The sequence below is a fragment of the Nelumbo nucifera genome, chromosome 1 (assembly GCF_055504915.1).
Source record: "Nelumbo nucifera cultivar China Antique chromosome 1, China Antique-T2T, whole genome shotgun sequence".
NCBI lineage: Eukaryota > Viridiplantae > Streptophyta > Magnoliopsida > Proteales > Nelumbonaceae > Nelumbo > Nelumbo nucifera.
Window position 1 is genome coordinate 180,436,660 of NC_142649.1, and position 70,180 is coordinate 180,506,839.

Here is a 70,180-nt window from a genome sequence, read left to right on the forward strand (position 1 = left end):
ACAATTCAGTGAGGAAACTCTCTATGAGTATTGGGAGAGATTCAAACAACTATGTGCAAGCTGTCCTCAACATCAGATTCCTGATCAATTCCTTATCCAATATTTTTATGAAGGATTATTGCCAATGGATAGGAGTATGATTGATGCTGCAAGTGGAGGTGTGTTGGTGAATAAAACTCCTACTCAAGCAAGGGAACTAATTACAAACATGGTTGCCAATGCACAGCGGTTCAGCAATAGACAAGAGTCCATCCCGAGGAGAGTCAATGAGGTAAGTACTTCTTCCATCGATCAACGATTAGATACTCTCACCTCTCTTGTGGAAAAATTGGTAGTAGGTCATGCACAGCAAGTAAAGACTTGTGGCATTTGTTCCACTACGGGTCATCCAACCGACATGCGTCCTACACTTCAAGATGAACCCTATGAATAAGCCAATGCTATCGGAGGATTCCCACAAAGGAGATACGATCCCTATTCAAATACTTACAATGCAGGATGGAGGGATCATCCTAAGCTCAACTATGGAGCCAAGCCCTTCGGCTTCCAACAATATCAAGTTAGACAACCAGCTCCACAACATCCATCTTCCAAACCAGGTATGTCTTTAGATGAAATTGTTAAAGCACTTGCAACTAACACCCAACAATTTCAACAGGAGACAAGGACAAGCATCCAAAACCTGGAGAATCAAGTGAGCCAATTGGCAACTGATGTGAGTCGATTGGAATCACAAGGATCAGGAAAACTACCCTCACAGACCATAGTCAACCCTATGCAGAATGCTAGTACTTTAAGAAGCGGAAAGGAGCTCAACGCCGATTAAATCCTCCTCACCCACCTTCCGCTGCATCAGCTCACTAGTCAGGGAAGTCTTCATTTTCTCTATACTACTAGAATTCTGTTTTGATACATTGAGGACAATGTATAGATTAAGTGTGTGTGTGGGGGGGGGGGGGAGTATAGGATTTGATTTAGGATTTTAGATAAGTAGTATTTATTTCAGTTAAAAAAAAAAACTCAATTCTCTTGAAATCAATTGAAGCAATATTCTAGGAAAATTCTTGTGAGCCTAGTAATGAGGTGCGATTAGGGAATACACGACTTATCTGAAGCCATTTCCTTTTGAGCTAGTCCTAAATTCAAGTTTAAGTAAATAAGGTAAATATTTTTACCATTTCCTTGGTAGTGTGCGTAATTTCCATATTATTTGTATTTTTTCTTATTTAATTAGTAAGTTAATTAATGGATTTTATTGTGTTTTATTTTGAAAATCACAATTTGGAAAGAAAGCTGAAAAGAGCTTGTAGCATAGCCCCAGCACGATGGGAGAAGACCAGCACGATTTCAACATGCAAGAAGTGGGCCCCATCAATCCTAGTAGGATTCGATTGAGTTGGAGGCGTGAGTCACCAAGAGTTTTAATATAGTCTATTTCTTGCTGTACTTCTAAAAAGAAAGAAAGTCAAAGTCCATCTTAGTTAAGAATTTTTATTTAGAGATAAGGATAAGATTAGATCTGAATTAAGCATTATCCCATTAGGAAATTGGACTTTCTATTTTTGAGAAAAAACTCCTAAGAGGTGTTGGAAACAGCCCCTCCCTCTAAGGCTATATAAAGGGGGGGGGGGAGACTAGCAGTCGAAATCACTCAATCAAGGAGAGAAGAAGTGAAGGAAGGAAGCAGAATTCTTCCTCTCCATCTGGAAGCTGTGATCTCCCCATGAAGTTCGATTAGATTTTATTTTCTGGTTGAAGGTTAAGGAAGCTTTGGTTCTACAAAATTGTGAGATCTAATTGATTTTATTTCAGTTCATTTTTTATGAGTATTTATATATTTTCTGCGATTTATTGTTTAAGATTATTTTATTGATTGAGCAACAGGATACATTGTTCAATCAATAAAATAACCTATTGCCGATTAGATCATCAAATTCGTATATGTTTATTAGATTTAATCTTTGTGGCAAATAACATAAATCGATTATGGACAAGTTTTCGGTTCATGTTATGAAGATATATAATCTGGTTTAAACGAACCGAGCTTGTGTGTTCGTTGACCATAATTGGGTCACTCCAATTCTTAATATTGTTAATAGATTAAACCCTAAGAGCTTGTTTAGGGTTGTCTATTAATAAGAGAAGCAATTAAAGAGCTTGTTTTGATTGCCGAAAATACAAGTAGAGATTGGCTATTAGAGCTTGTTAGTAGCTATAACCAATTTACTCATAAGCACTTGAATTCATCCTTGCATCGATGATCAATTGTAAGAATCAAAGCTGAACTTATCCCTTCAACCGGATGCTGCCTTCTATCGAATTTACCTTTATTTTATTTTATTTTCCTTATCTTTATAACAATCCTCTACTTCATTCTCTTGGAAATAAATCAACCCAATCCCTGAGGAGACGACCTTGCTCATCGCTATATACAAAAATATTTAAATCGAGCTGGATTTTTATTTTTGGTTGGATTCAACACCCACCAATTTTTGGCGCCGCTGCTAGGGATTGGTGTCCTAAATAAGATTTATTTCCTTTTGCTTGGTTTATGCCTCGTTCTTCTCATGTAAGTGAACTCCAATACGATCCCGAGATTGAAAACACAGTTCGCCGGTTGAGGAAAGAAGCCAAGCAACATCGTAACCAATCGGCATCGCCCCCATCTCCCAGGGTGAAGCCGGCAACAGACCTCGTCGAGTCATCTAACAACTCTGAAGAAGAAGTCATGGCCAACCTCGACGAAAGAACTCTTAAAGAGCTACCTGCACCATCCACTTACTTCCTACTTTCCGTGGACTTTCAGGTGAAGATCACCACAAACACTTAAAAGAATTTCATGTAGTTTGCTTGAGCATAAAACCTCAAGGTGTTATCGAAGAGCAGATCAAGTTGCGTGCTTTCCTTTCTCACTAGCTGACAAAGCTAAGGATTGGCTTTACTACTTACCCTCTGGTTCTATCACTACATGGAATGAGATGAAGAAGCTATTTCTTGAGAAGTTCTTCCCTGCCTCACGAGCTGCTTATATCAGGAAGGAAACCTGTGGAATAAGACAATTCAGTGAGGAAACTCTCTATGAGTATTGGGAGAGATTCAAACAACTATGTGCAAGCTGTCCTCAACATCAGATTCCTGATCAATTCCTTATCCAATATTTTTATGAAGGATTATTGCCAATGGATAGGAGTATGATTGATGCTGCAAGTGGAGGTGTGTTGGTGAATAAAACTCCTACTCAAGCAAGGGAACTAATTACAAACATGGTTGCCAATGCACAGCGGTTCAGCAATAGACAAGAGTCCATCCCGAGGAGAGTCAATGAGGTAAGTACTTCTTCCATCGATCAACGATTAGATACTCTCACCTCTCTTGTGGAAAAATTGGTAGTAGGTCATGCACAGCAAGTAAAGACTTGTGGCATTTGTTCCACTACGGGTCATCCAACCGACATGCGTCCTACACTTCAAGATGAACCCTATGAATAAGCCAATGCTATCGGAGGATTCCCACAAAGGAGATACGATCCCTATTCAAATACTTACAATGCAGGATGGAGGGATCATCCTAAGCTCAACTATGGAGCCAAGCCCTTCGGCTTCCAACAATATCAAGTTAGACAACCAGCTCCACAACATCCATCTTCCAAACCAGGTATGTCTTTAGATGAAATTGTTAAAGCACTTGCAACTAACACCCAACAATTTCAACAGGAGACAAGGACAAGCATCCAAAACCTGGAGAATCAAGTGAGCCAATTGGCAACTGATGTGAGTCGATTGGAATCACAAGGATCAGGAAAACTACCCTCACAGACCATAGTCAACCCTATGCAGAATGCTAGTACTTTAAGAAGCGGAAAGGAGCTCAACGCCGATTAAATCCTCCTCACCCACCTTCCGCTGCATCAGCTCACTAGTCAGGGAAGTCTTCATTTTCTCTATACTACTAGAATTCTGTTTTGATACATTGAGGACAATGTATAGATTAAGTGTGTGTGTGGGGGGGGGGGGAGTATAGGATTTGATTTAGGATTTTAGATAAGTAGTATTTATTTCAGTTAAAAAAAAAAACTCAATTCTCTTGAAATCAATTGAAGCAATATTCTAGGAAAATTCTTGTGAGCCTAGTAATGAGGTGCGATTAGGGAATACACGACTTATCTGAAGCCATTTCCTTTTGAGCTAGTCCTAAATTCAAGTTTAAGTAAATAAGGTAAATATTTTTACCATTTCCTTGGTAGTGTGCGTAATTTCCATATTATTTGTATTTTTTCTTATTTAATTAGTAAGTTAATTAATGGATTTTATTGTGTTTTATTTTGAAAATCACAATTTGGAAAGAAAGCTGAAAAGAGCTTGTAGCATAGCCCCAGCACGATGGGAGAAGACCAGCACGATTTCAACATGCAAGAAGTGGGCCCCATCAATCCTAGTAGGATTCGATTGAGTTGGAGGCGTGAGTCACCAAGAGTTTTAATATAGTCTATTTCTTGCTGTACTTCTAAAAAGAAAGAAAGTCAAAGTCCATCTTAGTTAAGAAATTCTATTTAGAGATAAGGATAAGATTAGATCTGAATTAAGCATTATCCCATTAGGAAATTGGACTTTCTATTTTTGAGAAAAAACTCCTAAGAGGTGTTGGAAACAGCCCCTCCCTCTAAGGCTATATAAAGGGGGGGGGGGAGACTAGCAGTCGAAATCACTCAATCAAGGAGAGAAGAAGTGAAGGAAGGAAGCAGAATTCTTCCTCTCCATCTGGAAGCTGTGATCTCCCCATGAAGTTCGATTAGATTTTATTTTCTGGTTGAAGGTTAAGGAAGCTTTGGTTCTACAAAATTGTGAGATCTAATTGATTTTATTTCAGTTCATTTTTTATGAGTATTTATATATTTTCTGCGATTTATTGTTTAAGATTATTTTATTGATTGAGCAACAGGATACATTGTTCAATCAATAAAATAACCTATTGCCGATTAGATCATCAAATTCGTATATGTTTATTAGATTTAATCTTTGTGGCAAATAACATAAATCGATTATGGACAAGTTTTCGGTTCATGTTATGAAGATATATAATCTGGTTTAAACGAACCGAGCTTGTGTGTTCGTTGACCATAATTGGGTCACTCCAATTCTTAATATTGTTAATAGATTAAACCCTAAGAGCTTGTTTAGGGTTGTCTATTAATAAGAGAAGCAATTAAAGAGCTTGTTTTGATTGCCGAAAATACAAGTAGAGATTGGCTATTAGAGCTTGTTAGTAGCTATAACCAATTTACTCATAAGCACTTGAATTCATCCTTGCATTGATGATCAATTGTAAGAATCAAGGCTGAACTTATCCCTTCAACCGGATGCTGCCTTCTATCGAATTTACCTTTATTTTATTTTATTTTCCTTATCTTTATAACAATCCTCTACTTCGTTCTCTTGGAAATAAATCAACCCAATCCTTGAGGAGACGACCTTGCTCATCACTATATACAAAAATATTTAATTTGAGTAGGATTTTTATTTTTGGTTGGATTCGACACCCACCAGGGGTAAACAATGGGGCTAAGTTGGTTGGTGTGGTGAGCATATCGAGACTTGATTGATTTATATCTATGGCTTCATCAAATTGTCAAATTCATTTAATTCAAGGTGGGGTCACATTAATAAATCAAAGGCTTTGATTTTCTTGTTTCAATGCAACACTATTGCTTAACCATGAATTAGACTCTATTCCTCATAGATTGCTTCTCACATCGTCCTCACACCATGTTCTGGTCACACATTAGGTATTTATTATTCATAGGTCCCAATACAAGGTGGGATGTGGTTGTGAGGAGCGTTCTATAAAGAGCCAGAGCATATCCCAATTCGTTGACCATACCCCAGGAAAAACTTTGGTTATTTTGAAAAAAATAGCCTAGGCTGTTTTGGTAGTTGCTTAAAATGACAACTAATCATGTGTGGATAAAACAATATTTACACTCAACATTCTTTTAAGGGTAAAATACAAAAACCTCCCCTGTAGTTTCACTTTAGCAAAAACCTCCCCTAAATTTTTAAATAAAATAACAAAAACCTCCATTCTATAAATCACCAAGACGGAAAATGTTGAACCAAAGAATCAAATTTTTTCAAATGCATATTTTACCCTTTTGCAAAATAGTTTGCATCTATTTTTATTAAAATACCCTTGTCGACTCCTTTACCGTTTTTTCCTATTTCCTATCCCACTTTATCCAGTCTGAAGAGGAGAAACACAGGAGGAACGCCTCATGCACCTCTTTATCCTCCTTTCCATTTCCATTTTTTCTTTGTTGAAACTCCATTGACTAAAGAAAGCAAACCGCCATGCTGATAATTACAGTTCTAATGTGCTTGTGGAGCATGGAATGCTTCTTTGTTGAACATCTTTCCACCCTAGCCGCCATGTGTGTGAAGTTTTTTTGTTGATTTCGTATGAGTATGAGGCTCCTTTTTTATCCTTAATTCAGCTAGCTGTTGAATTCTTGTGAGACTGTAACTTTATGACCATAACTCCTAATAGAAGTTGTTGCTCTAAGCATCATTTTTAATAATATATGCATGATGTGGATCAGAGCAAAAGAGTGAATACTCTTCCTTAGTCGAACAAATATTTCCTTTATTTAGGGTGAAAGAATCGCATAGATTGGAAGTGTGATTATCAACGTTGATTAAAAAAAATGTGTGGTTAGAAGCATTATTTTCATTAAATGGAATTGAAGTGTGTTAATAGGCAAAAGACACTTTGGGGGAAGGGGATTTAGAAACTTTTGAGTAATGCCCCTATAGAAAGAACTGACCTCTCTAAATAAGATGTGTATAAAAGAGCATACTGAGGCCATCAGATTTACAAAGTGGTGATGATTGATGCCTGAAGCCAATTATGTTGATTGTACCTTTTGATTAATTGACTCTTATAGTTTCTCTTACTATGTTTTCGTTTTAATTATTTACAAGCAAAGCAAATATGAGTTGTTTAAAGGACCAAACTCTCTAGTTTGAATGACCAAATAAAGCAACTCATAACACAAATCCGAAGATAATTCAAGTTTGAATGACTAAATAATTCTTGTGTTTATGTTTACAATTGTGATAGGTGCGGGGAGTATTTCAATCCTAAACCACTTTCTTGAAGCACATTATTGGAACTTGTGAAGTTTAAGTATAACCAAGAATAGCTAGCTTTCCTTCTTCAAGTAGAACAGAGATAAACGACCACCTTGAAAATCCAAATTACATTCAACTGGCAAATGATACAAACATATCCCAACAAAAACATATGAATATTATCTAAAAGAAATTAAGAATTCCAACTGCAATTTATCACTGACTACTTGGGGGATCCGGTCTTATAGCAAGTATTTCCAATGGTTTACTATAAATATAATTGAATGAGAGATTGAATTTTGTGCCTAAATCATGGTCATCCATCTGTCAGTGGGATTTTCGTGATGACCCCATCATGGTTTTTAAAATCGACCCAGAGACCGAACTGGTCAGGGGTCCAGTTATCGAGTTGAACGGTCTGACCATTTGAACCGAACGCTTGGCCTGTTTTGACAAAAAAATAAAAAGAAAATTTAAAAAATAAAAAAAGGTCAAAATCATTTGAACAGTTAACCGCCCGGTTCAACAGTTTGCTGACCAAAATCAACAGTTTTTTGGGGAAAACGAAACCGGTCACCTGACCGGTTCTTGGTTTTTCCGGTCCGACTGCCCGGTCCAGTCTGGTTTTGAAAACCATGGACCCCATCACTATGCTGAATCACACTTTCCCGAAGAAGAAATCCACAAAGAAAAAAATGGGAATGTAAAGGAGGATAAAGAGGCTTGTGCTGCGTTCTTCCAAAACCCTTGTTGCTGCATTCCTCCTCTTAAGATTGGATAAAGTGGGATAGGAAAAGAGGGTAAAGTGGTAGATAGGGGTATTTTAGTAAAAATAAATGCAAATTAATTTGCAAAAGAGTAAAATAGCCATTTGAAAAAAATTGAATTATTCTTGGGATTAGTAGGCTGTACTCCCCCTCAGAAATTTGAAATTATAGCCACCTCCTAGTCTACTAGTAGCCCCCCCTATAAACTGCATCCTACAAGTGGATTTGGCATCAATCCACGGTCAGGATTCATTCTACCCCTAGGGTGGAGCTAAGTTTTTTAGGGGTGGACTGAACAGTTAAAACCCCTTGATTCTTTGGTTAACGTTTGTGATTGACGAAAGAGAGGTTTTTGTTAATTTATTTTAAAATCCCGGAGATGTTTTTGCTAAAGTGAAACTAAAAAGGTGTTTACGATTGTGAGAAACTTCAAGAGGTTTTTGTATTTTATCCTTTAATTGAAAAGACAAAAGAGAACCTCAATGAAGTAAATGATGCGTAGAGGCTCCCTCGGCTATTTTTTCCAAACAGCCAAACTGATATCCGCCCATCCCCGGCCCCAACTCTCAAAGGGAGGAGTTCAAATCTGTGCCCCATGAGGGGGCGCCCCACAACATCCCACAATGCATCCCTGCCTTGTATTTGGAACATCTCCTGATGATGAACTCTCGGGGGAGTGGGGACAACGAATATTTGATGTAGGTCTCCGCATTTCACTCATTAGGGGCTTTTAGGTCAACCCAGGCGATATAGGTCGAGTCCGGATTTGTGGTCTGGCCACGTTTACCCAGCCACACATATGGAACATCGGTTGAGTTGTGGTCATCGATATTTTCAATACACAGTTGGATGAGTGTAGCTAGCAATGTGGTGTGGTCAACAAATCGGAACTTAACTCATATAGTATAGGTTAGGTGTCAAAAGAAACAGCAGAACCCGTGGTGATAGGATCTGCTCCTCACAAATGGGCGCCTCACAGGCACATCCACCGTGTTTCCAATGCATGATAGGATGTGCGTGTGAGGCGCCAATTGTGAGGAGCAGATCTGGTCTCTGCGGCAAACCCTCTTTAGTCTTTATCTGAATTGGGATCTGCTCCTCACAGAGCGCTCCTCACACCGATCTTACCCTATCCCCGCATTCGCTTCTATTTCGTAATTTACTTCCCGCCATTTCTTCCTTTCCAGTTCCCGCTATCAATTAATTAATTATTATTTTTATTATTTTTTTTTGCCTGCAAACAAGGTTCGGAGTTGAAGTTCGAAATCTCTCGAGCATCGTCTAGGCAAGTATGGTAGCAGATCACAGGCACCTGTACGGCAACTGACGATCTAAACGCACCAGACGGCGAGAAGTCGCCACCGTTGGTTAATCGCTGAGCCCGGAGCTCCATCCCGTGATATTAGCAAGTAATATCTGTCTCCCTGCACCAATCTTTCACTACCTTCAATTTTCTATAACCAACATTACTCCCCCCCTTCTCTCTTCCTCTCTATCATGGGAGGAGCTCTTGATTTCTCACAAACTCAAAGGATCGTTTTCCTTATTGACCTCCATCCCCTCCTCCACTTGCAAAACCCTAAGCATTACATCACTTCTGTCATCGACTCTGCTCGAACCTTCCTCACTTTCCCTCCACTCTCCTCCTCCCTCTTCGCATTCAAGCTCTTCTTCTCCTCTCTTTCTCCACTCCTCTCCTCTTCCAAACTCCACCGCCTCCTTGGCAAGTCTGCTGTTTCTTCTTTCTCCTTTGACCGCCCCTCGCAAACTCTGCTTTCGCTTTCTGAAACCCTAAATTCCCTCCCCGCTCTCTCCGGAACCTTAATTTCACCACCTCGAGCGTCTCTTACCTCCAGTTCGTTGCTTCAGCTCATTCACGATTATGCCTGGGAGCCTCGGATTCAAGATTTGATAGGTAAGTCAACAGAGTTACCCACTGTGCGTTCCAACTTGATTCTCCTCTTTTCACCGGCATCTAGATCTCTAAAATGTTTATCCGAGTTCGTGGATGTGAAAATAGACGATGAATCTCTGGTAACCGTAGATGTTTTCTCCGAGAAATTCTTTCAATTGTTTGGCAGTGTTAGCGAAGGATTTGTCGATAGGGATATACACTTCAGTTGGATCGATGTCATTCATGAACAAGATTACGGTGGGGAAAGCGTTGAAAGAGAGGAGCTTGTCTTGGGGAAAATGTTTCTTGGGAAAGGGATTAAGAGGTTGGGTTGGGGCTTCTGTTCAACGGATGCGATTATTGTGGGTTCTGCTCTAATTCCCTTTGGGTTGATTTATCCGAACATCGTTTGCCCTTCGATAGGTTATAATCTTACCAATTGCCCCAAGATTGCTCATGCAGAATTAAATCTTGAGATCTTGGATGTGAATGAGAAGCCCTTAGAATGTAAGGGCTGTGATCTAGAATTGTTTGATTTTAAACTACCATGTCTGCAGAGATCTGATGATGTTTTGCATGCGTTGGAACCTGCGAATTCAGTTGCTGGACGTTGTCATCGAGGGAAAACGTTTTGGGGAGACATTGGTGATGGAATCTTGAATATCCGTGTAAAAGAAGTCCAAAGGAGGAATGACGAAAGCATTAAGATTGATCACCAGTTCAATGATTCTATTCTGGTACATGCGCTCTCAGAGGAACATGGGAAAGGTCAAAAGAAAGAAAGTTCAGATGACTTGTTTGCAGACAAGGTTCTAGAAATGTTATGGATGGAAACGGATGGGTTCATGTCAGTAAAATCCATACCTATCTGGCAGCTGCTTCTTAATTTCCTCTCCAGGGGAGGCTACTGGGCTCTGGTGTCTGTTGCAAAGGATGGGGGGGATTCCTTTATGGGAATCTTAAAGCCATTAACAATTCACACAGCTATCCTTTCCATTGTGAATAGTGGATATTCCTTTTGTGATTCAGTTCATCACTCCAATCAATCTTCTTTTAGTTTGCTTGGGTCTGCCGCAAGGACAGAAAGTGATGTATCTAATGATATTGCCAATTTAAACCATTCAAATGGGCCAACTGCTTCTCAACCTGGGGCTTTGTCTTACAAGATATCATCAGCAACGGATGATGCTAAAAGGAAAAGGAACAGAAAACATCTAAAATCACTTCAAGATTTCACATGGAGTTCCTTTTATCAGGCGGTCCTTAATCACTTTGAGGTGGATCTGGAAGAAGTGTATTTTGCCCGGAAACTTGATACCTCAAAGAAGTTAAGATTCTTGAGGTGCTGGATGAAACAAGTAAAGAAATCTAGTTGCTGTCAAATTGAACGAAATGTGCTGAAGACAGACAGTCATATTCAAAAAGAAATGGAAGGAAAATTTGTTGGGTCACAGCAAGAAGAATGTGACCAGCCCGTTTTGTCCTCCCACTCAAATGGAGAGACTTTATTATCCGGAGATTCTGGAGTGAGGGAAGATGTTGATCCTATTTATTCCTTAGAAAATTTGGAATCTTTCTTTGGAAGTATTCCTCAGAAGATTCAGCATGGTCTTGAATCTGCTGATGTAGATTTGGGTGCTTTAGCAGAGCGGCTTGTTGAGTCATGCATCCGTTGGCTGTATTGGAAGCATGAATTAGAGAACAAGAATCTGACCCACGAGGAGCATATGGATGGTACATGTGCTGGAACAGTTGCTGCTGAACTAATTAAGCTTCTCCTTAAGGAGCCTAAGGATTTGACAGCTAAGTATAAAGGCCATAATCCATCATCCGATCCAAGTTCTGCATTGTACACTTCGGAGAATATAATTAGAGAGTATCCTTTTCACTTTCTTTCCCTCTCTATGCATACGTGCATGTGTATGTTTTCCTGCATGCTTACATCTATAAATTTGGACATCTTTGTATTTTCATCAGCCGAACTGAAGTACTAAAGGTAAAGAGTTACTTCTCAATTATAATTTGCATAACATTTTCCTTGATGTTTAAAAGGTATGAGTTGCAAATTCTGTTTCGGATGGAGATACTCCGCTCAAAGGTGAAAGTAGGTGTTGAAGAGACAATAAAGCAAAAGATGGTAAAGCAGATTTGCTCACTTTTAGATATCATCCAATACCATTTAGCAGGGGGCTTTTTTGGTGATGTTAGCCTTGGTATGTACGCTGGAAGGACCATTAAGAACAGGTATATATCTATGGTTTATACACCCAAATTGATAATGGCTAATTACATATACCATTTCTTCCCTGCTCCCCCACATAAAAAAATTAAAGAAGAAAGAGAGAAAAACTATTATCTACCATTGTTTGAGACCTTGGCTTCGTTTAGGTATGAGGTGACTTTCACACAGTTTGTTCTTAATGCTTGAATTTGGTTGTCTTCTGTCTGAAAAGAGATTTTCTTATGTTTTCCTACATTTTATTTTCCTCATTACTTATCAGCCAAATAACCAGTCACTTTAGAGTAACATGCTATGAAAGCTATTCTTTTTGATGAGACAAGTATAATTACTGTTCAGTTTATAGTGGGTGAGGGGGGATTGTGAACTCAGATTGGTGGTAGACTGGTAGGTCTCCAATATGCTTTGCTGACTTTCCAAGATAAAACATTTAAAAAACTGGAAAACAAAGAATTTATTTTGTAATCAGCTAATAAACCATCATGAAACCCGTATCTCTGCTCATTTAGAAATATTTCATTTCATTATTATCAAGAATGGTTCTTTTCAACCTTCAGACCTTGAACCTATAAAATGTATTGCTGCCTGATGCTTCTTATCTCATTATTTATGGGGAAACCAGTGCTAGGCTATAACTGTTGTCTATATGTTGATGTGATTGAAATGCTTCTTTTTGAGTACTTATTGCATCATCTTAAACTTCAAGAATATTTGGGGGTAAAACTGCTTCCTTTATGGTATAAGAGGTAAGAAGCATGAATTCATCCCCTCTATCCACCCTCACCCCTCAAAAAGGAGAAAAGGAAAGAAAAGCAAAGGAAGAAAATGGAATCAAAGTAGATTTGTTTTGGGAATTCAAGGGTACAGGATAGTAATCAATAATGAGGATTGGGTGGTGAATGATTTCTTGATTCTAAGAAAATGTTATTGTTTTCATTGTACTTTTTTGATCTTATATCATGCCTTTTTAGATATTAAGGGATTAATACTCACTCAAAAGCAAGGATTAAAGTATCGGTATTGGGTATCGTATTGGACCACTTGGATACAGATACGTTTTGGAAACGCATGGATACGGACGAAAAAACATGGAGACGCTTGGATACGCTGGGAAATGCATATAAATTCCATAAATATATTAATAACATTACATTTAAGGTTTATATAGTCAAATTAATGTATAAATACATAGGAAATGTATATTCTAATGGTATCTGTGAATAAATATATTACAATTAATATAGCGGGATGCATAGAAACCATACAATTTTTATTGCTAATGTATTAATCTAGAGTCTTAAAACATATTATATAAATTTTCACAAATTAATACATGTACAAAGCTATTATTTATTTTCTATTGAAGTTCATGTCACAAAACACATGCAACTATTATATGTAATTATTATATCAATTTTTTTTTTCTATTTTTACATTTTAACATTAACAAAGTAATCAACTAAAAATTAATTCTCAAATGTTTGGTAAACAAAATTTTTATTTTTGTAAACAATAAAAATGTTATTATAAAATGAAATTAAAATATCAATTAATAATTTATAAAAAATATAATCTTAACTTAAACTATCTCAAAGATACTAAAATTTCTAAGATACATATTGTATGAAAATTCATAATGTTTAATTACTAAAATTGTTATTTAATTATTAGTATTTTTATTTTATAATTTTATGAAATAAATAATCATTTTTGTAAATAATAAATATGTTTTTATTTAATGCAAATTAAAATATTAATTAATAATTTATAAAAAATTTAAGATACATATCGCATTCAAATTTATAAATTTTAAGTACTAAAATTATTATTCTATTATTAATATTTTTATTTGTATAATTTTTTGAGATTAAAAACTACTTTTTGATGTAAATGTGGATTTGAGAAATTATTTACTCCATTAGTTTACAAAATATTAATTTTGAATAATATTATTTAATCTTTACTTAAAATTGGTGAACATAAATATATGTTATTTGCTAAGACTACATGTAGACATTAAATAAAAAAGAATTTTATTTCATTTACTAACAAAAGTTAACGGTTGTCTTAGTGGCAAACATACATTTTCAAGTCTTATGCGCTGGGTGATTTGGGTTCAAATCGCTTCAGCCGCATTTTTTTTTTTAAATTAGACACGGAATTGTGAAACACAAATCACGTGTGTATCGGTCCGTGTTGGCACGTATCGTCTGATAGAATATGATATGGTCCGGTATGGATGTGTGTCGCTTCGATACGGACGATTCAGGGGATACATACCTATTTGTAGCATTTCCTGTATCTCCCATGAATGATACTGATACGATACGCCCCGTATCGGGCATATCGTGTCGATATTTGAATCCTTGATTCAAAGTAGGTTTGTTTTGTGAACTCAAGGGTCAGGCCAGTAATTGATATTGAGGACCAGGTGTTGAATGATTTCTTGAGTTCTCAGAAATTGATATTGTTTTCACTGTAATTCCTTGATCTTATATCTTGCCCTTTTAGATAACTAGTGTAAGAGCACATGCTATGCACATGAGCAAGATTAAAGGGTAAAAACAAACAACTTATAAGAATGCAAATACTGTGATTTAACTTTTATGTTTTGCACAGACATCAAGGTAAAGCATCTGCTTTATATAGTATAGATAGATGAAGGATCAATACTAAGAGAACTGAAACAGCTTAGGTTTAAGGACACACTTGTTTGCAGTGCCTACCTGCTACTTTCCCTCTATGAAGTTTACAATGCATGGATGGATTCATCTTTGTTGGTTGTCATGTACTTGTGGGAATACATTTTGTTCTATAATGATCTTACTGAGATAAAATATGTTCTCTTTGGGTTCAATTCCTAGGCATGGCACATTGTTTCTATTACTACTTAAAGTGGATACCCCACTTCAGCTTTAAAGCGTGCAAAAAAAAAAAAAAAGTAAAGCACACCTGTAATCTTTTCTGTTCGCTATTAATATCACGTGCAATGCATGTCTCACTTGTATATTAAGTAGCTATGCACCTTATCCGATGCCTCTTTGTTGGGTAAAAGGTATCAGTTATAAATTTCCCCTTTAATGATTGCTGCCTGCAGGCCTCCTATCACTACTCTAGTTTGCCATTGCTTCATAATTCATATTCATTGATGTGGCAATCATTTTGCCCATCTTCTAGCTAAATGACTAAATGTGCTTTATCATTGTCTACTACTTGACCACTGCTCAAGAGAAATACTAGATGATACCTATTCAAAGGAGTTGGTCTAAATCTTGTTTAATTACTTACAATTACAGGTATTCTGATTCTTTAGGAGATGTGGTTCAAAGAATCTACACCCGGATGGACTTATTGCTGTTTGATGATGAGGATGATGAAGCCCCCGGGTCTCTATTCAACAGTGAGGACAGTGATCAATCCAGGAGAATCACACTGGAAAAGAATGAGGTTAATGCGAACTCCAGAGTATGCAGTGAATCTACCTCATCAAGGGATGAGCATCTCCACCCACCGGAAAATCAAAATAAAAGATTAGTAGCAGTTAGAGAGGAGGAGCATGTGCACCAACGGCTAATGGAAGCTCAAGAGAGGAGAGAGAGGGCTCGGAGGTTTTCCTCTTTCACCAGCTGGGTGCCAGATTTGCAAAGAGTGTGGGCGCCAAGGCAGCCAAAGGCTATGGTGAAGGCAGAGTATCTAAGGAAACTTTCAAAGAGAAAGAAAGAACAGCGAGGGGACAGCTACGATGTGGTGTGTGAGACTCCAATGACAGGGAAGAAACTATCATGCACACGAGGGAGCACTGGGGATGTGGTTAACTCCAGTGGGTCAGTGTCCAAGGCTTTGTTTCAGGATGAAGGCAGTTAAATGTAGAGCATCATTGCTTGATGGTCCTGTGGAACAACAATATTGCATGCTTGTCAGGTGGGGCTTGCATAATGGCTCCTTACGAAGAGAAAATGTGGTTTTAAAAGAGTACTAATTGTAGTTGGAGATTCCAAGTGCCCTGCTGCGTGATTCATGTTCTTGGAAACAGCTAATGTTAACCAATAACCAACTAGTTTTTGAGTTTCCACTGTATTTCTAATAAATAATTTTAGTTTGCTACACAATCTGGGAAAAACTTTTACTGGTGCAGTATATCTGTCAAGGAATCACTAGTTTTTTTTTTTTTTTTGGATAGTGGAGGAATCACTAGGTTGAGTAAGCTTTAAACATGGGATGCACCTGATTTTCTTAATTTCCTTATTGGATAGACCCAAAGAGATTTTTCATGTTAATTTTTGACTTGATATGTTTCTTATAGCAATGAACTTGTACACTGAAAGTTGTAATCTTCTTTCTTTCTTTCTTTCTTTTTGTAGACAGTTCAGGTAGTATTTTTAGTTTGGATTTGTTTAGATACTAATTTTCCAATGAAGAATTCTAAAGAAATTTCTATCATTTCATGTCTTTGTACCAACCTTCAGATGATGCCCTTAAACTTGCACTTCCCCAAAAGAAATAAAGGTGCAGAGATCCCCTTTTGATACAAGTCCTTTATGTTTTCCTTGCTGAGTTCTTATTGTGGATTTTCTGAGCTTGCATTTTAATTTTATAGCCCCTGGATGTCTATGTATTATCCTGATGTGTTTTTTTGGTGCAATTGGCAGGGAAGTCTCTACCCACTACCCTGACTGATTCTCTTGTGGCATCAGTTGTTATCATTGCTCAAGAAGTTGCAGGAGACATTTGAATGACAGATACTCACCAGGAGGAATCTGAACATGGCATTAGCATTACTATTAAATCTACTGGAATTTCTCTGTACTATGAGATGTCTGATGATCTGAAGAACTTGAAGGGAGAAAGGCAGGGGAATGAGTATCTCATCAGCCTCATTGATTCTCCTGGGGATGTTGACATATCATCTGAGGTCACTGCTGCTCTCCGCATTACTGATGCTGCATAGGTGGTGTTTGATTGCACTGAGGGTGTATGTGTTCAAACCGAAACTTTCCATCAACCAAACCCTTGGTGAGAGGATTAGGCATGTCTTGACTGTAAACAAGATGGACAGGTGCTTCCTTGAACTTTAGGTCGATGGAGAAGAGGCTTATTAAACTTTCCAAAGAGTTACTGGGAATGCCAATGTGATCATGGCTACATATGAAGACCCTCTCCTTGGTGACGTCTAGGAAACACCCAGAGAAAGGGACAGTTACCTTCTCTGCTGGGTCTGCATGGCTGGGCTTTCACCGTTACCAACTTTGCTAAGATGTATGCTTTCAAGTTTGGCGTAAATGAGGTAAAGATGATGGAGAGACTCTGGGGTGAGAACTACTTTGACCCTGCTACCAGGAAGTGGACCAACAAGAACACTGGTTCTACCTGCAAGCGTGGTTGTGTTCAGTTTATTATGAACCTATCAAGAAAACCATCGGTATCTGCGTGAATGATCAGAAAAGACAAACTGTGGCCCATGTTGCAAAAGTTGTGTCACCATGAAGTCTGAGGAGAAGGAATTGGTCGGAAAAGCCTTGATGAAACGTGAACGCAGACATGACTCCCTGCTAGTAATGCCCTATTGGAAATGATCTTTCACCTCCCTTCACCTGCAATTTTGCAAAGGCTTAGAAATACCATGTACGAGGGGCCTCTTGATGATATTCATGCTAGGAACTGTGATCTTCAAGGGCCTCTAATGCTTTATGTATCAAAATATCTGATCATGATACTAACCCTAACATATGTACTTTATTATTTATATTCTGTTACAAAAGATTGCTCCAAACCGTTTTCCTAATTAATTAATGTTTTTAAGTTTGGTTACGGCTTTTTATTTGGCACACTTTCGGTTAAGACGTTAGTCGTTAGACGTGTCAAAAGTAATTTAAGTATCTTTTCTTACATTCTCGTTTCATGTTTGAAGAAGTATCTTCTTTTATGTACATCGTTGAGGTATGGAGCTGCAGACGGCAAGCCTGAAATTGGGTCTAAGAGATTTGTTTGCTCATCCAGGCATCCACCATGCAAATACAGAGAAAGAAAACCTGTACTGCTAGCGTTGCTTTTTATTTAAATTGGCGGTCATTTTCAAGCTCGAAGATCGGGTTTTAGCCTTCAGCTTCAACGACGAAGTTGAAGCACTGCTCTTGTTTGATGGAAACAATGTGGCTACAACTACGAACAAGTTCGTTACAGTCGCTATACGGTTCGAGGGCACACCCATGTCGGAGATATTGACCTTCTATTTTTCCCTTTGAAGTTTGAATTGCCCATCGTCATTCATGAAAGCGATATCTAGCTCCATTTTTATTTCTCGCCGGCTATCGACCACAAAGCAGAATTTACTGTCCTCTTTCAGAAAATCTGAACCATTTCAAGTGAACGCAACAACTATCGCTGAGGATATTTTTGGTAGGATTTTAGACAAATACCTAGATATCTCAGAATTGAAGAAGCTCCATTCCAAGATCATTGTCCACCAAGATATCCGCTTGAACCCATCTCTCGGCATCAAATTGATGAGAGCCTATGCTGCCTGTGGAGAACCCACATTTACACGGCACGTATTCGAAGAAATTCCACATAAAAATATCATCTTCTTCAATGTCATGATTAGAAGCTATGTCAACAATCACATGTACCGAGATGCTCTCCTTATTTACATAAACATGTCAAGCCATGGAGTTCAACCTGACAACTACACTATCCCCTGTGTCCTTAAAGCCTGTTCATGCTCAGAGGATTTGCGGCTCAGAGGGCAAATCCACGCCACAAGTGTAAAACTTGCGCTTGACTTGAATCTCTTCGTCGGGAACGGTTTGATTTTCATGTATGGGAAGGGTAATTGTTTAATTGAGGCTCGTCGGATTCTTGATGGAATGCGTCATAGAGACGTGGTCTCTTGGAATTCAATGGTTGCTGGATATGCACAGAATGGGCGGTTCGATGAAGCATTGGAGGTTTGCAAGGAGATAGAGTTGCACAGGCTGAAACCTGATGCAGGTACCATGGCAAGCCTTCTGCCAGCTGTGACACATACCTCTTCTGCCAACGTTCTATTTGTAGAGGGAATGTTCAGAAAGATGCCTATAAAGGGTTTGGTTGCTTGGAATGTGATGATAGCTGTTTATGTAAACAATTCTATGCCTGCAGAGGCCGTGGAGCTCTTTTCACAGATGGAAAGAAGTGGAATGGAACCTGATGCAGTTACTATTGCTAGTGTTCTTCCCGCATGTGGGGACCTCTCTGCTCTGGGGCAGGGGAGAAGGATACATGATTATGTTGTTAGGAAGAGACTCACTCCAAATCTTTTCCTGGAGAACGCATTAGTTGACATGTATGCTAAATGTGGGTGTTTACAGGATGCAAGGGAAGTGTTTGATGGGATGCAGGGACGTGATGTTGTGTCCTGGACTAGTATGATTTCAGCTTATGGCATGCATGGACAAGGCCGGGATGCGGTAGCTCTGTTCACAAAAATGCAACACTCCGGTCTTACCCCGGATCATATTGCATTTGTGTCCGTTCTCTCAGCTTGCAGCCACACTGGTCTACTGGATGAGGGACGGTATTACTTTAGATTAATGACGGAGGAATATATGTTGGTTCCTAGGATAGAGCATTTTTCTTGCATGGTTGATCTGTTAGGACGTGCAGGTCATGTGGACGAGGCGTATGACTTCATCAAACAGATGCCCATGGAACCAAATGAAAGAGTATGGGGGGCATTACTCAGTGCTTGCAGAGTTTACTCAAATATGACTCTTGGGTTGATTGCCGCTGATAAGCTTTTCGAGTTGGTTCCTGAGCAAGCTGGGTATTATGTCTTGTTATCAAACATATATGCCAAGGCCGGTAGATGGAATGATGTCACAACTGTTAGATCTATGATGAAAAGCAGAGGAATCAAGAAGCTGCCTGGATGCAGTAATGTTGAACTCAGTGATCGGGTGCACACATTCCTTGCAGGTGACAACTCTCATCCCCAGTCCAAGGAGATTTATGCGGAGCTTGATGTATTACTGGGGAAGATGAAGGAGGCAGGTTATGTCCCTGAGACTGATTCTGCCCTTCATGATGTGGAGGAGGAGGATAAGGAAGGACACCTGGTTGTGCACAGTGAGAAGTTGGCCATTGCTTTTGCTATTATAAATACTGGGCCTGGGACGCCAATCAGGATTACAAAGAACCTCCGTGTGTGTGGAGATTGCCATGTTGCTGCCAAGCTCATCTCCAAGATTGCTGAACGTGATATCATAGTCAGGGACACGAATCGGTTTCACCATTTCAGGAATGGGGTTTGCTCATGTGGTGATTACTGGTGAAGTGAGTCCATGGCTCTAGCGCATGGGTAGTAGAATCAATTCCTCAGCAAATGGTTATTTATCATCTGCGGCAACCTGTGCCAAGAAGATGACTTTTTTCATCATTCATTTTTATTTATGCAATTGATCAAGCTTTGCATTGGTTGATAATTGTTTTCCTCGATTTCTCAATCCTCAATGGTTTTCGTCTGCATGAAGATAAGGAGTGGGTTAGATTCCAATCAGACGCGAATTATCCCTGATTCCCTGTATAAAAGGGTTCTCCGAATGGTCTTAACCTAAGATTATTTCTTCTTTAGTTTGATCAGATAATCATGACCATCTGATGGGGCAGGTAATACGGTTGGTCCACATATCTAGCAGGGAATGCATATATCTATCAAAAAGAAATTGATATAACAAATAAACATAAGCTGTGGTGCTATAATACAACAGGGCCCTTTTCTTAGGAGGGGTGAGACCGAGATTCAGAGAGAGAGAGAGAGAGAGATCTGCAGTGGGTGCTGCCGAGCAGAAACTAAAGGCTCCGAAAGGACGCGTAGATTTTAGATAGGAAGGCAGCCAATCAGGAGGGTCTTGTATTCCACGTGTCGATAGGTGGAAATAGCGTCAGGAGTAGGAGTTTTGGATAGGGAAAAAAATGGATGGACCAAAGAAAGATAGTTTTGCAAGAAACTAAGCATTTTGTTCCGTAAGCAGCACAGCAGTAGAGAAAGTAGGAAGAACTGAAGAAGGAATAGAGAAGGAGAGAAAGGTCAACGAGGCAGCCAGCGCGCGAGAAAGAGGCTGTTTGTTTAGGAGGTCATGGCGACGGCGTACGCAGGCGCATCCTCGATGACGGCAGCGGTACTGGGGCCTCGTCTCCCCCGTACCAAGTGTTCAACTTCAAGCAGCTCTTCCTTGCCTTACCTCCCACCTCGCCCGGCCACTCACTCCTTCTCGACCTCTTTCTTGCACGTCTCAGGTTATTCTAATGTCTCTCTCTCTCTCTCTCTCTCTCTTTCTTTCTTCTCTGTTGTCATTAATCAAGCGAGACAAGTAGTATATCTTGCATTAAATTTAAACCACAACTTCTGTGAATTGATGTAATTCTGACTAGTAATTCAGTTTGTTTCTCGCTGGTGATTACCGTAATTTTTGCTGTAATCTGTTCTGCAAGTTCATTCGCTTTTCCTTGGAAGCCAAAACACAAAACATGGTATTAATACACTAATTAAGGCTATAGCTACACAATCCAAGTTTATAGATTAGAGTGATTCCAGTTTTCTCAGAATGCGCTCTTTATTCTATTAAAATTCCACTCCACAATATGTGTTTCATACATTTTACTTGAAGTGCGAGGCAATATTCAGAAATGGGTGTGTCGTGATATCTTAAATATTTGCCCGGCCAACCCAGATTGATACATCAGTCTATTACTAGAATGAAGCAGGAAACTAATCACATTGAAGCTTCAGCAGAAAGTTCCATGGTAGTTGTTCATTGTGGTGAGAAAAGGAATGTGTCAGTATGTAATTTTGCATTGCCTCCATACTGGTTGTAGATTTGGAAAATCATCTGGCTTTCCTGAGAATATTTTCTTTCATGTTTACGTCATCTTTGGACACTGATGGTGTTAAAATTGCCAAGCCTGAAGCTATGAAATGTGGGCTTATAATTTTTTTCACTTCAGCCTTACCATTTGGAACTGGAGCAAAAGGGAGTTCCAGCTTTGTACAAAAGCTTCAATCCAATCATTAATGAGATCTGACTTTTTTTTTACCTATGTTTTATCTGTAGCCAGCATTTGGCTTCTCGGTTCAATTTTTTCCACTGTTCTGTTCTTTTTGTTTCCTTATCTCAATACAAATATTTAGGTTGTCTGGTTGATAGAAAATGAGAAAGAAATAGAAAGTTGGGGCAAAGTTCTTAACAAATTTCACAAATTTTGTTAAGAATTTTCACCCAACTTTCTGTTTCTCTCTTATTTTCTATTAAACCAAACATAACCTTCAGAAAAGTTCAGGAATAATCATTGTTTTACAATATTTCGATCAATCTATGTAGCTAAATTGACACGTTATGAATACTGTATCTCTTTCCATGACTAAAGGGGCATCAATGTGTGCTTTGTCCTTTTTTTCTGTGGATTTGTGCTAAGTACGTCTTAGAATCTGAGCTTTATTTCATAACCAACGGAATGTCATAATATTTCAAATCCTTTGCTGTAGTTTTAGAAACTGAGCTTCTCTAAAATCCTAATACTAGTACTAAAGGTGTGTTGTATTTTTGGGTTCTTTTTTGAAACAGAGAATCGCAGGTTTCCTTCACTTCAAACCAGAGCTTCTTCAGACGAAACATCTGGTTCAGTTGAAGTTGGAGAGGTATTCACAGATTTGAAGGAGAAGGTGGGTGACCCAACTATCTTGCATCTGTATCATTGAGTTAAACATAGGAGTCATTATGTTCGGATTGTCACATCCCATCAGTTTTACTATGTAGACAGGATGTGGTCCCTGAATCACATTTGATCATGTGAGGTTGGAACTACTATTGGTTGGCTTTGACAGTCCTAGTATATTAATCCATCTTTTTCCTACTAATATATTCTTTACTCGATTCTGAAATTATGCTTCTTTTTTGTTGCCATTTAAAGTGGGATGCTCTTGAAAACAAGTCGACAGTACTACTTTATGGAGGTGGGGCTATAGTTGCAGTTTGGCTATCTTCCATTGTGGTTGGTGCCATCAATTCAGTTCCTTTGGTATGTATTTTTTTTGCCTTTTCAATTGAAATAAAGTGTTATATTACTTCTTGTTTCTGGATGTTGCATGAATTACAGACTCGGTTCTTTTTCTGTTAACAGCTTCCAAAGATCATGGAATTGGTAGGCCTAGGATACACTGGTTGGTTTGTATACCGATACCTTCTCTTTAAGGTAAGAATGTTAAACTGAAACACCGGTCCGTCGACTGTGAGACATCTGGTAGAAAATGCTTCTAATTTACGAGCATGGATTATAAAACTTGGATCATTTATCACTCAATATGATCAACATACCTACAGGCATTGCTTGCTGACTCGAGTTGATTCCACTACTAAATTTGTGGAGCAGTCTCATTGTGATGATTCCAAGTGTCCATGACTCCATCAGTCAAGCAACAGACTCTTCCATTTAGTGTTTTAATGAATCTAGAGTCCTGGTCCGATAGCAGAATAACCAGGCCTACTATATTAATATGGAGTCAAAATACTGTGGATGTTGTGAATGCTGTTTGGGCAACAAAATTTTGTTTTCTCATGGGAATATATTCCAAGAACCCAGGGTTGCTGACATAATATCTCACCTTGACAATTGATAAATATTATTTTCTTAATTGACAATACAAGTTAATGTCTATAATGCTGGTTTTGCAAATATATTTTAACAAATGTACATGTATTTTCAGTCAAGCAGAAAGGAACTAGCTTCAGATATTGAGGCCTTGAAGAAAAAGATTGCTGGGAGTGAATAGAAAGGCAGATAAGTTGAATGACAAAGCTTATCCTACATAGTTTGGCTCGTTGTTTCAAAATGGTTCTTTCTAGATCTCTTATGTAAGAGGCCTTTGAATCTTGTACTGTAAGCGCAGTTCTCTTTGTTTTCTTTTAGCTTTGTACCAACCAGCTAGTTTCTTCTTGGAGTGACAGCTGGTGGTTTTCTTCAGAAATAATTCCAAAGCTTGTTTGTTGGTTGAGGCTGAGAAGGTTTACCATCAACCCGGATTAGCATTCTAATTTCACCACCATGTTAAAAACTGACGTGCTAGAGAAATGGGACTGTCACAGAGCACAAATTAAACATACTACAAAAAGTGGCAATCCATGGGGATACTGCATTTGCATTTTCTCGGATTGACGATTTGAATTTTTGGGTGATTATTAATCTTATGGTTTAATCTAGGTTTTAGGCCCCGTTTGGTTCACGGGAATAGGATCTGGAATCGGAACCGGAATGGGCTATTCCAATACCCACTGTTTGGTTGGGCAGAATCAGAATCCCATTCCCATTCCTGCTGGAATGGCATTCCCCCATTTGAGGGAATGGCCTGAAATTTCATTCCTGCTGATTTTAATTCATATTCTCATTCCTATCTGAACCAAACAAATTATGGGAATGGACCATTCCAATTCTGATTCCGACTGTGAATCAAACGGACCCTTAGTTTTGGATGATCTTTCAAGAAAAAAAATTAAAAAAAGGAAATAATTGGATTAAAACCGGGTTGATAATTGGCATGAGATGAGAGTTTTGGATATGAGGATTAATTTATTTTAAAACTAATATACAGTGGGGTGGTGGCGCAGTTGGCTAGCGCGTAGGTCTCATAGCTTTAGAATTATCCTGAGGTCGAGAGTTCGAGCCTCTCTCACCCCAAGTCTTTGTGTTTTTGAAACGTATTTTTATTACCATTTTTTTGTGCTTTTATGCTATTTGAAAAATTGAACTTTGTATGGTTTTTTGGTTGAAAAATGTGAATTAGCAGGTCAAATGGGTGGGTTAGGGTGGTCAGGGTTAGAGTGATTCACATAATCCACTTGGACCCACTAAACATGGTGGCAAAAGGGTTAATAGGTCAAATGGGTGTGGTTTGGTACTCAACCCACACCCTACCCACCCATTTGCCACTACATGTTGGGCGAGGCAATAATGGGTCGGGTTAGGGTCATATTAGGATTTTGATTCTTTAATCGGAATTGGGGTCGGGTTGGGTTTGATTTATGATTGATTATTCACCCCGCTGGATCATGATATCCCTTCATGTATATGGTGTTCTTGTAACTTCATTTCTAACTCCATTAGCCTTTAGCACTGAAGTTTGGGATTTTTCTTTTGGATTTCATTTGAGGACTACAGAACGGGGGTAGACCATCCCCCAACCCAAGTGGCTTACCAACTAGTTAGTTGGTACCTTGCAAAGTTTGGGATTTTTTTACAAGTTGGTTTTGATTTTCTTTCTTTTTCTATTAGAAAAAGTGATACGTTGGAAGCAGCACTAAAACAGCAAACCTTGCAGCATTTGAATCTCAGTATAAGATCTTTGACGATAGTTTCTTGGCTTCTCAATCTTGATGGAGGTCTTTCCCTTGAAAAATAGAGGAAGTAGGGAAGAAAGAACTGGTGTCTTCTGATTTGGAGGTTTTTCTATTAAAGTGGAAGATTTTAGTGTTCAGGGGATGAGATTGTAGAAACAGAGTTCTCTTTCTGAGCAAAGCAAGAGATTGTAGGAAAAGACGAGTGAGAGCATCCCTAATAATACGATTGGTGAGCCAGTTATTCCCACAAGAAAGGTCATGGAAAGCCTGGAGATGTTTCGTTCATTTGCAACATCTCCAATTGAGCAAGTTCAGAAGGTTAGGCAGCCAAAAGGTAATCAGGAACTCCTGTACAATTACTTGAGAAAAATCATGTGAAGGAACCTTTTGGGAATTCCAGCAAGGCAGATTTTGATGTTGGTTCATTGATGAAGATGGTAGACAACCATGGCTTTGGTAGTTCTCTAAAGCACAATGTTACCGAGTTGGGTTTGTCAGATGAAGGAAAAATCTATGAAGGAATCTTAATGGTGTATGTGTCTGGGTTTCTAAGGGTTCCTGGGAATTGAGAAGGTCATTTGGTTCTACACCAATCTCTTCCCCTGCTACAAAGTTTAGAGACCTAATTGTTGAGGTAGGGGGTAGATTTCCTGGAATCGATGAACTATTGGCTTTTGGTGTAGTAGTGCTTTTGAGAGGTTCAAAAACAAAGGAGGTAGCATGAGGTTGCAATCAGAGTTTGCAATGACTGGTTCACGTAATGTCTCTGATTTGCTTTTGCATTCTAAACATAACTGACTAATTGAGAATGAAAAATTGCGTCCAACTTTGTACCAGTCTCTTCCATAGATTCCGATAGATCTATGCAAGTAAGAGGGGATTTTCCATCAGAGAACAAAGTGGAAATTCTAACAGCCTCGTTTCTCTCAGTCAACACTTCTTTCTCGGTGATGGGTTCACCTTGAACGATGCAGAAATGGTCGGAGCCATGGAATTCTTTGATCCCTTTGAAACCGATGGCGACCTTGCCCTCACCAGCTTAAAGTTGTGATCTTCTTCATTCTCTTTTTGCTCATAGGAAACTCGGGGAGACGTTAGTCCTTCCCTGCAACTCGAATTCCTTCTCGTGAAATCAGAGTTACATTTATCAAAGATGAATTAGGAAAAAAGTCAATATCCATGATGAGAGAGGCAATAGTCCACCTTTTTTCTTCTCAGACGATGAGAGAAGCAACAACCAGTGAGAAGTTACGGACTGTACTCCGACTGCTCTTTTTCTTAGACGATGGGAACAATCTTCATGAGCATCCGACTGTTTTTCTTCTCAGACGAAGGTACGAGAGAAGTAGCAACTGGTGAGAAGTTGCGGATTGTTCTTCTTCTCAGACGCATCCCGTTCTTCTTCAAGTTCTCAAACGAAGGGGAAGCAGCGGCCAATGGAGAAAGAAAGTATCGGCTAATGCTTGGGTTTTGGGTTGAAGATTGACAGGGTAATTTTGATATATCGCAAAATGGACCGAATATAATGAAGGGTAAATGGTAAATTAACGCTGTCCGTTAGTCAAATTACCGTTATCTCACTGACATGGTGAGTTTTGAACGTTTCAAAAAGTTAGTGATGGATTTAAGAGAATTCAGAAAAAGTGATGGTGAATTTTAGACAATTTCTTTAATTTTTAAAATTTCAAAATGTGTTAAAAATATAATTAAAAGATTGCGGGCCAGTATCAAATTGAATCCGATTTGATTGGGTTGGATCGATGTAAACATTGGAGGATTGTGTTAGAATGAGTTGAGGCAAAAGTTTCGACTTTCGACATTATGCGTTATAGAATTGTCCTGTTAGTATTTACAATGGATAATTCCAAAAAATCTTTGGCTGTCTACCTTTGAGGGCTTTGGCTGCCATCACGGCTCTCAGCCTCTCACTGCATATTTGCATAACACATTGGTTCAGTCACTGATATAAACCAACTTTGCTTTCTTTTCTTCGTCTGATTCGAGCAGAAACCTTTCATCCTCATCTCAGCTTCAATCAATGTCGTTTCTGTCAAAGTTTCGCCTCTTGTCGTTAGAGGTGTTCACGGTTTGGTTTTTGAAACAGAATCGGGGAAAACTGGTAATCAAATAATTGGTTAATCGGTTGACCGATTCAGTTAACCATAAGTTTAATTCGTTGATTTGTCGGTTTTTTATTATTTACAATTTATATTATAATATAATATTATATTTAAATAATAAATAATATATTATATATTATATATTATAAATATATATTTATATATAATGCATATTTATTAATTTATAATATATAGAAAATTTCAAAAAAAATTTATTTCAAATTATTTATAGAAATAAAATATTAACCATAATAATTAGTTTAGTAATTAAAATCTATGAATTTGTATAGGATATGTATCTTATAAATTTTAACAAATTTGATATACTTTAAGTTAATATTATATTTTTGTGAATTATTAATTAGTATTTTAATTTGCATTTGAGAATTTAATATTTAGTTGTTTTTTGTTAATGTTAAAAAATTAAAATAGTAAAAAAATAACTGATGTAATAATTAAAATATATGCACATGTGTTTAGTGTCTTGGACTCTTGATTAATGCATTATAAATAAAATTATATGATATTTAGGCATCTCGATATGTTAATTGTAATATATTTTTTCATATGCACTATTAAAATATATATTTTTATGTATTTATATACTATTTATGACTATTTTGGTCTTAAATTTAGTATTATTAATGTATTTGTATAATTTGTATGTATTTTTCTAACGTATTCATCTATTTTTATTTTTTTTGTTCATATCCATATATTTCCTAAATGTATTCGAATCCAAATTGTTCCATACAATATCCGTGGCTCTTTCTTGTATTAAGTCTGCTTTAATGAATTAATCCCATTCTAGTAGAAAAATTTGAATCTTTGAATTATATGGGATTTTGATATGTTTGAATCTGATGTCGGAATCCAATCCGATCCGTTGGCTTCCGTAACTGGGCGCCAGGCCCACGACGAGATATTTCGCTATCTCGACGATGAATAGCCTATTGCTGTCCACGAGGCTCTCTTATGCGACACGTTAATTCATACACTCAAGATTTGTCTTCCATACTCTCATTGTTGCTTGAGTAACGTGGTATGTGGACAGCTCAGGCTACAGACATAGACAGACAAATATCCCTCTCGCGCCGAGGGGTACAAATGTACAATACAAATATTCCGATTCTGGAGTCTGGATACTTACTCTCAAGCAATAAGGGTATATCTGTCCTTTCAAGCTTCATTCCAAATCCGCGACCCTCGTAGCTTCGACGCTAACTCGGAAAAGCATCCGCTACATAAGATGGAGAATAGAATAGTCATCTCTATTCTCGTCTGCCTGCCAACGTATTAGAATTTAGGGTTGAGTCGAGACGGAGAGAGAAAATAAATCTATCCATCTTTCCATCTGAGCCTCTTGGATTTGGATTGGGGTTTCTGTCTGATTGCTGAAGGAGGAAAAGGGCGACTTAGGGTTTGGGTTTGGCTTGCCAATAGTCCATAGAGAACAACAGCAGTTGGGAAGATGCCGAAGAACAAGGGAAAGGGAGGTAAGAATCGCAAGAGAGGGAAGAACGAGGCGGACGACGAGAAGAGAGAGCTTGTCTTCAAAGAGGATGGCCAGGAGTACGCTCAGGTTCTTCGGATGCTCGGGAACGGCCGTTGCGAGGCCATGTGCATCGACGGCACCAAGCGACTCTGTCACATACGAGGAAAGATGCACAAGAAGGTCTGGATCGCTGCCGGCGATATTATATTGGTCGGTTTGAGGGATTACCAGGACGACAAAGCCGATGTCATCCTCAAGTACATGCCCGACGAGGCCAGGCTCTTGAAGGCCTACGGCGAGTTGCCTGAGAATACCAGGCTCAATGAAGGCATCGCTGCCGGTCTCGATGAGGAAGATGAGGGAGCCGCCGATGATTACATCGAGTTTGAGGACGAGGATATCGATAAGATCTAGTCCCTCCCACCGGAAGTCGCACGAGGGTTTGAGATTTTTTTCTGGGTTTCTCTGCATCTATAATCTATTGCCCTTTTTCAATTTCTTCTGTTTTATTTTCTTTTAATCTTCCTTTTGCTACGAAATATGTAGTTGTAATTTGAGCAAAAAATCTATATACTGTGGATTTTATATGGTTTGTGGATTAGGGCTCCTTGGTTTTTTGCATGCTTAATGTATGAATACGACACTCTTAATTTTCTTTTTTTTTTTGTTCCCATCTTTTGGCTTCCAATTGAATGAATTTTTTTAATTAAATCTTCCCTGTTCCCCTCTCAATTCCCCCTCCATCGTGTACTTGCTCGATCGGTGCATAAACAAGTATATTCTCTGCTTCATAGATAAACCAATTTTCTGTGGTTCTGTATGATGAACCCTAAGCTCAGTTTTGGAAGAGTGCAAATAGAAATATATTCACTGCTAAACCTTGCATGCACTCTTCCCAAACTGAGCCCAGGGTGCAAATTTTAAAATTGTAGCTTGGGTTAGGCTCTGGTTGCAACGATGATAATGAGATGGTAATAATCTTCAGTCATGCTTTTCCGGCTTTGAGTGATTTTGGACTGTCTGCAGACTAGAACACAGAACGATGTCTCTAACATGACTCAACTCCTAGATTAGTAGGAGCTGTTACTCTGTTCAGATACATCCGGCACCAGTGATTGTTGTTTTAGAACATGTATGGAAGAGCAAGTTGATTGGATAAAGTACAAGAATGGATTGAGATTTGATGACCAACTAGAAGTTGCCTTTGAATGATAGATTGTTAATTGGATACTCTAATCTCAAAAGCCATATATTGCGTCTAGCTTTTACCATAACAGTTGAAGCTTTGCAGTTTAATGTAGAAGTTTCTGTATTAGGAATTTGATGTAATAGTGACTTACCAATCAAAAAAGGAAAAGAAAAAGCATCTTGTAGCAATCAGTTGAGAAGTTTTTCCTTTTATGATCTTAGCTCTAGAAATTTGACTCATCTTCTGCACTTGGAGGAAGGCCATAGAGAGCGGGGAGGGGGGAACAAAGCTGTTTGTCTTGTACTTGTACCCTTGGCCCTTGTTTTTGGGTGGGGTGGGATTGGGTTGGGGGTAGGAGGAATTCTTTGGTGGTTTATCTGTGACCATGATTGTTCATCAATTCTGGCCTCCCTTTCTGCTATCATGTCCAAGGCATACATAGGGCATGGCTTTCAATTTCTTCTAGCACTGCTTTAATATTTCTCTTGGTCTAGATCACCCTGGATTGTATTTGTAATGACATTTCAGTGGTTCTATGACTTCTATCTGATTAAAAATGCAGCTTGAGATGGCAGTTGTTTTGGGAACGCAGGTGGTATAGGCGGAGCTTTCAGGGATGAGGAAGGGCTTATTCTTGCCTTGTTCTCAGGCCCTATTGCGGATGGTGACTCTCTTAGTTCTGCAAGGATTGCAGCCCTCAAAGGTGCCCAAAGAGCAAGGGAATTGAATAGAGTTACAACATCAGAAGGTGACTCGGAGGAAGACAACTCTAGTATGTGGACCAATAAGTGGCTGACAAGGGACATTGAGGTGAAATATAATTGGGTAAAGAGAAGTGCTAAACTCACTCGTTTTTTTTTTTTTTTTCTTGAGTTAAGACAGTTTACTTCCCCTTTTATTGTAATTAACAATTTTTTATTAAGGCTCAGTTTGGAAGGAGTATAAATACAAATATATAGAGTACAAATACATACAAAATACAAAGTTTTGCATTTTACATATTTGTAAAGGAAAATTTCCGATTAATACCCTGTACTTAATGTCATTTTGGTCCCTGAATTTTAAAACATGACAATTCAGTATTTGAACTTTTAAAATATGCCAATTCAGTACCTGTTGTTAATCAGCCTGTTGTCCTTAACCAGTCTGTTAACCAGTTAAGTGACATTTGAAAAGATACATGCTCTTTGAATGTTATCTAATTTTCTTTATTAATTATCCAAATGTTGACAAAAAATAAATAATTTCAAATCCTTGCCTTTTCTATTCAAGAAAGTTGGGATTATGTTTACTGAGATGTAATTTCAATTTTTTTTGAATAGAAGAGGCAAGGATTTGGAATTATTTATTTTTTATTAACATTTAAGTGGTTGATAAAAAAATTAGATGATATTTAAAGGGCATTTGTGTCTTTTCAAATATCATTTAACGGAGATACTAACCATAGATATTGGACTACACATTTTAAAAGTTCAGCGACTGATTTGGGGACCAAAGTGGCACTAGTCCAAAATACCATGAATTATGTATTGAAACTTGGCTACTTATTAACATCAGCTTCTTTGTGAATTGTGAACCAGAACTGATAAACCACCGGTCAATCCGAGTATGCACGAATTAAAAAAAAAAAATACTGATATGAATTATGATAATGGCATGATTGATACCTCTCTTTATAAAACAGGTAATCAAGTTTGGGGATCAACCATTCTGGATTGACTCATGATCTTCCTGGTAGCATAAATCGGCATTTAACAAGGTGTAGATCCTGTTCGAAATAAATTTGACTGGTTTTCTGGATTGCTGGACAGAATTAGATGGATGGATTTTTGTGATCCTGATTGCTTGAATTAAAACAATGAAAATGAAATAATAATAATAAACAAAAAATAAAGACTTAAACTTTATTTCCCACGATAGGGTTCGATTTCCAATCACAATGGATTTACTAGCATCAAATACCAGTAGGGGGTCAGCAAGAAAAACTGGAAAAAAAAATCGACTGATATACATATATTTATATATATTTTTTATGTATATTTATATATATTATATATTTTATATAAATATAGATTAATGGATTTGATAGATTCAATTTAATATTTTGTAAATAATATTTTTATTTTTTATAAATAATAAATATATTATTATTATTTATTAATGTAAATTAAAATATTAATTAATAATTTATAAAAATATATAAAAATATTTAAGATGTGCATCATGTGCAAGTTAAATATTAAAGTAATTATTTTGTTATTAATATTTTATCTGTATAATTTTATTGATATTAAAAAATCATCTTTTTATATAAAAATGGATTCAATAAATTATTAATTATTTGTTATATTAATTTATAAAATATTATTTTGAATATTATTATTTGAAATAGTTAAAATTATTAAATATAAGCATGTGTTTTTTTTTTGTATAATTGTATGTCGAGGAACGAATTTACAATCTGCATCTCCACTGTCTCAACATCCATCGCCAGTTCGCCACTACTGATTTGGAATTTGCTTCTATCGAATATCGAATGCCACCTTTCGACGAGTTCGGTTTCAGTCCAGACATGCTATATACGCGCACCGTTCGCGCAGCACGAGGACGCGCCACGCGTCTTTTGATTCGTGCGTTGGCTTAATACGTGCGAAATGAATTAACGGAATTTATCCTTTATGCCGTTGGCTTCTCTGCCTTCTCATTTATCCATCCTACTTCTCGCTCGAGACTCATCGGACTCTGCCCTCACTAGTCACTCTCACTCTCTCCTTCTCCAACCGACGGCGACCAACAGTCATCGCCGGCGACTGTTAACACCGGCAACCGAAGGAAAACCTCAAGTGTTATTGGACTCTGCCCTGATAGAAGCTGGACTGTTATCACCGATGACTGATAAAAGACGGACTCTTCTTAACGGTAATCAGAGTTCAGATTCGCCTACCCATGCTGAACAAGCAAGAATGGAGGATTCTATTTACAAAGAAATGCAGATTGTAGAGTAGAAAACCTTGTATTTTGTATACTCTACATATTTCTATTTCTGTTTGTACTCTTTCCGCCAAAACCCCTTTCCTTGGCTTCATGGCGTATATAGCATGCCTGGACTGAAGCCAAACTCCTTTCCTTCCTCTTGTATATTTCTCTCTCTCTCTCATCTCTATTTCTCAACCAAAAATGTTGAACCCAGACGCCAGGCCCTACAAGTTGAAAAGCCCATCTCTTCCTCTGTTCTATCCACCAGCACCAAAGATGGCAACGGTGGTTCCAACTCTTCCACCGCAGCTACCACCGTTTGGGGCCTTTGGGCCTCTATTTTTTCATCCATTTTACCCAGTTTCAGGCCATCAGTACTGACGACCATGCAACTTTTACTACTGTCCTCCACCTCCACTGTTGCCACGACCGGCATTGCATTTTCCCACTGACGCAAGCTCCACCATTGCTGCAGAGAACCAGATTAAGAGCATGGAGGTGAAAAGTGGCGGTATTTCAAGAAGGTTTTTTCCAGTGAGATTTAAGGGGTCATACAGACGGCCCTTCTGGTGGGGGTTTCCGAGAGAAGAGTAGCTGTAGGTGGATTTGGAGACCAAAGGCTGATAAGGTGGAGGAAAGCGGCCGTTCATGTTCAAAGCTGGAGACTGCAGATAATCTCCGTTCAACTCCTCCCACTCCCACAGCGGGATGCATGGATGCATTTTTTCTCTTGTAAAATATTTACGTTATCAAAGTCCCAGTTTTGGAATTTAAATGATCGTTGCTTGCAAAAGACCTCGAATCCTGTTTGTATTTCTTCATTAATCTACACACACTTTTTCTCTCTGTTGCGTTTGTTTTGTTTTTTCTTCTGAACTTATCTGTACTTCATGTCAGTAGGGAGATGTTGCTGGGCACCTGGGCTTACTTGACAAGCACTGTGCTGAGGAGAACGAGAAAGCCCAGTTGGGGTTGGACTCGTGTCTCTCTAAATACGACTTTGTGTACCTGCCCATGGATTTCTGGTAATCTTCTCATCTTCTTTTCTGTTTCTTCTGCTGTGTTTTTTCTGTAACAAGAAAAGAAAGAAAAACACCAGTAACCCTTTGTTTCGGAGGTTGATATTTGTAGATTTTTCTTCTCCCTCCACTCCTCGGGCTTGGGAACAATCTGGGTTACGCTTTTGTGAATTTCACCAGTAGCGTTGCAGCAGAAAGGTTCTACAAATCGTTCAATAATTACAAATGGAACAGGTTTGAATCGAAGAAGGTCTATGAAATTCGCCAAGCTAAGATCTAGGTGAGCATCTTCTTTCCATCTTTTTCTTTACACATTAAGCACTTTCTTCATTTTTTTTTTTATTTGGGTTTTCATTAGTTCTATATCACTTTCTTTCTTTCATGCATCCAGTTTTTGTTAATCTGGGTTTGTTTCAATTTCCTTCCGTTCCATCTGGTTCAGGGAAAGGAAGCTCTTCTTGCGCGTTTCCGAGCATCCAACTTCGCTTGTGATACAGTCGGCCGCGGACGACATTCTCCAGATTGAAGTTGAAACCGACTCCCCGAGCGGCAGAGTGAGAAAACACAAGACAACGACGATGGCACCTCCACTTCTTCTTGTTTCCGGTGGCCATCTCTTCTCTCATCGGACTCCTTTGTCCATAGAATCCTCCATTCTTGCTGGTTCAGGAAGGGTAGGCGAATCTGAATGATTACCGTTGACAGGAATCCGGCTTCTATCAGTCGCCGGTGATAGCAGTCCGGATTCTATCAGGGCAGAGTCCAAAATACCTGAGGGGGTGGCCGGTGATGGCTGTTAATCACCACCGGATGGAAAGGGAGAGAGTGAGAGTGACTGGCGACGGCAGAGTCCGGTGAATCTCGAGCAGCATGCTTCCCCTTGTTACATGACTTTGCCATATCCATTTCCAAGGCAAAAACACCATGCTTCCCCTTCTTCTGCTTCATATAGTGTACCACTTCTTGTCCAACAATAACATTGTCTATGATTTGTCTCCCCGGTATGAAGGCTGCTTGCCAGGGTAAGATTAACTTGTCAATCACTGTTCTAAGCATTTCAATAACATTTTATATAAATTCTGGGTGCTTCACTTTAGGTAGGAAAACGATATTAGTGAAATTAGTTTCTGATTCTAACTGGAGTGTCCCCAAAAAATAATGATTGAATAATTTGAACTACATCAGGACTAATTAAAGACTTGGATTTTTGAAAGAATAAAGCGGACATACTGATACTGTATGGGCCAGGTGCCTTCATGGGGCCTAATTGGAAGACAACTTCTCGCATTTCCCTTGGTGTAGGAGCTTGGGATAAGAGATCATTGTCTGTTTCAGTGATTAGTGGTTGCACTAGATTCTGAATTGTGGGAGACAACACAGGATGTAAAGATGAGAAAATGGCTAAAAAGTAATCCCACAAACAGTCTTTATGTGCTCTACATCCTCCTCCTAACCTCCATCCTCCTTGAATCCATCTATAGTAAAACGTCGTCGATTCACTAAAGTGGATGGATGAAAAAACTTCGTGTTACGATCACCTTCCCTCGACCGAGTCTCTAGACCGCTGCTTCCAAAACAACTTTTCATGAGCCAATATTTCATCAATTTGTGTCCCTAATTCTTCCTCTCTGCAGATTAGCTTCATATGGAGTTCGTTGATGTAAGGCAGCTATCTCATTGCGGAGAAGGTTCTTCTATTCCAATTACTCAAGGCTGACCTCACCTTTTTAATTTTCCTTCACACCCGCTTCCCTGCTGACTCCCGCCATGGCAATGGAGCCTCCCAACTATTACTGACCACATCCATTAATTCATCATATCTAGTCCACATTGCTTAGAATTTAAAACTTTTTTTTTTCCGTGGTGCATGCTTATCCCACATATTTAAAAGTAACAGGCAGTGATCGGATGAAGTAACAATGAGATGCTTAAACCAAGCTAACACTGTTTGGTTTAAAGCTGATAAACAGATGCTTAAATCAAGCCAACTCAGAGGTTGACGGATCATCGACCAGTTCAAGTGTTTTTGAAAAATAATGATTTAAAGCTGAAAAGAAACCCGCATCTTAACTGATGTTTAAGCTGGTGTTTGGCATCGATGTAATTTCCTCAAGTCATTTTCTGAGAAAAGGGTACTGTATGGATGAGGTCTGTTGAACTGTTTTCCTGAGAAACTGTTCTTTTTTTTTCTATTTGAAATTGATGCTACCACATAGGCAAATAGAGGGCACGCTGAAACAAGTAATACTTTGTTCAAATGACACCGGCACCGGCAGTGATGGTGTAGATCTTATTGACACCACACCAGCAGACACGACATGTAGCCATTGGTAACAATGGATGAAAAAACGGGAAAACGTTCAATTTGACATTTTTCTCGGACACGCACGCATTACCAAATTAGGAGGCGTTTTCCAGAAAAATGGAAGGGACCAAATAAGCTTGTGTTTCTTGGCACACCGTTTTTTTTCCGGCCGTGCCGTGGCACTGGCACCCAACGTGATGATAAAGTATTTTGGTTTGAAGGAAAAAGTAGGAAAAGGAAAGGAAAGTTAGGGAAACCTTCACAAATCTTGTATAGGTTTCCCTATTTTTCCTTTCTTTTCCCTACATTTTCCTTCAAACCAAACATAGCCTAATGATTTAATATTTACCAAAAACAAAGACAAAAAATGTTGAGATTTGGGAAATTCAACATTCATGGCTAACGACTCAATAATGCCTCGCTCGCTCCATAAAACAAATGTACATTTTTCTTTAGAACTCCCATGGACCATGGTGTTTTACTATACCTGCCTGCCGGAAATATGGAGGAAGGGGGTTGTTAGTGTTTGATGGTAAGCTCCGCCCTAAGGTGAAGAATGCCGTTAATGAAGTAAAGGCTGTCCTCAGCCACAAAAGCTGTCCATGGTATGGCAAACAAGTTCCGGTAGCCCACTGCTTTGCCCCCGGTGAATGTGTAGTTGCCTTTGTATTTGCTCACATACTCCTCTGTTGGCTTTGACCTTGCTGCAAACTCATAGTCCACTGCAAAGCTCACTGACCCCTTCTCTTGCATCCCCAAAAACAATCCAAAGCAGTGGAATGAACTTTGTTGGTCCATATTGCAGTGGGCAGATAAGAAGAACCCTTGTCCACCCAAGTGAAAGGCTTGTGAATAAACCCTCCCTGATGGAAACAGATTTAAACACTCCTCCCGCTTCAGGTCCAAGTATACCACGCACTGTTGTCTCGGCAGTTCAAACTCCACAACCTTGACAGGACGATACTTATAAGCCCTCTCAATGAAGCGACGACTTACGGCTGTTGATTCCTCTGCAGCAAGACTTCGTTGCCTGTGTGGAGCTTCAGCCTTGAAGAACAGTGCTTCAAGCACAACCTTGGATGCAATCTCATGATCAAAATCATTACAGCTAAGAACCTTCTTCAACTTACGGCATGTCATGTGAGGAAATCGGATCAGTCGCAGTAGGCGTGATCCAAGAATCTCCCGCCGCTCCTCCAGCTTTGGGTATTGCGCCCGTGCCCATTTGAGAACAAAGTCGTAGACCGCATCTTCTGATGCCACCTGTAGATCATCACTGGACAACACTGCCTCAATTCCTGCTAGGGGCAAATTCAACACCTCATCTTGGAACCTGTGGACAAAACACGCTTGTAGTAGTCGGATCTCATATGCCAGATACAAGATCTAAAATTCGTTGGGGGGGGGGGGGGGTCCAATTCGAGTTCATAAACAAAACAAAACCAGCTGGTTTCAAAATAATAAAACAAGAACACAGAAAACATGTACCTGGTTACGAATGTTTTTTGTTTCAAAAACTAAAAGAAAAAATGAGTTCGGATTTCTGGTTTAAAGAATATGTTTTCACCTGGTTATTTAATATCATGTTCTATAAGTCGTATAATTTCTGCACAAAAATTGTATTTTTATTTTAAAAACTGTTATTTTGATGGTTTCAAAGACATGTATTGTTTTCCTAAACATAACCATTTTTTTTTCTCGAGTTCAAGAATGTGTTTTTGTTTTTTGCTGGTGTGGCGATTTCAAAATCAAATGAAAACAAAAGCAATCATGTTGTAGAAAACCCTCTTAATTTGTATCCTAAATGGACGAAAGCATATGGATCATGCCTTATCAAAATAAGTAATACAACGGGGAATTAATTTGTTTGTAAGCAAACAAGCTAAGTAAAACGTCATCCAAAATCTCAGACCACATGTAGCAAGACTTGGGTATGTTTGCTGTGGTGTGTAACTTTATATTTTTGTAAAAAGGAACTCACTTGGTTATATCTTTGTAACGTGCAGCAAGGTATTGCTTGGCTGCATCAGTCAGTGGCTGAACTGCTTCAGCCATCAAAACACTTGAAGGAAGCTCCAGATAAAGCAAGGCTGATTCTGGTGTCATGGGCAAGTTCCGTAGCAACCGGCTGCAGTACCTCATGCAAGAAGCAACTTCAAATTTGTCAGCAGCCATCAGCACATCCAACAAGGCAGGAGCTGTGGTTGTTGTCAGTGTATTGCTATACATGAAATTCAGGAGCTCCATGAGTGCAGCTTCCTCTGTCCGGGAAAGGAAAAGGTACTTTGGTGAGGTTACTTTATCTACCTTTGTTTCTATATTTTCATACTGATACAGCAAAAATTTTATTTGTCTTCTCACCAGAGACATTGATTCTCAATGTTACATGTCGCTGCTCTGATTCTCTCATCCCATTTGAAAAAAGCTACACAAAACATCAGCAAAACAAGTCAAATAGCAATTTAGGCAAGAAAAAAGAAGAAAATAAACTCAGAGAGGACTAAGGGCTGCAGGACAATGTGGAGAGGACTAAGGGCTGCAGTATGTTGGACACTGTGGGAAGAAAGAAACTCTGGGATATTCTCAGAAACTCAGAGAGGAACAGCAGATCTGAGGGCTATCATACATTTTAGGGTGGTACAGTGGCTGAAATCTTTGAAAATATTCACAGACTACATTGTGGATGATATGTTGAGGAAGTGGGGTGAAATTGCAAATTGCACGCAGACCAAGTCAGTAACGAGTGTGGCTTGGACCCCCCCACCTAGTGGATTCTTGAAATTAAACTTTGATGGATGCAGTAGGGGAAACCCGGGACAATCGGGGATCGGGGTGTTTTTAGAGATGAAAATGGGGTCATCTCTGCTATGTTCTCAGGCCCAATTGGAGTGGATGACTCACTTAGAGCTGAGATATGTGCAGTTATGGAAGGAGCCCGAAAAGCCAAGGAATTGAACATCAAGAAACTTATAATTGAAGGGGATTCAGAGGTGATGATAGGGTGGCTGACTAAAGATCAAAATGATTTATGGAAGTATAATAATGAGAAGAGGAAATTCAAATGGCTGGTGCGGGAGATGGAAGTTAAGACATATTGGATTAGAAGATCAGCTAATTCCCTAGCTGACGGTTTAGCAAAATAAGGGGCAGAAAGGGATTCTTTGTTTTGGGCTAAGCTGTAACGTTAGTGTATTTGTATCTTTGTTTTTTCTTTTTTCATTTGTGACTCTTGGAAGATAAGTGTGTTTGTCTTCCACTTGTAAATTTTCTACTGATGAATTAATGAAAGTGTTATTGATCAAAAAAAAAAAAAGAAGAAAATAAACATAGGCTGTTTTTATAATAAAAATGATGGAAACAAAAAGTGTAGAATATGCAAATTTCTAGTTCATAAATGGCCTTACAAAACAAATAACTGGAATCCAGAGAATAGCAGACTTATGCCATATTCTTCACTGTTTCAGCAGATTTGGATGCTGTAGTGGTGGCTAGTCATTCTAAAACCTCCCCTGATTTTAGACAGAGAGTTAAATTCTTTACCTTATAAAAAAATGGACTTTTTGCTGCCAAAATTGGAGAGCTGATATGGATGGTCCTAATTCTCAGAACTGTACAACAATCCATGCTCCAAGATGATTCATTACCTTGGGCAGCCTCATCACCTATAGTAATGAAGAGTATCATTAGTAGTCTGCCACATTAGCACTGATTCAAAATGGACAAAAAAACACCACTGTTCACCAGTAAAGGGCTAAGGAAAAACGAGAGATTCTTTGCACCAAGTGTTTGAGTTGATTGCAATCAAAGCAAACCATTGAATATAGACTAAAGGAATTCCTATAGGCTTAGTAAAAATTGTTTGCAGTGGATCTCTCATTCACTGCAGAGATAGCTTAGTGGTGGAAATTATATAATCCTGACCTATCTTGGATAATAATTCAGGGATACCAACAGAACAATTTTCTCATGTATGTATATGTTCATTTTTAAGTCTTCGATACCAAAGAGAAATATCATTAAAATATAAAGGGTAACTTTCATTTGTGATAAAGACCCCCTGACCGTTAAACCAGCTGATGGAAGGTACTAAATTACCAACATGCCCATTTTGTAATTCATGGGGCATGAAATGAGATTTTCAAAATACCCCCATGACATATGAGAAATACAATGCTAGTTGGGTATGGTAGAATCATGTGAGGGCCAAAATGTGATGATTGGTTGATCCTAAAATACTTGATGGACGGCTTTGATTGGCCACATCTTTTCTCCACATGGCAAAAGCAGCTACTAGAAGGATAGGTGCCAAGTAAGCCTCAAAATCAGAGGCCAAAAGCCCAGTCCAACCCTGTACTCGCACAAGTGGGCTCATGTTGGCACCAGAAAACCAATTCAAACATGAACTCTTTTTTTTTCTGTCCTTCCATCCAAACAAACACCGAATTCGCTCTGAAAAAATGATTGAAAGGCTACCACCTTAATAATAAACCAGTCAAAACCATGGTGTGAACATACACCACCGTCACATCTTCGCATTTTTTCCCTCTTATAAAAAAGACCGAAATGAGGAATCAAAAACACTTGCAAAGAACTCAGTTTTTTTGTAATTAATTAATATTTTTTCCAAAGCTCTCAGAAGACTTGTGATATGACGGCAGCATAACAGAGTTTGAATTTTGATCAACTATAGTTTATATAGCCATTGATTGCAAACAAACTTGAAACCGCCGTTGAAGCTAGCCAAAATATGAGTCAAACTGGGTTGGGTGTTGGTGATCGAGTCAGATGTTGGTTACATGTGCGAGATGAAGGTGGCAAATCCAAGAGACACAGATGAGTTTGTAAGATTTCCGGCTGGGTTTGTAAGATACTCTGAAAATGCCCTTCCCAATTTTCTGATTTTCTCCTAAACCCTAAGCTACACAAACATGCCACTGGAGAAACAACCATATGACAAGAACTCTACATCGCTCTTTGCTGGAAGTTGTTGCAACTATCTCACCGATGAAGAACTATTTGGTATGCCATAGCCAGTTATAGAAGAATCTCTGGCAATACCAAAAAGACCATCATTTGCAACTTTTATGCTATTGCCGGAGAAGAAAGTAATTTGATCGTCGTCACTGGAGAAGAACCTATGTACATGTATGCCACACCAGCCATTTTAACCATATGAGAACCAATATTTTTAGGAATTGTTGGGTTATCAGAGTGCAAGTGAAAGGGTAAAATTGTTCGAGAAAATAAAATGGGTAGTTTTGGGATTTAAAAAGCTTTAAACAACCAAATGAGAATCTTTTTCGAAGTTAACTGATGGAATGCTAATGTTGCAGCATAAAAGTTCAAGGTGTCGTTGTCACTGACCCCATAGTACAAGGGGACCTTTGTAATTTACCCAAATCAAAAGGAAGTATATACCAAGAAGCTCAAATGCCTTCTTCCCTAGGGTTTTAAGAAGATAACTGATGCAGTTGTACAGCCCATGTCAATGGGAGATTGCCACATGTCCCACCTTGAGGGGCAGACTGGTTAATTCACATCTCCTTAGAGGGCAATTTGATAATTCCACCGGGCAACCTGGATGCAACGTGCGAAACTGTAACAGTTGGCTGCCACAAGTGGGCCGACTTGATCAAATCACTAATGCTTGCACACTAAATGTGGGCTAACAGCGGACCATGAGGGCATTACTCAAACATTATGGGCAGAGGAAGTGGACCAACCTAGGACTTGTTACAGGATCCATTACTCCCACATTCTCTCTCTACGCTCTTCACTACTCAGTCCTCACTCACCTTGGCACACCTTGCACCTTTGATGACTGTTTATGACCATAAGTGCAATACCAAAACAGAGATCCTAAGATCAACTCTACGGTTTTTTATTAATAACAGAATCCTTTATTAATGAAATTAAGGGAAAGGTACAGAGGAAGCAAAGGGGAGAGGTAAGTTCTCTTAACCCTCTACGAGTGAAAAAAAGACAGAATTACAACACTGCCTAGAACATTTGATCCCTTCCCACACCTTGTTTAGCAAGAGCATCTACAAAAGAGTTAGCACTTCTCTTTAGTCTTTACCCATTGCAGCTGAATCTTTACATCCTGAGTTAGCCATTTGAACTTCCATAATCAAACATTTCAACCAACCTATAACCAATTTTGAGTCTCCTTCAACAATTACCTTCCTAATATTCAAATATTTACCCTTCTTTACCCCTTCCATTACTGTCATAACCATAACTCTAAGAGAACCACCTAAACCAATAGGACCAGAAAATACAGCAATAACCTTCCTTTCCTCAACTTTGAAAGTTCCTCCAATGTCTGAAGGCCCTGAATTACCTTCATTGCTTCCATCAAAGTTCAACTTAATAGAACCAGAAGCTGATGGAGACCAAAGGGAAGTAGTCTTTATTTGAAGAATGGGGTTGAATTAGACACTTCCTTCTAACTCCTCAATAACATATCTATAGTAATAACCCTCAAATACCTCCAGAGACACACCGGAAGAATTCAAGGTCCAAATCCTATTGTCCCACACAAAAGTTTCTACACCCACCCCACTAAAAATCTGAATCAAGGCCAAAGCATTCTCAGCTTCCAAATCCCCGAGACCCCTTCTTAAGTCCAAGTTTCAACTATAACCAAAATTGAAGTCAGACGGGGCCAAAAAAGTGGAAACCAACCCCTTTTTGAACATAGAGAGAGAAAACAAAGAAGGAAATTGTTCTTTCAAAGGTACATCTCCCAGCCAATGATGTTCCCAAATTTTCACAGAATTTCTAGAACAAAGATCATGCTTGATAAAAGGTAGGAAGGTAGGATGGCATGAATGGATCTCCATGGAGAAGCTCTTTTGTAGCCCTTGCTAAGACTCATGCATCCCACCCATCAGCCACTTGCCCATGAATACTCAAGATCACCTTAACCCACAATTTGTCCCTATCCTCTGTTAATCTCCATACCATTTCCCAAATAAAGCCACATTTCCCTTTTGAATGTTTCCAATGCCTAATTCACCCTCAGATTTGCATCTAGTGACCACCTCCTAGCTAACCCTGTGGTCTCTTCTCTCATCCCCTAGTTCCCATAGAAAATCATTCATCAACTTTTCCAGAATTTTGCTTATTGCCTCTGGTATCCTAAAAACTGATAAAAAAAATACATAGGCAAGTTAGTGAATGTAGAATTGTAGACTTTAACAATGTGACTCGGCCACACAATCACAGTTAATTATTCTTTCATGGGACTAATCTCTTGGTGAATCTATCAATCATCGGTTCCAAAAACTATTATTTCTCGGATTATCCCCTACAGATAGTCCCAAATAAATTAAAGGCCACTGAGAAGCCACTCATCCCAGAATTTCAGCCCTTTATGCCATCTCCCTCTCATACATATTAATCCCCACTACACAACGTTTGTCAAAATTAACCTTCAAATTTGACATTTTCTCAACTCTACAGTTTTAACCCTCATTAGTGAGACCATGCATCAACAATAACATTAAGGGAAATTGACAGATGATGATGAATTGAATGAGAGATTATCCCTTGGCACCATGAAGGTTTTGTAATCATGTCATGTCAGAGAATCAAGGTCTTAAGATCTAGGCAGAAGGTCTTATTCTAAGCCATTATCCTAGAAGTTGACAATCTTTTTGTGTGAATGTAATATAAAAAAAAATGTCTAGGATTTTCCTATTGTAGAATAGAAATTAAATTTGAACGTTCTCTACATGACACTAGGTCCTTTTTGTATGGGCTAGGTCTGTTACAAGTTCCTTGTTTTTATCTATATCTCATGCCATGGTTATGTAGTTGTTCCTTTTTAAATTAATAAGCACAACCAAAAGATTTTATTGAGGATGTAAGAAAAAAAATAAAGATGCTAGGCAACCCCTTCCTCTAAGTTAACAAAAGGAGACTACCTACAACAGCATAAATATAGACTCTTATCATGAATAAAAAGAAAAAGTAAAAAAAAGCATTTAGCCCCCCAACTGGAACCCTTCAAACAAGTGTTTAGGTTGCAAGCCATTTGAAGGATCATGATCATAAAACGACATCTAAAATTAGAGATTAACAGGAAGAAGTTTTTGATAACGAAAATAAAATTTTGAGAATTCTACAGCACTTAAATATTGATAAAAGATTCATCATATCTAGATTCTACTGTTTCAGCCAACTTTGATAAAAATCCAAAGTTTCTAGTACTTAATTTTTGAACAACATAGAATTGATTTATATGGAAGTTTAAAACCTCATATTTTGGGGGAAAAAGGTAAGGTAACCTTTTTTTAATCAATAAAAGGTAAGGTAATTGATGGATTTGGAAGTTTACTACCTAAATTATGAATTCATCAGGAAGGTAATTGAAGCAATACTGTTTTGCTGAGGTTGCCCTTGTTTAGTCTTTAGCGGTAAAAAGAACAGAAAAAGAAGACAAAATGCCCCAAGTAGACTCAAAAGAATAGAACTCATTAAAAAAGACTTAAAAGCATATAAGCACCTGAAGGTGACTCCTCAATCATAGCTACAGGTTCCTCATCTTGGTTTTCATAAGCAACGCCATCCTCTGAATCAGGCTGCCCACAGTTTAAAATCTGCTCTTCACAGCACCAAGTAACATCTGCAGCTAAGGAAACAAGGCAATGAGCACAATAATAAGTAAAGGTTCAACATCAGTGTTTTAAAAACCGACCTGGAGGCCGAACTGTTTTTGCCTCTGGGTCGCAGGTCACCGGTTCGACCGGCCAGGAGACCGTGCCACATCAGCATCTATCTATATATATGTGTATGTGTGTGTGTGTATAATTACATATTTTATCAATAAATCATGTATAATTATATTTTAGATATGATATATGTATTATTTTATATTTAATTTATGTTTTTTAATTCAGTTTTTAATTTTTCATTTATAAAAATATTAAAAATTGTGATTTGAGGCCACAAAAGAGGTTATTTTGTGAAAATAGTGGGGCAAGGCGCTTACAGCCCCTTGGGATGCATAGATCTCAAAAAATTACCTCAATCAGACATCGGAGTGCAAAGTTATGGCCTCCCGAAGTTTGCATACACAGCATGCAACCTGCAACCCGATCACCGGGTCGACCGGATCAACGGCCCAACCGTCCGGGTCGGATGGTTTTGACCAAGTCAACGGTTTTTGACATTTCTCCAGATTTTACTCGAACTGGACCCGAAATCTTGACCTGTGATGGTTCAAGCAGTTCTACCTTCCGGGTCAACAGCGAGTTGAAAACACTGTTCAACATTGACACTGGAAAGAAGTTCAAGACAGCGAACTAAAATGGAGGGAAAGAGATGCACATATACAAGTCAATAGAAACATCATCAAAGAATCTCAATTCTAAGCTACTGCAAGGTCAAAAGAAATAAACAGCATAAATAACGTCTTAATTTGAGGTAATCTAGTTGAACCTATTGAAAATAGGCAGGAAATGTAAACTTATTTCTGCATAAAGTTAGAAAAAATCATATAACGGTCAAACTATGTGAGCACATCAAAAGTTTGTTATGGAGGACTGCTTAAAGTAAATACCGACCAAACAAATTAAAATAAAAAGATTTAAAAGAACTGCAGAATAAAACATAAAGCATAACCCCATATAGTTATTTAGATTTTTGCTCCAAATCATATCGACACAGGGGATTGCCTCTTAGCCCTATCACTTTATGTAGACTGTTTGTACTATGCTGGAAGCATAAACAATACCCAGTTACTGCAGATCCAAAACTCAAATTACCTTCTCTAGAAAAACGGTCCTAACTTTGTGTAGGAACCTCTAAATTGAGCTCTGTTTGTTGCGTTCAAAAGTAGAGTCAAAGAGCTTTTAGAGACTATCTGAAAGTCTTTTGAAATGGAGGTATATGATTGGTTAAACCAACCAGCCTTAATCAGACTGGGATTAAACCCAAGAGATGGGGTAAATTGGGTTTTCTACATTTTAAGGGGTGATTCTTCCTAAGTGATGTTGTTGATCCAAGTCCCTATCGAACCATGATGGGATATGAATGAACAATATAAATAATGTGATGCAATATTTCCTCAAGAATGCAATAAATGAATCAACAAGTAGCCGGTTTCGCAAAAGTTCAAGTGAAACTCCGGAAAAACACAAAAAAAAAGAAAGAAAGAAAAAGGAAAGGCAACCCAAAGCTAAATTTCATTTCAAAATCCAGAAACTATCCACATATTTTTGAAATTTATGATAAACAAGAAAAAATGAACCAACATGTTGAATCCAAATTCGCCAAACTTCGAAGACTACAGCTGGAAACATAAGGGAATAAAAGGCCTAACCATTTTCCTTCTTAATGTCCTCCCTCCTCCGTTTCCGATTGCGAGCCCAGTCAGCAATGCTATTACAACCATCGCCGTCAGATTTGTTCTCTGATAATCCAGCCATGACTTCGATCCGAAGAACACGATCGGAAAAATTGCTGTCGTTGAAAGCAAAGGCAAAATCCCCATCAGAAGAACTCCTGTTGCCGCTCGAAGAGAAACTGGAATCCATGATTGTTCGAGGATGGGAAAGATCCACGTTCGACTCTTTCGTTATCCTATCAACCGCATCTCTTCAAAAATACGCTAACCCTAAACCTAGTCGGGAGTTACAGATACCAAAACCAATGACGACACACACCAGGAAAAAGAAAACTTCAAATGCAAAGGCACTGATGCATTAAACGACGAAAGAAAACAGAGATTCGGAGGAGGAAAAGAAGTGGCAGATATTTATTTCGTTCTTTGATTTCTGGTGAGATGCCGATTAGAGAAGCAAATGCAAATGCAAGAAATATAGACCAGCCAGCGGCTAGCCCTCTTCTCCAAACTCGACCCACCGATATGCTTACCTCCTTTTCCTCCTCTTTCGTTATTCTTCCTTAATTCTATCTTAACAACGTCGAGAGACAAATTACCCGCCTATTGACCTTTTATTACCAAATTATCCTTCTCTTTTCTTTTATTTTTCTTATAAGTTATACTGGCTAAAAATAATAATAGAAAATTAGAAACGACTTTTTCTCCTTTCTGGGCGAGCCCGGATCTCCTGCAATCAAAAACTCTGCAAATACTGAATCCAACCGTATACTGAAATATTTAAATTCAGAGAAAGATATTCTCAATGTACGGCTGGATGCCATGCTTGCAGAAGATCCCATTACTTTCTGGTTCTGGGCGGGATAGAGCCGTAAAGACCGAATTGGGAAGCCGGTCGAGATCGAGCCAGTCTGATGGAAAAGTCGAACCAAGAGCGGACCATCCAAATCCAGATACATACCTAAATGAAGTAACAGTTTCAGATCCTAATGTCAGGTACTGAGGTATTGGATTTGGGTTCGGATCCTTGATGTCATGACTCATGAGATCCTTCTTGTCTTGATTCGGATTAGTTTTTATTTTAGAATATTAAACTTTGCCACTGGACCGATCCATTTCATTTCATATATTTTCATGCATTACGCCATGGACGGTAGTGGATCCTGGATCCAAGTCTCCAAGTCCAAGTCTTTCGGCTTGAGAATACGTCCCAATTTTCAAAGGTTGTCCGGCAAGCGAGTTCGGATCTATTCCACATAGAGTATATCTCACACCAATCTCACAGCACGTTTCCACCGTGCATCTGAAATATTTACTCACAAATTAAAAATTACAAATACAAGATGTTTTAGGTGCACGGCCTAACCTAAACATGTTGTGAGGTGGATGTGAAGTGCAAATCCAAACTCCTAACAAATATGGAGTTCAAATCAATCTCCCTCAATGTCGTATATTGAGAACATCTCCCGATGTTATCATTTAGAGATATTCTCAATACACGGCAAAGATGGGGCAATCTTGTGGAGGGCTGATATGGTTTTACAAGGGGTTTTAGTGACTGACAATGGTTTTTTCCGGCCAACTTGATAAAAAGATGAAGGATTTGGAATTGGAATGAGATTTTTCCACGTGGAGGAATGACGTGATCAATTAAACTACGTGAGGTATGAAAGAATAACATGGTAATAATATTTTAGAAATACTCAATTAAGTTAGTATGATATAAACAAACTTAGGAACGTTCTTGACATGTTGCCATGCCGTGGGATACAAGAGTAATTGCACTCAATATCTTTTTTTGGAAAAAAAAAAAAAAAACAAATGCCTAAATTAACGCGTGACGTCTAACTGTCTAAGAGGTAAGAGTCTAGTCGGATCTATTCACAACAAAAAAAAAAATTGTTTCTCATTCTCACAGTGAGATGTATGGACACATGATCATGGCCCACCTCAAAAAATTGTATCTGCAAATATAATCCAACAAATGTCCCTTTGTTGGGTTACCCAACCCGCAAGTGACCCGGGACTAAATGAATAAAACCCAATTCCTAATTAATGAATGGATTGAGTGGGTTGGGTTGAAAAGTTGCCACCGCCCCCAGTCCTCACGGCAACTAACCAAGTCTCCACTACAACTAACCAACCAGAAAGTTGGTTGACAAGCCATGAACTTAGGTATATCTAACTAGTCCCCTCCTATCCTATTTCTTTCCCTTCTTATTAAAAGAAAGCCTGTTATGATATGAGAATAGTATGGTATCTGTCTATCTGATGAATTAATGGCAAATCAACCCACGTCAAAACAAAAACAAAACCAATCAACCGGTGTTTACTATTTGACTTTGGATTGTGATTGATTAAATAAATTGTCAATGTATCATGTATGCATAGCCGTGTAACTTAGGCAAGTTCAAGTTATCATTTTGTCAAAATTTGAATGGGCCCAACCCAAAATTTCGAGCCCAAATGAGTGTATTATACTAATTAACTCGGGTGGACACTCATATGTTTGATGGATTACTAGCGGGGTGCACGTGCGTTGTAGGTATATGTTTATCATATTATTGTTAAAAGAATATATTTGAATTATTATAGAGTAATTTTCAAATTTTATGTATGAAAAATAATACACAAAAATAATAATGGACTGTGAGATCTGCTTTGTTTACGTTGGTGATGGACTATTATGACCTGTCAATTGTTGTCCTCCTTCCTGTGGAACTTGTAGCGAGTTTTTTTTTCCATGGTTTAGGGGTGCTTTGGGCCTCTGTAGGTAGAATAACCGATCTCTTTGTGTTTGGGTGTTGTTTTTGTGATCTCAGGCGTACTCAAAGTTTGTTTTGTTGGAGTGGCTAGTGGGATTTGCTTTGTCTATGTTTTTTACTTTTCATATATGTTTTGTAAACTTTGTTTTCTTTTCTAATAAATTTACCTTGCCTTATTCATAATAATAATAATAATAATAATTGATGTAGCATGATCTGGTCACTCCTAGCTGGATGGGGCCTCGCTTTTAACTGACAACGGACAGCACCTAAGAAGGAAAAGATGAAGGATTTCCGGGGAGCTCGCCCGGCGGGAACACTCCGATGCTTAAGTTAGAACTCTGAGAGAGAAGCTTAGAGAGTAATGGCGAGCTAAGAGTGGAGATGCGCACTAGTCGATTACCAAAAATTCAAATTACCTTTTTCTTGGGGGTTGGAGCCCTTATATATTAATGCGCTGCAAATCGGGTGTAACCGCCTCTAGCTCTCTGCTACAACCATTATTCGTCAGACTGATTTGATTTGCGCAGGGTATGGTCCTGTCACTTGAGAGACGTTATGCAGAGCTGGCATGTGCGCCGCCTGACGTGAGACGTGGGCGCAGTCCTTTGGACTGGCAGGTGCTACGCCGCCGGACAAGAGACGTGGGAGCAGACTGAAAAGCACGGTCTTGTCGGATAAGACGTTACCCGAAGACTCCGGGTTACTCAATAGCGAGCTCCCTTGTAACGAACTCCTTCGTAGCGAGTTGTCTTGCAGCAAGTCGTTCTGTAACGAGTTGTAGCGAGCTGCCTTGTGGCGAGCTGTTCTGTCGGGGTTTCAGCAAGCTTATTACGCCGAGTTGCGGCTAGGCTGTCATGCTGAGCTGTCACTTATGTCGAGTCATATCCACGTGTCCCTTAGTTAGGAGGTCGAGTCAAATCACCCTCAATTAATTGCCCCCCATTCCCTGGGCTAAGAGTCTCACTCTAGCGTGGGGAGTTCATGAAGTGATGGGTGGATTTGACCCATATTCAAAACTAGGTTGACTGACTACATGATGTGTACGCGTGGATGTCAGGTGACTTCTGGATTTTTGGGCGCCAAAAAACGTGTCAAACTACATTCAATTTGGGAAGACGTGCAGCCGTCTTTACTTCAGTTTCGGAGGACGTGCGGCTGACATTATTGTATGCCGTCATATCTGCTTTGATCGAGACCGTTGATTTTTCTGGCACAACGGCTATAAATAGGAGGGCCCCAGGCCTCATTTTCTTTACGCCAACTTGCCTTGCATTCAGTTTTGAGGTCGCACCTTCACCTTGTTTGCTCGAGCTCTCCCCGTTTCCGTTGCTTTCTCAGTCCACTTTCCTAGTGAGTCCTCTATTCTGTCCAAGCAATGTCTAGATATCCGTACCACGGTGGCTTTTTCCGAGACGGTAACCAGGGCGAGGTCTCCTCGAGCTCGGGGGGAGCTTGGGGGTTCCCTGAAGGGCAGGCTCCGGAAGCCCGTGAGGCCTCCGGTAATGCGGCTACAACTTCCCGGGGTCAAGAGCCTGATAGTTTGGGCCCTTCCTCCATGTCCATGGAGAGGATTGGGACCCTAGTCTCTTATTATAACCTCCCTAGGGATCTCATCTACAGCTTCCCATCGGGTAACTATCCCTGGGAACACGGTCACGATGAAATTGTGGTCTTTGAGGAGCAGCTCGTGGCTGGTCTTCGACTCCCTCTACATCCTTTGATAGTGGAGGTTCTTACCCATTTTAATGTCACTATAGACCAACTCCATCCGAACTCAATCCGAAATGTGGTTGAGACGATTTCTTTGTTTTTTGAGTATTGTCTTCCTCTTTCCCTTGACATCTTTGCCACTATCTTGTCCATTCCGTCAATCAGAGGTCGAACATGTAGGGCCTCCAACGTGAGCTCAACCGGGCTCGAGAGGAATTCCTCCAGGCTCAAAAGGGGAGCGAGGCCCTGGAGCTGCTCGTTAGGGACCAGGAAGCACGGATCTCCCGTCCGTCTGAGGAGAGCGTCCGTTACAGGAAGGAGTTTTCGAGGGTGGCGGCGGAGAGGGAGCTTCTTCACCAACAGGTCCAGAGCTTGGAGTCCACTCTCCATGAGATGACCTCCAGGTGGAGGCAGAGCGTGCTAAGGCAATGGAGGACTTCAAGGAGTCCCAACAGTTCCACGACCTCCAGGTTGAATATGGCTCTAGGTCCTACCGCTCAGGGTTCAAGCTTTGCCGGTGGCTGATCCGAAAGAAGTTCTCTGGCCTCAACCTGGAGGGCGTAACGATGAGAGACCTGGTCCCAGAGACGGCAGACGCGACGGCAGAGGAGGAGCCCGACTCCCTGGAGGAGAGTGATGAGGAGGTGGAGCCTTGAGGCTGGTTGCTCTCTTTTTTTTTTTTCTTCTGAAAAATGAATCTTTTGAAGTGGTTGCTCCTGGGCGGCTAAGCCCGGTTCTCTTTCTGTTTTGATGTACTCTCCCAGGCTGTTAAGTCCGGTTTTTCTAGTAATGAAATGTTTCTCTCTCTCTCTCTCTCTCTCTCTCTCTCTCTTTTTGCTAAGTGTTGTGTGATTTGCTCCTTTGCCAAAGTGACTATTTCACTCAAACTGTTAGAGCTAGGTGCCCGAAGTGAGGTTTCTCAATTATCGTTACCCCGAGCTGTTTCTCAGTACTTGGTAGGGGTGATTTTATAATATACACCGAGGTGACCAACATACCGAGCATATGCCCGACCTGTATGCACCTGGGTTACTTAAGTTGAAGTTGGTTGTCCCTAACGGGTCCAACTTGTATATCGGGGCGGGCTATGCATCATAGGATTCACTCCCAAGCTGCCTGTGCCTTTGGTATAAATACTTAGCCTATGCCAACGAAGCGGTTAGGTCTCATATGGTGCCGAGGTCTTTGTTAGCTCGGCATTTTAGCCCTTAGGCTGGGGGAGTGACTTATGGTCCACTCTCCTAGAATTCGCCCATGCCACAGAGGCAACTGGGTCTTGTAGTGCCAAGGTCTTTGTTAGCTCGACATTTTGGCCCTTTGGCTTTGGGAGCGACTATAGTCCACTCAGCTCAGCGATTATAGGTAATACTGCCTTAAATTGACAATATTCCATTTTCGAGGTACTTGTTTCCCTTCTAAGGTTCCAAGCTCATACATTCCTTCCCCGAGCACCCGTCTTACTCAGTAGGGTCCTTCCCAATTTGGCCCGAGCTTACTAACATCAGGCTCAGACACCATAACCTTACGAAGGACCAGGTCACCGACGCGGAGGTTTCGCTTCTTGACCCTGGCGTTATAGTACCGAGCTACTCTCTACTAGTAGGTCGCGGTCCTAATGTATGCGAGGTCCCGTACTTCGTCGAGTAGGTCGAGGTTAGTACGTAGCTTGTCTTTGTTTGCCTTGTCATCATACACTTCCAGACGTAGCGTGGGGACTTTGATCTTGATTAGGATAACTGCTTCAGTGCCATAAGTGAAGTTGAAGGGAGTCTCGCCTATTGCGGTCTTCACTGTGGTCTGATAAGCCCATAGTACACTAGGTAGCTCGTCTACCTAGAGTCCCTTAGCTCGGTCGAGGTGTGTCTTCAGTCTGCGGAGAATGGCTCTGTTCGTGACCTCCGCCTGACCATTTGCTTGAGGGTGTGCTACCGAGGTGAAATTTTGTTGAATTCCCATATCTTTACACCAGTTCTGGAATTTGATATCCTCGAACTGCTTACCGTTGTCAGAGATTAGCACCCGGGGTAGTCCGAAACGACACACTATACTCTTCCAAGAGAAGTTCTGCACATTCCGCGCTGTGATCGTCGTGAGTGGTTCGGCTTTTACCCACTTGATGAAATAATCAATTGCCACCACTAAGAACCTCCTCTGTCCTGTCGCTAGCGGAAATGGTCCGAGTATATCGATCCCCCACTGTGCGAAAGGACACGGGCTGGTGAGATACTTCAGGTCGGCAGCAGGTTGGTGGTGGATGATGGCGTGCTTCTGGCACTTGTCACATCTTCTGACGAGCTTGATCGCATCTGCCTTCATTGTTGGCTAGTAATATCCCTGTCGTAGCGCTTTCTAGGCGAGAGCCCTACCCCCCAAGTGTCCACCACACAGGCCCTCATGAGTGTCATGGAGCACAAGCTCAGCTTCGGAAGGTCGCAAGCAGCGCAGATAGGGGAGTGTGTAAGATCTTCGGTACAGCCGTTCGTCTATTATAACGTATTTGGCCGCCTGACGCTTTACCCTTCTGGCGGCATTACGTTCTGCGGGGAGGGTCCCGTGTAGCAGGAAGCTCGCGAGCGGATCGATCCAACTCGGCTCTACTTGAATGACAGGAGCGGCCTCCTCTGCCCCCCCCCGAGAATGCTAGGCCGAGGCAAGTTCTCTATGTACACGGTCCTCATGGTATTATCACTGGTGTTGGCTAACTGGGATAAGGCGTCGGCCTCAGCGTTCTCTGATCTCAGGATTTGCTTGATGAAGTGTGACTGGAAGTTGAGTAGAGCCTCTCTTACTTTTGCTAAGTAGGCGATCATGGTTGGCTCGCGGGCTTCGTATTCACCTGTAACTTGGTTGACCACGAGCTGAGAATCACTGCAGATGATGATGTGTTTGACTTTCACTTCGTTTGATAGGGTCAGCCCGGCTAGTAACGCCTCGTACTCTGCTTCATTGTTGGACGCCGCGAACTCAAAGCGTAGCGCATACTCTACTTTCACCTCGCTCGGCCCATACAAAACGATTCCATCTCCGCTACCCTGTTGGTTGGACGAGCCATCTACGTGAAGGATCCAGGGCTCCTCATCCCAGCTCGGGTTCGATCTAACTTGGAGAGAAGCCGCACTGGTTGCTACTTCACGGTGCTTGAACTCAACCGGCCTAGGAACCTCGGGCTCAACCAGCCTGGGGACTTCGGTGCTGAAAGTACATTCCGTGACAAAGTTGGCTAAGGCTTGGGCCTTGATAGCAGTTCACGGCTTGTACTGGAGGTCGTACTCGCTGAGTTCGATGGCCCACTTCGTCAACCTACCAGAGACCTCGGGCTTGAGTAGGACTTGCCTCAGAGGCTTGTTGGTGAGGATGACGACAGTATGAGCTTGAAAATATGGGCGAAGCTTCCGAGCTGTGATAACTAGAGCATACGCCAACTTTTTGATCTCTGGATACCTCGTCTCTACTCCCTACAACACCTTGCTAACATAGTAGATAGATCGTTGGACTCTATCTACCTCTCTTATTAGTACCAAGCTGACCACCTCGTCACTTGCAGAGAGGTATAGCTCCAAAACATTACCCTCCTTGGGTCGGGTTAAGACCGGGATACTGGCGAGGTACTTTTTGAGCTCGTCGAATGCAAGCTGACATTCTTCAGTCCATTCAAAGCCTTTGCTTTTAATTGCCTTAAAGAAAGGCAGGCAACGATTTGCTGATTTGGACATGAAGCGGCTCAGAGCAGCTATGCGGCCATTCAGCCTCTGAACCTCCTTCAATTTTTGGGGTGGTCTCATATCTAGGATGGCCTTAATTTTTTCCGACTTGGCCTCAATGCCACACCGGTTGACGATGTACCCTAGGAATTTACCCGAGGTGACACCAAAGACACACTTGTTTGGATTTAGTTTCATGTTAAACTTACGTAGAATTTCAAAAATAGAATGTGAGTCTTGTATTAAATCATTTGAAAACTGAGTCTTGACGACCATGTCGCCTACATAGCATTATATTTTCTTGCCGATCAACGGCTCAAACAATTTTTTTACAAGTCTTTGGAACGTTGCCCCAACATTTTTCAGTCCGAAGGGTATGACCTTGTAGCAGTACAAGCCGAGCTCAGTTATGAAGGCTGTCTTTTCTTTGTCAGCAAGGTCCATCTTGATCTGGTTGTAGCCCGAATAGGCGTCTAAGAAACTTAGCAACTCATGTCCTGAGGTCGCATCCACCAGATGGTCGATCTTGGGGAGTGGGAAGCAGTCCTTTGGGCAAAGTCGGTTCAGGTCGGTATAATCGACGCACATGCGCCACTTACCGTTAGCTTTTCTTACCAGGACGGGGTTGGCCACCCAACTCGGGTAATGGACTTCCCTGATAAAGTCGGCAACGAGGAGCTTCCCGACCTCCTCGTCAACTGCTCTCCAACGCTTTGGGGCTAAGTTGCATTTCTTCTATTTAACGGGCCTAACTACAGGATCAGTATTCAGCTTGTGAGTGATGATGCTAGGGTCTATGTCGGGCATCTCTGCTGCAGACCATGCAAAAAATCTAAACTTTCAAGTAAAAAACATACTAGTTAGGATCGCAAAGGCTCCTCGATTGAAGCACCGATCTGGATTGTCCGAGCTGGGTCCTCTACCGAAGTTGGGACGGAGATGGTCTCTTCTGTGGGCGTGGCTCACTCCTCGCACTACTCTACAGGTCGCTCTAGCTCGAGGTCGTCTACCACCTTGGTTTTCCCTTTGAGGGCGGTGACATAGCACTTGCAAGACTCAAGCTGATCGCCTCACACCACCCCAACTCCGAAGTCCGTAGGGAACTTCATCGCCAGATAGTAGGTGGAGACCACCGCACGTAGGGCGTGGGTGATGGACCGACCTATTATGGCGTTGTACGGGGAGGGAGTCGTGACCACCAAGAAGTCATGGTTGTGCCTCACTATGCTAGGCCAGGTGCCGACCTCCACAGGTACAGTGATTCTCCCCAGGGGCCTGACTTCCTCTCCGCTGAAGCCCACCAAGGGAGTATTTGCAGGCTTGAGATCACCTTCTTGGAGCTGAAGCTTGTCGAATGCCGCATTGAAGAGAATGTCTGCTGATCTACCGGAATAGACGAGGACACGTTTGACTTTGAAGTCGTTGATCCTTATCTTCACGACGAGCGCATCATTGTGGGGGTAGTGGACCCCGTGCACGTCATCCTCTGTGAAGAAGATCGGGTCTTGTGTCCTTGGCCGCTTCGAGGGGTTCTGGTCTTCCCTTTCGACCTCACAAGTTGATGTCCGAGCTGCAGCCGAGGTGCAACCCACGACAATCGATCCTCCGATGATCACATGGATAGTCCCCCGAATTGGTCTCTCTTTCGGGGGCCGCCTTTGCGGCTATTCTGCTTGCCTACTGGATTCGGGAGCGTCTCTGCTTGCTCCCCCTGTCGACCTGCTTTATTACTATTATTCTGTACAAAGTTTCTTAAGTATCCACGACGGATGAGCTCCTCTATCTCGTCGCAGCGGTTTTTACAACTCTTAGTACTATGACTGTGATCTTTATGGAAGCTACAATACAAATTTTTATTCCTTACATTAGGGTCCCCTTTCAATTGGGGTGGCCACTTCACGTACAGGGCATCTTTGATCGCCATAAGGATCTCGGCCCGCTTCGTGTTCAAGGGCGTGTAGTCTATCTTTTCTGCTGGTGGAGCTCGGAAGGGCTGACCTGGCCTTGCCCCCCGAGCTAGGTCTTTCTTCTTCTTACTGTCCCCCTGGGTCGGGGGCTTGATTTTTCTTTTTCTTTTTTCAGGGATCTACTCACCCTTCTGGTTGATTTCCTCCTCTGTCCCTATAAACTGGTCCACGAACTTGAGGAACTCGGTTACCGTCTTGGGCCGATTAACAACCACGTGCCACTTGAAGTCTTTGCGCGTGATGCCTCTCTTGGTTGCGGTGAGTCGAACTGCGGGGTCCAGGTCGGGTATTTGTAAACAAGCATCGTTGAACCGCTTGATGTAACTTCGGATAGATTCTCCTTCCCTCTGGACTATGCCAATGAGACTCTCCTGGGTCCTTGGGCACTGCTTGCTGGTGATGAAGTGAGAAGTGAAGACTTGCACGAACTGCGCCCAACTTCTTATTGACCCAGGCGCGATGCTCCTGTACCATGTACGGGCCACTCCTTTGAAAGTGGTAGAGAAAGCCACACACATGCAGGGCTCACTGGGCCTTACCAAGTGCATCTATGATTGGAAGGCGTCAACATGGTCATTCGGGTCGAACGACCCGTCATATTTGTCCAAGGGAGGCAGTTTGAAGTCCTTGGGCATTGAGACGACCAAGAGTTTTGGAGACAGAGGGGATGGTACAGAGAGGAGTGGAGTAGCTTTTATTTCACCCGAGATTACCTCTTCCTTACCCTTAAGCTCGGGCAGGTTGTGTGTTGCAGTTCGGCGAGCTCGGCGACGTCTCCACTGCTTTTTTGTGGGCTCCGCATTAGTGTTGCTGGCCTCGGTATTGTTGGGCACAGTTTTTGCAGGGAGAGGGACAGACTGCTGGTGATGGCTGCGAGGGGTCTTGTTTGGAGTCTGCGGCCAAGGCCTTAAACCGGTTCTCCACAAGCGGGGCCACGAACTCAGAAAGCTGAGGTGACGCAGGCCTGGTAGACTGGGACCCTCCTGACCTGACTACGCGCGGCGAGGCAGGGGTAACTGGTCTTTCCTTCCTCCCGTGGGATGAGACTTGACTCTTGAGAGGATTCTAGGTCTGAGAGGTCTCTCCCCAGCGAGAAGGATGCTCGTTTTGACGGCGAGGCCGGATGCCGAGGAGGAAGGGGCTGATGGGTCAGAGGCAGCGAAGAGAACTGCTGCTGATAGTGATGTTGAGAAACTTGGTGCAACACTTGCCGTTGATATAGTTAGAATTGCTGGACCTGCTGCATCTAAGCTTGCATGGCTCGCATGCATTGCACCAGGTCTTCAAGTTGGTTTTGGGCTGTCACGGGGGGAACAAGGGAGGGTTCGGTGAAGGTTGTTCCAACCGTGAAAGGGAGTGGAGCATTCACGGGTGCCATTGCTTGAGGCACGTTCAGAATGGGAACTCCATCTGCGGAGAGTGGGACGGTGAACTGTCCAATACACATTGTTGGGACGTGGAGTTTCTCCCTGGCGGTGTTCATTTTTGCAATGCATGCTGCGTTGCTGGAAGAAGCCATGAGAACTGAAGTTTGCAATGTTTTGGTGCAAGGCTTTTTGAAGCGTTCCTACAGATGGGGCCAAATGATGTAGCGCGATCTGGTCACTCTTAGATGGATGGGGCCTCGCTCCTAGCTGGCAACGGACAGCACCTGAGAAGGAAAAGATGAAGGATTCCCTGGGAGCTCGCCCGGTGGGAACACTCCAATGCTTTAGTTAGAACAACTGAGAGAGAAGCTTAGAGAGTAATGGCGAGCTAAGAGTGGAGATGCGCACTACTCGATTACCAAAAATTCAAATTACCTTTTTCTTGGGGGTTGGGGCCCTTATATATTAATGTGCTGCAAATCGGGTGTAACCGCCTCTGGTTCTTTGCTACAGCCGTTATTCGTCAGACTGATTTGATTGGCGCAGGTATCCGTCGCAGGGTACGGTCCTGTCACCTGAGAGACGTTATGTAGAGCTGGCGTGTGTGCCACCTGACATGAGACATGGGCGCAATCCTCTAGACTGGTAGGTGCTGCACCGCCGGACAAGAGATGTGGGAGCAGACTGAAAAGCATGGTCTTGTCGGATAAGACGTTACCCGAAGACTCCTGGTTACTCAATAGCAAGCTCCTTTGTAGCGAGCTCCCTTGTAATGAACTCCTTCGTAGCGAGCTCCAATAGCGAGTTGTCTTGTAGCAAGACGTTCTGTAACGGGCTGTAGCGAGCTGCCTTGTGGCGAGCTGTTCTGTCGGGGTTTTGGCGAGCTTATTACGCCGAGTTGCGGCCAGGCTGTCATGCTGAGCTGTCACTTACGCCGAGTCATATCCACGTGTCCCTTAGTTAGGAGGTCGGGTCAAATCACCCTCCATCAATAATAATAATAATAATAATAATAATAATAACTCAATTCTTCATCAATTTATAAACCAACTCTAGCTTATAATCAAACAATTAAAATTGAAGTTGTGGAAGTTTACTCAATTTGATGAACTACTCATAATCCAACATGCTTTACATGATTAGACGAAAAAAAATATGATTGAAGATATAAATAACCCAATGAATGTTCATAGCAAAAAATACCCAATGCAATCAACTTTAAAGCTCATGAACTACTAAGGCCAAGTTTGGGAGTGCTTATTTGAATAAGAACTTATTTTGGGTCAGGACCATACCATTAAGCACTTATTAGCATTTGGGAAATAAGCTCCCCAGTTAGATTTCAAAATGCCACTTATGCCCTTCAATCGTCTAGAAACATAGGGTTAGGTTCTTTGACACTTTCTTCTCCATCATCTTCTCCAACCAATGGCAGAATTGCAATTTAACCAATTAAGCGGGTATGGTATCCCCTCTTTTCTTTTCTTTTTTCCTCATTTTTTCATTATTGAACGATCAACTTGACTGGTTTCAGTAGTTCCATTATGACCCAAATCATCAACTAAGCACTTATTCTTAGGACCTTTGAACTAAATTAGCCTGAAATTGAAGAATTGCTAGAGCATCTTTTTGTTCTGCCATGCCTACGTTGACAACTTGAAATCTATCACTAAATCAACATATCATAATCCTAAGTTGTGATATCTAACTCATGTTCTGAACAAATTAACACCATCCTCCTATCCTCCTAAAACAGAACAAAAATTCACATAAATTGTTAAGAAATTAAAAATCCGTACTAACACCCTAAAAAATGCCATAAGAAAACCATTATTTTGTTATCCAATAATTTGATAATTTATAATTATGCCAATGCTAATAATTAACAATATTTAAAATAATTTTTTATTAAAAATTACAGAAAATTACTAAATTTTGTTATTCAAAAGAATTATTGATAACTATTTTTATTCAATAATTTCGTAATTTCATAATAATAATAAAGAGAATTATTGAATAATAATAATTGTTATCAAATAATAATATTGATTACAATAATTTTGAAAATGATAGTTACATAATAATAACAATTATAATTATCCCATAGAAATTGTTGATAATTTCAACTTCATTGGAAATAATTGATAATTAAAAAAATAATAACAGTGATTTTTAAAATAACTTTTGTTATTCAATAATTTTGTTAAAATTATTTTTTTATTCGATGATTTGTTATTTCAGAAATTTGATAATTGTGTAAATTTGATTAATTACCATAATTTTGTTATTCAATAATTTGATAATTTCAAAATTATTGAGGTTATTAATAGTCAAAATTATATATAATTATTTTAATAATGACTAATAAATTGATAATAACAACTACTAAAGTTACCATCATTATGAAGTTATCATATTATTGAATAACAAAATAATTATCAATAGTTATTACTGATTTTTCAATATTTTTGTAATAATTGTAAATCATTTTAAAATTTACTACCATTATTTTTTAACTAATAATATCCTCAATAATTTTGACACTAAAAATAATTTCAAAATTTTCAAATTATCAAATTATATTCTAGCATTTCTTTTACATCATAATCTTCATAGTAGTGCACCACGTATATATTGCCATGAAATTTTTTGCCTTCAGAGCCTCCAAATACAATTTTAAATAATTACTTAAAATAAAAGTGGGTCCTCACTTCTTTGCACGTGACTTCTGCTCACCATAAAAGTAAATTGATAGAAATCGTGTAGACTTTTGCTATCCACATTTTTGTGTTTTTTGAGACACCTGTTTTCTGTTATATATAGGGGTAAAATAGAAGACTTTGAGTTTGTTCGCCAGTCCATTCAGAGATATATTAAAAGGGATAAAATTGGAAACAAAAATCAAGATATTTGACAAAAAAATTGATCATTCTCATTTTTATAAATGGTAATAGATAATAGAAGGTTAGGCAGGCTTCGGCTGGGCTCAAGTTGGGCTCCAGCTACTTGAGGACTGAATGCAAGCCCAGCAGTGCAGCTTGAATCAAAATCAAGTCCGGTTTTCAAGCATTGGTCCAACCTAAAGCCTGAAATTCAATTCCCATGGGTCCTGCAACAATGTTTATGTTAAGAAAAGACGGTAGTATGTATGGTGTTCCCACATAACGATTATCGGATTATGTATTAATAATTGCAGTGTTAGTCTTACCCATTTATAAAACAGAGAAATGGATGAGCGTTCATTGTCCAACACCCCGATTTATATTTCCAATCCTATTTCTCATTGATTTCATATTTCCAATCTTATCCCTTCTTAAAATGCTGATTTTATATTTCTAATCCTATCCCTCTCTGATTTCATATTTCCAATCCTATCCCCTCTTAAAATGCATGAATTTTATATTTATATAATATATAATATAAAATATCTGTATTTGTACCATTTATAAAAATGGTGCTTTTCATTTTTACCCTTTATCATGTTTTTTATTTTAAATCTTAATTTTCAAATTTGTTTTTACCCTTTATTATATTTTTTATTTTTCCAATTTTATTTAATTAACAATTAACACTTGTAATTGGATAACCTCTGTATCTCATCATTTTCTTACCCATTAATAAAAATAAGAATGGTTCAATGTTATTGTAAAAGGACCCTGATTTTATTCTTCCATTTATACCCCTATCATTAAAATATATTTCCATCTTATATCTTATATATATATTAAAGGGATAGGGGTGGTCTCCCCTTTTGCCACTGGTTTCAGGTTGATGGTTCGACCATTCGGTTCGAACGAATGGCTTGTTCTGACAACAAAAATTACAAGCAAAAGTCATAAAACCATTATGACCTCCGGTTTTGGGTCGACGGTTCGAACAGACGGCCCATTCTGACAGCAAAAATTACAAGGAAACAATTGAGTGTGTGAGGTCCATTAAGCAGTATCATACGTGTTCTGTCATTTGAGTGCATGACTCATACGACCCAAAAACAGAACCATTCTGGCCACCGGTGTTTGGGTCAATGGTTCAACTATCCAGTTCAAACAGACGGCCCGTTTTGACAACACAAATTAAAAAAAATAAAAAAATGACCAAAACCATTGAACGGGTCGATGGTTTGACCGCTCGGGTCAATGAGTCATTGACCGATTCAACGGTTTTTGGCCAGGGACCGGGATTGAGGTAAAACGAAATTGGTTGCTTGGACGATTCCCAACTAAAAAAATAAAAATATGGCAATTCAACCGTCCGGTTTGAACGGATGGCCCATTTTGGCAACACAAATTACAGGAAAAAAATTGAGTGTGTGAGGTCCATTAAGCAATACCATACATGTTATGTCATTCGAGCATGTGACTCATACGACTCGAAAATGGAACCGTTCTGGCCACCGGTTTTTGGGTCAATGGTTTGACTGTCCAGTTCGAACAGATGGCCCGTTCTAACAACAAAAATTAAAAAATAAAAGAAAAAAAACCAAAAACCATTGAACGGGTCAACAGGTCGATGGTTTGACCGCTCAGGTCAATGGGTCGTTGATCGATTCAACAGTTTTTGGCCAGGGACCAGGATTGGGATAAAAAGGAACCGGTTGCCTGGACGGTGCCCAAATAAAAAATAAAAAATGGTCAAAACCATTGAACGGGTTAACGGGTTGATAGTTCAACCGCCCGGGTCAATGGGTCATTGATTGATTCAATGGTTTTTGGCCAGGGACTGGGATTGGGGTAAAACGGAACTGATTGCCTCGACGGATCTTGGGCCGAAATGTTTAACTCCATCTCAAAGCAGAACTTTGGACTCGATTTTCTGATTTTTTTTTCCTTGGCTTTTTCAGTTTGGTAGATTTACCATCGTTTTTTTTTTTTGTGTATGTGTTTAAGATCACTTTGGATTTATCTTTCAAGGTTTTGGAATCCCTTGCAATGTCTAGCCTTTCCATGGTTATGACTACAAAGTTATTTCGTTTAATTATTGACATTTAGAAAAAAACTACCTGGAAACAGAACTGTTTTGGCCACTGGTTTCTAAGTTGATGGTAACGGATGGCCTGTTCTAACATCAAAAATAAAAAAAAAATAATAAAAAAATTAAAAAGTAAAAAATGGCCAAAACCATTGAACGGGTTAACGGTTCGATCACCTGGGTCAACGGGTCGTTGATTGATTCAACGATTTTTGGCCAAGGACTGGGTGTGGGGTAAAATGGAACCGATTGCCTGGATGGTTCTTGGGCCAAACGGTCCTATTGCCCGTGTCAACTGGGAGTTCTCGATGTAAAACAAAGGACAACTATGAAGTAGAACTCAGAACTATCACTGTATGATCGTATTCTTTTATATGAGATGCTTTGCTGAAGCAATATTTAAAAAATGAGCATATGTTGATCTCTTTTAAGTCTTTATATGAATTTCAAGACTTGAGTACTTATAATTACAAGTTTCTTATTAAGAAACCACTATCTTTTATAATGTAGCAAATAGAAATGTTACAATTTCATTACAGTCCTTGCGAAGCAGGGGCCCCTCCGCTAGTCATTTATAAATATGAGGATGGTGACAATGTTTCACCAAAAAGCCTAATTTTCATGTTCCATTTTTACCCTTTGTCATGTTTTTTATTTTAAAGCTTGATTTTCACTTTCCATTTTTACCCTTTGTTATGTTTTTTATTTTTTCAAGTTTATTTAGTTAACGGCTAACACTTGTAATTGGATAAAACAAATAAAATAACAATAAGACTACTATGGAACCTATTCATCGCCTTATCTGATCTTCTCCCGAAGCACCTACTTAATGAACCTCTTCATTGATTAGAGCCAACACGTGTCAAGAAAGCCTAATTTTCATTTTCCATTTTTACCCTCTATCATTTTTTTTTTTAATTTTAAAGCTTGATCTTCACTTTCCATTTTTATCCTTTGTTATGTTTTTTTTTTATTTTTTCAATTTTATTTAATTAACGGTTAACACTTGTAAATGGATAAAACAAATAAAATAACAATAAGACTACTGTGGAACCTATTCCTCGCCTTATCTGATCTTCTCTCGAAGCACCTACTTAACGAACATCTTCATTGATTAGAGCCAACACATGTCAAGTATCGGATGGTTTACCCAAACCATGAATTTTAATTGAAGGAAAAAATGGATTTTTTTCAACCTCTCTTTTTTCATCAAGGAACAATCAGATGATTAAATGATTTTTTTTTTGTTTTCTCCCTATTTTTTTTTCAATTGTCTCTATTAACGTAATAAGTTGTATTGGATCAGGAAATGCTCTTAAGTTCATTATATTGATTCATTTTAGGTGTTTTTTCTCGATGATCTTCGGTCCAATCCAATAATCTGACACCCTACCAACATAATATCGTAGGGATTGTACTTGGTAGGGCCATAGGGGTTTGGAATGCATTTTGTTGGCAGGAGATCTGGATTCTTCTATATAAATTGAATGGATGTTCGATTCAAATCTGAATATAAATGAATCAGGATTAACCTATATCCTAATACTAGCCATTAGATATGCAAATAATGGCCCCACCATTGATGAGCAGAACGACAGGAGGCAAAAGGCCAAATGTCATCATTCACATAGGAAGCGAAGACATAAATCGTAAAACCCCAATTCTTTCCTTTAAACCCTTCTCTGCATATTGTATATCTTATCCACTCCCCTTACTTTACAGTAGGAAGGAGGAAGTAAAAATTGCATCTCTCTTATCCTACGCACCTTTCTCCTCAAAATGAAGAAAACAATATAAATTATAGAAAAAACAAAGAAATACATAAAAAATTACAAAAATATAGAAAATCATAAAAAATTCTATACCATACTAAAAAATGAGAATGTTGTCTGTACCATTTATAAAAATGAGGATGGTGACAATGTTTCATGAAAGCCTGATTTTTACTTTCCATTTTTACCCTTTTTTAGTTTTCTAATTTTATTTAATTAACAGTTAACACTTGTAATTGGATAAAGCAAATAAAATAATAATATTTTTTTATTTTCCAATTATATTAATTAATGGTTCATGCTTGTAACAAATAAAATAATAATAAATGGTCCATAATTATATTAATTATGGAACCTACTCCTCTCTCCTCTTAGGTCTTATTTGATCTTCTACCCAATAGGGCTGCAATTGGATTAGATTCTAATTGAAAGTATCAAAATCCGCATATGATTTGAATAATAAGAACCTACATACAAATTTGATCCGAAATTCGATTGGATGTCGAATTGGGCCTCGGATTTTTGGGTATCAATGACAGGCCTACTCCCATTAGGCCTACCAGACGAACCTCTTCATTGATTAGAGCCAACATGTGTCAAGTATCGAATGGTTTGCCCAAAACCCACGAATTCAAATTAAAGGGAGGAATGAATTTTTTCAACCTTTCTGTTTTCATCATCGAACAATCAATTAAATGATTAAATGAAGCTTTTTTTTTGTTTTGTCCCTATTTTTTCATGTATTTTTTCCCATTTCCCCTCTATTTCGATTGTCTCCGTTAACATTATAAGTTGTATTGGATCGGGAAATGCTTTTAGGTTCATTATATTGATTTGTTTTAGGGTGTTTTTTCTCGATGATCATCAGGCCAGTCCAATAATCTAACACCCTACCAACGTAATACCGTAGGGGTTTGGTACTTGGTAGAGTTGTAGGGGTTTGGAATGTGTTTTGTTGGCAGGAGATCCAAACTCTTCTACAAAAATCGAACGGATGTTCAATTCAAATCTGAATATAAACAAATCAAGATCAACCTATATCTAAATGCTAGCCGTTAGATATGCAAATAACGGTCCCACCATTGATGAGTAGAACGACATGAGGCAAAAGGCCAAATATTATCATGCACACATGAAGCGAATAAATAAATTCTAAAACCCCAGTTCTCTCCTTTAAATCCCTCTCCGTATAGTGTATATCTTATCCATTCCCCCTACTTCACAATAGGAAGGAGGAAATAGAAATTGTGTCTCTTTATCCTATGCACCTTTCTCCTCAAAATAAAGAAAACAATATAAATTACAAAAAAAAAGAAATACACAAAAACATTTACAAAAAAATAGAAAATAAAAAAATTCTATACCATAATATATATATATATATATATATATATATATATATATATATATATATATATATTATATACTAAAAAATGAGAATGCTGCAATTGGTTTGGTCAAAACACCCTGATTTTACTTTCCAACTTTACCCTCAACTTTCTATTTTTTCCATTATATATATTGTCACTACAAAATAATTATGAAAAATATAAAATGAAGAAAACAATATAAATTACAAAAAACAAAGAAATACATTGAAAATTTACAAAAAAATGTAGAAAATCATAGAAACTTATATATCATACTGAAAAATGAGGAAAATAATATAAATTATAAAAAAACAAAGAAATACATAGAAAATTTACAAAAACAAAATCATAAAAATTGAAGAAAATAACATAAATTACAAATCTATACTCAATATATAACATAGTCAAACATCATCATCAATATCAAATACCCCATGCATGGCACGGGCCATTCCACTAGTATATGAAAAAAAAAAGATGGAGTGGATATACATATAGATGCAATCTAAACTGAGATGCATATTTAAAAATCATAAACAAATAAAATCCAAGTTTAGTTCGGAAGGAGTACAAATACAAATCTTGTATTTTGTACTATTTTTGTATATACTAACGGGGCCTGTGTGATGCACGGGATGGGGCACTCCTCCCTGTCCCTCGTCCCCGAATTCAAAACACTCCACCCCATCCTCTTTCCTTCCGTGGTGGTGGAGCGGGTTCGAGGCAAGGCACCCATTCCCTATATTGGGGATGGGGAATCTCAAATTTCCCCACCCCAATGTCACAAGTGATCTTTTTGCCACGCCATTGAGTGTCTTCATTGTACCCACATCTTGCCATTAGAGTGCCGTCTAAGTGTGTCTTGGGTGGGGCAACATGTGCATTTTGTATGAGGGGAGGTAGGTAGTTGAGTGGTGCCATGACCATGTAAAAGTTAAGCACGGGGTCCCATTGACCCAAACTTGTGTGCTTGTGCTTGCCATCTATTGCAATATAAAGTGACTTTTTACTAATTCGTGTGCCATCTTTGTTGCACTTTGTTTGTTATTTGCTTGCTTTTGTGAGCTTACTCAACCCCATCGAGCGTCGCACGGGGCCTTGTTGACTAGCCTTGTGACATCGAGGCAACCACCTAAAAATAATCTAATTTGTGGATATTTTACAAATAGGATTATGGGAATTGGATTATAAAAATTTTGGGAGTATTTTATAAATGGAATCGTGGGATCCTATGGTTATAAGCATATGAGGAAAACTTAGAGATATTTTAAAAATCAATATTAAATTTATTGATATTTTATTAATTTCCATCGGGTTTAGGGAATTATATGCAAACCCCGTCCCTTCCTCATCCCATATTTGGAGCAAAAATATTTTCCCTATCCCCACCCTGTCTCTTCCCCATCCCTATTTAAAATTTGAGAAAACTTGCCTCGTTCGGGGTGGGGTAGGGTAGGGCCCTAGTTTTATAGGGAAAATTGCCATCCCTACAATTCTAATAATTTTCTATAACTAATTAACAAGTAGTAAATTAAATAACAATAAGAAACAATATTTTATGATAATTTTCAAAATTTATTGAAATTGTTGTTGATTTGCAAAAATGTATAGTAAATTAGTTTTTTACAATAACAATTAATTAATGTAAATTATTTACTTAATAAGCCTAAATTATTTACTATTAATCAATGTGATGTAATTATAGTAAATTAATATAATTATGGTAAATTACATTAATTTTAATTAAAAGTAAATCATTTGTTGTTAATTAATGTAAAACCAATTATGGTTGAAGTCAACCAAGTGGTCTAGACTAGTATGGATAGATTTAATAAATTTCCTAAACTATTTCATAATTATTTATTAAAATAATAATAGTGGATTTTTATTTAAATAAATGTGAAACAATTTTTGATAGATTAATTTCTTAATTTAATTTTCCTAAAATTTTTAATAATTATTTAGTTGAATAATAATAATGGACTATTATTTAAATAGTTTTGGAGATTTTTGTAGATTAATTTTCTAATTTTTAATTATTATTTTTTTAAAAAAATTATGGATTATTAGTAAAATAGTTTCCTTGAATTATTTGATAATTGTTAACTATAATTATTGATTTTATAGAAATTAGTAAATTACACTAATTAGGAATATCTTTTATGAATAAATAATTGTTGTAAAAATTTAATGAAAATTCATTAAATTGCAATGATTAATGTAAATTACACTAAACATTAAAAGTTTGAACATTTATTAATTAACCATCAATGGTTAGGTTTCACTAATGGTTGGCCAGTTTCGAGTGACCAACTCCCTAATCCGACTAGATCAGTTTGGCTAGCCAAACAATCTCCAACCGAACTGAATTGCCTAGTGAACACTCGTAATTTTAGCTAAATTAATTAATAGTCTAATATCTAACAAATAAAAATTGTTTAATCTTGAATAATTATTGTACATTTATAGAAAAAAATACACAATTGCTGAAAAATATATTCATAACGAAAATACAATAAATAACTAATAAAAAACTTTAATACCTTGAAGTTAATTAATCTACTTCCACTATTTCAATAATATTTATTTATATTTTATATTCTTATTAAAGTTACAATAGAGTTTTGTTATTTAATCTATTTCTGTTTGTTAAATAATGTTTAAAATATGATTTAGAATTCAATTTTTTATATTTAAAACATTTAGAATTTATTTAAAAATAGTATATAAAGCATAAATAATACCTTGCCTCACCATGAACGGGGCATGTTTTCTTGAATCTTAAATAGGGGTGGGGAAGAGAGAGGGAAGGGACGGGGTTTGCATATAATTCCCCAAATCCGATGGAAAATTAGTAAAACATCACTAGATTTAATATTGAATTTTAAAATATCTCTAAGTTTTCCTCATATTATTATAATCTAAGGATCCCACAATTCTATTTATAAAATACATTGTAATTGTCACAATACAGTTCCTAAAATAAACCAAATTCCCATAACCCTATTTGTAAAACATCCACAAATTAGATTATTTTTAGGTGGTTGCCTCGGGGTGGGAAAAATTTGGTGATTCCTTATCCCCAATGGGGAATGGGTGCCTCGCCTCCAACCCACCCCATCACTGGGGATGGGGTGGGGATGGAGTAGAGTGGCTTGACTACAGGAGCGAGGGACAGGGAGGGGTGCCACATCCCGTGCATCTAGAGGTGTAAAGTAGGTCGTGTCGTGCTGGCCCACGTGCCGTCACGAGCCGTGCTGCCCTCCCTGGTGAAAAATTTGGGGGTCGACTCAACACGGTCCATGGCCCAGGTCCGTGCGGGCCCGTGTCATGCTGTGCCGTGGGCCAAGCCTTGGGCCAAAGCTATTTATTTAAAAAAAAATTGACAAAAAGCTTAAAATTTTAATTTATATGAATTTTGTGTATACAATTGCTTATATATACAATAATTAAATAAATTAGTATAATAAAATTAAAAAACTTATTTATTTTATTAATATATTATATACTATGTATTATTATATAATTATAATTTATACAATATTATATAAATATATATAAATATATAATATATATGGGTCGTGCCGACCTGCGGGCCTTGGGTGGCACGACCCACGAACTGTTGTGCCGGGCCGATCGAAGTTCATTTCGGGCCGCGGGCGGCATGGCCCGATTTACACATCTACATGCATCGCATGGGGCCTTGCTAGCTAT

The 70,180-nt window shown here is 39.1% G+C and overlaps 6 protein-coding genes, 1 long non-coding RNA gene, 1 other non-coding gene and 1 pseudogene across 17 annotated transcripts; 7 read left to right on the plus strand and 2 right to left on the minus strand.

Annotated features, from left to right (window-relative positions):
* The first annotated feature begins 9,105 nt into the window (after positions 1-9,105).
* LOC104600290 (LIM domain protein) lies at positions 9,106-17,837 on the plus strand. 4 transcript variants are annotated; one of them, XM_088895467.1, is made up of 5 exons: positions 9,109-11,661; positions 11,838-12,029; positions 15,321-15,945; positions 16,491-16,530; positions 16,674-17,837. In XM_088895467.1, exons 1-3 carry the CDS (start codon positions 9,389-9,391, stop codon positions 15,886-15,888), a joined length of 3,033 nt encoding a protein of 1,010 aa, XP_088751593.1. In that variant the 5' UTR covers positions 9,109-9,388; the 3' UTR covers positions 15,889-15,945; positions 16,491-16,530; positions 16,674-17,837. The 4 variants fall into 4 exon arrangements, with proteins under 4 accessions (XP_088751594.1, XP_088751593.1, XP_088751592.1 ...); XM_088895466.1 differs by having other exon boundaries at positions 9,110-11,661; positions 15,321-16,530; XM_010263158.3 differs by lacking the exon at positions 16,491-16,530 and having other exon boundaries at positions 9,110-11,661.
* Positions 16,330-17,837, plus strand: LOC148804210 (elongation factor 2 pseudogene; annotated as a pseudogene).
* A 149-nt stretch (positions 17,838-17,986) lies between these two features.
* Positions 17,987-20,480, plus strand: LOC104600292 (Tetratricopeptide repeat (TPR)-like superfamily protein). The gene has a single exon (XM_088895469.1). The coding sequence runs from the start codon at positions 18,291-18,293 to the stop codon at positions 20,331-20,333; it is 2,043 nt and encodes a 680-aa protein (XP_088751595.1). The 5' UTR covers positions 17,987-18,290; the 3' UTR covers positions 20,334-20,480.
* Positions 20,481-20,738: 258 nt separating this feature from the next.
* On the plus strand, positions 20,739-24,052 carry LOC104600289 (protein CURVATURE THYLAKOID 1A, chloroplastic-like). Its single transcript, XM_010263157.3, has 5 exons — positions 20,739-21,297; positions 22,623-22,720; positions 22,969-23,076; positions 23,179-23,250; positions 23,762-24,052. The coding sequence occupies exons 1-5, from the start codon at positions 21,138-21,140 to the stop codon at positions 23,825-23,827; spliced, it is 504 nt and encodes a 167-aa protein (XP_010261459.1). The 5' UTR covers positions 20,739-21,137; the 3' UTR covers positions 23,828-24,052.
* LOC148804211 (uncharacterized) lies at positions 23,790-27,569 on the minus strand. Its single transcript, XR_016080734.1, has 2 exons — positions 26,592-27,569; positions 23,790-26,493 (listed from the first exon to the last, which is right to left on the minus strand). It is a non-coding gene; the product is annotated as an uncharacterized LOC148804211 (long non-coding RNA).
* On the plus strand, positions 24,645-24,729 carry TRNAM-CAU (transfer RNA methionine (anticodon CAU)). Its single transcript is given in 2 exon segments — positions 24,645-24,682; positions 24,694-24,729. It is a non-coding gene; the product is annotated as a tRNA-Met (tRNA).
* A 1,200-nt stretch (positions 27,570-28,769) lies between the features above and the next one.
* Positions 28,770-29,590, plus strand: LOC104600288 (eukaryotic translation initiation factor 1A). Its single transcript, XM_010263156.3, has one exon. It carries the CDS (start codon positions 28,980-28,982, stop codon positions 29,415-29,417), a length of 438 nt encoding a protein of 145 aa, XP_010261458.1. The 5' UTR covers positions 28,770-28,979; the 3' UTR covers positions 29,418-29,590.
* A 151-nt stretch (positions 29,591-29,741) lies between these two features.
* Positions 29,742-35,264, plus strand: LOC148804212 (uncharacterized). Of its 4 annotated transcripts, XM_088895473.1 has the most exons (6): positions 29,742-31,017; positions 31,877-31,951; positions 33,644-33,974; positions 34,066-34,193; positions 34,368-34,467; positions 34,630-35,264. In XM_088895473.1, the coding sequence occupies exons 3-6, from the start codon at positions 33,943-33,945 to the stop codon at positions 34,877-34,879; spliced, it is 510 nt and encodes a 169-aa protein (XP_088751599.1). In that variant the 5' UTR covers positions 29,742-31,017; positions 31,877-31,951; positions 33,644-33,942; the 3' UTR covers positions 34,880-35,264. The 4 variants fall into 4 exon arrangements, with proteins under 4 accessions (XP_088751599.1, XP_088751600.1, XP_088751601.1 ...); XM_088895474.1 differs by lacking the exons at positions 29,742-31,017; positions 31,877-31,951 and having other exon boundaries at positions 32,334-33,974; positions 34,069-34,193; XM_088895475.1 differs by lacking the exons at positions 29,742-31,017; positions 31,877-31,951 and having other exon boundaries at positions 32,334-33,900.
* A 1,598-nt stretch (positions 35,265-36,862) lies between these two features.
* LOC104600286 (BTB/POZ domain-containing protein POB1) lies at positions 36,863-47,441 on the minus strand. Of its 4 annotated transcripts, none has more exons than XM_010263152.3 (6): positions 46,823-47,441; positions 45,005-45,130; positions 40,033-40,154; positions 38,854-38,917; positions 38,474-38,753; positions 36,863-37,825 (listed from the first exon to the last, which is right to left on the minus strand). In XM_010263152.3, the coding sequence occupies exons 1-6, from the start codon at positions 47,034-47,036 to the stop codon at positions 37,012-37,014; spliced, it is 1,620 nt and encodes a 539-aa protein (XP_010261454.1). In that variant the 5' UTR covers positions 47,037-47,441; the 3' UTR covers positions 36,863-37,011. The 4 variants fall into 4 exon arrangements, with proteins under 4 accessions (XP_010261454.1, XP_010261455.1, XP_088751596.1 ...); XM_010263153.3 differs by having other exon boundaries at positions 45,005-45,124; positions 46,823-47,430; XM_088895470.1 differs by lacking the exon at positions 46,823-47,441 and adding an exon at positions 45,525-45,760 and having other exon boundaries at positions 45,005-45,124.
* Positions 47,442-70,180: the final 22,739 nt, after the last annotated feature.

Excerpts from the sequence above, each read along its gene's own strand:
- LOC104600286 (XM_010263152.3), bottom strand. The coding sequence starts at position 47,036 with ATGGATTCCAGTTTCTCTTCGAGCGGCAACAGGAGTTCTTCTGATGGG. Across the intron at positions 40,155-45,004 it reads GATTGAGGAGTCACCTTCAG|GTGATGAGGCTGCCCAAGGT; the intron begins GTGCTTATATGC and ends TCATTACTATAG. Across the intron at positions 38,754-38,853 it reads ATTGAGAATCAATGTCTCTG|AGGAAGCTGCACTCATGGAG; the intron begins GTGAGAAGACAA and ends TTTCCCGGACAG.
- LOC104600288 (XM_010263156.3), top strand. The coding sequence starts at position 28,980 with ATGCCGAAGAACAAGGGAAAGGGAGGTAAGAATCGCAAGAGAGGGAAG.
- LOC104600290 (XM_088895467.1), top strand. The coding sequence starts at position 9,389 with ATGGGAGGAGCTCTTGATTTCTCACAAACTCAAAGGATCGTTTTCCTT. Across the intron at positions 11,662-11,837 it reads TCGGAGAATATAATTAGAGA|GTATGAGTTGCAAATTCTGT; the intron begins GTATCCTTTTCA and ends GATGTTTAAAAG. Across the intron at positions 12,030-15,320 it reads GGAAGGACCATTAAGAACAG|GTATTCTGATTCTTTAGGAG; the intron begins GTATATATCTAT and ends TTACAATTACAG.
- LOC104600292 (XM_088895469.1), top strand. The coding sequence starts at position 18,291 with ATGAAAGCGATATCTAGCTCCATTTTTATTTCTCGCCGGCTATCGACC.
- LOC104600289 (XM_010263157.3), top strand. The coding sequence starts at position 21,138 with ATGGCGACGGCGTACGCAGGCGCATCCTCGATGACGGCAGCGGTACTG. Across the intron at positions 22,721-22,968 it reads TCACAGATTTGAAGGAGAAG|TGGGATGCTCTTGAAAACAA; the intron begins GTGGGTGACCCA and ends TGCCATTTAAAG. Across the intron at positions 23,251-23,761 it reads ACCGATACCTTCTCTTTAAG|TCAAGCAGAAAGGAACTAGC; the intron begins GTAAGAATGTTA and ends ATGTATTTTCAG.
- LOC148804212 (XM_088895473.1), top strand. The coding sequence starts at position 33,943 with ATGATCGTTGCTTGCAAAAGACCTCGAATCCT. Across the intron at positions 33,975-34,065 it reads TGCAAAAGACCTCGAATCCT|TAGGGAGATGTTGCTGGGCA; the intron begins GTTTGTATTTCT and ends ACTTCATGTCAG. Across the intron at positions 34,194-34,367 it reads TACCTGCCCATGGATTTCTG|TAGCGTTGCAGCAGAAAGGT; the intron begins GTAATCTTCTCA and ends GAATTTCACCAG.